At 34.6% G+C, this 72,089-nt stretch overlaps 2 protein-coding genes across 2 annotated transcripts; both read left to right on the top strand.

Annotated features, from left to right (window-relative positions):
• Positions 1-21,241: 21,241 nt before the first annotated feature.
• On the top strand, positions 21,242-41,771 carry LOC145590984 (alcohol dehydrogenase-like 7). Its single transcript, XM_081647370.1, has 10 exons — positions 21,242-21,305; positions 21,461-21,597; positions 21,712-21,758; positions 22,339-22,664; positions 22,927-23,009; positions 23,135-23,210; positions 23,318-23,385; positions 23,509-23,604; positions 23,842-24,006; positions 41,727-41,771. The coding sequence occupies exons 1-10, from the start codon at positions 21,257-21,259 to the stop codon at positions 41,754-41,756; spliced, it is 1,077 nt and encodes a 358-aa protein (XP_081503496.1). The 5' UTR covers positions 21,242-21,256; the 3' UTR covers positions 41,757-41,771.
• Positions 41,772-42,421: 650 nt separating this feature from the next.
• On the top strand, positions 42,422-44,153 carry LOC145590983 (uncharacterized). Its single transcript, XM_081647369.1, has 5 exons — positions 42,422-42,731; positions 42,804-42,956; positions 43,034-43,369; positions 43,456-43,593; positions 43,687-44,153. The coding sequence occupies exons 1-5, from the start codon at positions 42,633-42,635 to the stop codon at positions 43,882-43,884; spliced, it is 924 nt and encodes a 307-aa protein (XP_081503495.1). The 5' UTR covers positions 42,422-42,632; the 3' UTR covers positions 43,885-44,153.
• The last annotated feature ends 27,936 nt before the right edge of the window (positions 44,154-72,089 follow it).

Below are 72,089 nucleotides of genomic sequence, written 5' to 3'. Positions count from 1 at the left end.
TTGGTAATTTGTATTTTTAATTATTTCCCTTAAATCTATAATTTTCCTTAATTTTATCTCTCCATCTCCTAAATATTGTATCATCTTATTTTCCTACCTTATTTCATCTTTGATTATTCCCCAAGTAATATCTTTTGCCATATTATTTTCATGACAAACACATTTTCCAAAATTCTATTATTCTTAATCACCTTAATATCAAAAGTTTCCATATTTCTTTATTCACTTCTCTAAGTAATTTCCTTAATACTTTTATCATAATTCTTCCTACATTCTCCTACCATAATTCTTTCATTCATGTGCCTATAAATACCCTTTCATACCTCTCATATTCTTCACACCAAAACTCAATTCTCTTCTTCTTTCTTATTCTTCTTCTTTTCCCTAAACCTTTTCATACTTTTTCTCCTCTTTTTACACAAATTATCCCGTTTATCTTTAAAGCCAGTTTTCGGGCACTTCTGGTCAGTTTTTGGGGTATTGACATTTCACAGAAGATTGTTCCTCTCAAAAAATCCTTGAGGTTAGGCTCAAGAATCACCCAATTGGGAGTTATATTGAAGGAGTTATGACCTCTGCAAGTTCTGCCTATTCTTTCCAACGAAAAATCAATTCTCTTTAATCCTATTCCTTTATCTTCTTCATGGTTAGTTTTCTAAAATACAACTACCTATTTCAAAGCTATAATTTTATATTAAAGTATTATTTTAAAAGAGTTTTATAGTCCATGCACATTAGATTTGAGTTTATGTTGTGATAACCTTATGGTTATGTTATTTGCAAGGTGTATTCGTGATTAGGGATGGCAGTGGGTCAGGTAACATAGGAGGGAGGTTTGGCGGGTGGTGGGGAGGGGGTGGGTATAAAAAATGTACCCGCCATGGGTGATGGGTAGGGTATGGATTTTAGAATAGATCCGCTCCATACCCGCCCTGCCTTATACCAGCAATACCCGCCTTATAAGATAAGTAGGATGATTCTAAAATCTTGGCCTTTCTAGAAACTACTATATATAATATAGTAATACACAAGTAATAAAAATAAAGTATTTAATATTACTGTAAAACATATGAATGAAACACTAAATCCCTAAGACCATATTCTCGCTGCTTACTTCTCTACATCTCTCACCAATGATCAATTCATCCTTTTCCCCAATCACCATTTTCTGTCAGTTCTTCTTCATCCCTAGTTATGTATCATTCCATCCCCTCCCTATAATTATCCAATTTAATTGTTGCTCATGTTTTTTTTAATGAGCTGATTTTATTTTCTTCTGGAATAAACCCATTTTAATTTCTCTATCTCTCTCGTTTTATTCTTTTAATTCGAATACGGTGATGTTAAAGTTTCATATATTGTGAGATGTCAAGGCATTAAGGCCATTAACCATGATTTGGTGAGCATTTGTGCGATTATTGTGAATGTCTCATAGCAATGGCAACAGGTTTTAGGCAAATTTTGAGGCAGATTTGGGGTGGGTGTGAGGCGGATATGGATATCCAAGTGGGTGGTGGGGTGGGGATGGATAGTATCTTGTACCCGGCGGGGCGGGTATGGATGTGGGTATTATACCCGCCATGGGTGGTGGAGCGGGGATGGGTACAAGATTTTTAGGCGGGTACGGGTATGGAGGTACCATCCTCCGCATCCGACCCGCCCCGTTGCCATCCCTATTCGTGATTGAACTTTGAAAGTGCGAAGTGTTGATTGATAGTCAGAATCAAGGTTCTTGAGGTTCTTTTTGTGTGGTTTTTCTAGCAAGGATCAAGGTATGTTTAGGTGGCTAGATATCTTTGAAAGTGATTGGTTTGAATAACATGTTTTACATGATTTGATTGGTGATTGAATTAAATTGATTTGAATTATGATTTTGAAATAAATTATGTTTGAAGATATTGATTATAATAAAAGCATTTTGAATGATTGATTTTTAAATCATGTTTTGAATGGTTTGAATTACTTATCGTGTTTAAATAAAGGAATTGATTTTAAAAGGTTTGTTGAATTAAATAAAAGGTTTTTCAAGGAAGAGTTATTGATTTTGAAAAGTTATTAATATGAGATTTTATTTTCAAGTATCTATTTAAAAGGATTTGATTTTGAGAGTATGTGGAATTATTAAAAAGGAGTTTGAATTATATTGGAATTTATTGGATATTAAAAGGATTTATTGAACCATTGAATTATTATTATTAATGCTTTATAAACATGTTGGTAATCCCACTATGCAGATTTGGTTTATTGATAAGGCCTTGGACTTTGTATGACCGGGTCTTTCCTCAAGAATAGCCTTGTAATATAAGGAGACTAGCTTGGGGGGTGTGCACACTTGGGTGAGGAATTAGATTAAAAGAAATTGGTTCTTAATAAAGGAATTGGTTTTATTAACTATTATTTTGAATATTGAATCATTGGAATCAGTTTTGGAATAATGAGTTTGGAATTTATTGGATTAATTATTGGAATTGATTTTTAAAGCATGTTGCAAATAAATTGAGTTTACATTATCTTGCACTTATCGTACTTAGCATAATTTGCTAATCCATATTTCTTATTTGTTTTGGTTCGCCATGTTTACCGTAATGGTAAGCAGTGTTGAATATTTTTAGGTGGAGTCATGAATGAGCATATGGGAGTCCTGGGATTTTCTTCACCTAGTTTAGGAATGTTGGTTACGTCTTTATTTTGAGTACTCATAACAATGTTACTATTTTTATAAGTATTAATAAAAGAAAGTTGAGTTTCCGCTACAAGTTTTGTTATTGAGTTAAATATTTTGAGTAGCCTTGCGTAATCACGTGGCGGTAACACACTCAAGTCTATCTCTACGGTATAATTATACGTATTATACTGGTATTTTTGTAGAGGGAGATTTGGGGGTGTTACAAAAATTATGATTTGATTCTATCTCATGCCTAAATTAAAATATATGATGTTTTATAAACGGTCATGAATAATATATGATATTATCTAATTATGATTTAAAATATGAGATATTTTAGGAAATACATTGACTTAATTATGAACATTCGATGTTGTAGTTTAGACAAGCATGTTAAGTGATTTATTATATGGCATTTATATAATATATGATATTATGTTGCTATATATAGACTAGTATGACCCATAGATTCTAAATACGATCTGCGCATCGTGATGTATTTTTTGTAATCTAAATACGGTCTGCGAACCGTTAAGTATTTTTGTAACTTTTATTTATAGGAAATAGATTAGTTATTTAAATAGTTTAGTCCAAAGAAACCCATGAAGTGAAGGCCCAAAAGAGCAAGGTGGATGGAGATCCATGATGGTTCAAGTGGGAGCTTTTTCATTTCTAGTTTTCTTAAAACTAAGGGGCCATACTATGTCATGTTTTATTGCATTAGTAGATTATGCATGTTAGATTTTATTTATGTTGATGATGCTCTAGAGTTCACTCAATAATCACAACATAATAAATCTAGGTCCCAGTAATATTGAGATTGCTTTTCCAATCAGATACCCAACAATCCTTCAATCGTGAGTGATGGGTCGGCCTCAGCAAAGTGTCACTTGTTATCTTGTGTAATTTGGGGTAGATCACATTCTACGCATTCAATTGGTTGTGCTCAACTAGGTTACTTAAAGAGTTTAGAACCTTGAAACAAAGAGTAATAATTAAACATGTGATGATTAATTATTCAACCAAGAGTTACAAGAGTTGTAATCAATAAAGAGTTTACTCACCTTGAAAATGTAATGCTTGATGGTAGGGCCTCAGTCCGGTCAACTATTACACAAATAAAGGGTCTTGGAATCACTTAAAATTCAATTAGGATTAATTAATATTGAATAAAGTGTGTTAAAGTTACCTATATAATTCGTTTATGGTACTTTAATTATTAAATTAAACATAATTATTAAACTTTGCCTTATTTTGACATAGATGAGTAGCCGTAACCATGATGATAATAATTCTTTACCACCAGCAATGAAAACGAGGCTTAATTTTCTCAATTCAATGATTGGGAAAGCGAACTTAGAAGTGTTGAAAGGAACGAAAAGCTCGAATTTCGTTTAGACTTACCAATCGAGGGCAAATTTAGTCCGGGCATGACTCCTGAGAAGCATTTGAGAAATGTTTCAGAATCTAAGAGAGTCACGTATGTCATGTTGTCTTTTATTCCAGAGGATTGGGCTAGAAGATTCATGGACTATGAACCTTATCTCTTATTCAAATGCTTACGTGATGTTTGCAATGGATTACTGAATTCCCATGTTTATGGGGAATTGGATGGAAACGTCGAGGAAATCATTAACATGGTTCCCAAGAATGATGACTCCCGGACTGGAAATATTAGGTTTGAAACGTATAATATTACTGGTGAGATAATCAATAGAAAACTCTTGCCAGGACAGTCAGAACAAATTCATGTGGACATGATGGTGTAACTATTCAACCACATGAGTATGTTAGGGAGACCATTCAAGAATAGTGAGGTTCGTAACATAATTCTACATTCTCTACATGATGGTTTTGACCACGAGAAACTTTCTCAAGATGATGAGGATTCTGTGGTCAAGCTAGTTAATTTTCTCAAGAATCATACAGAGAATTACCTAAAAGGAGAATAAACCATTGCTTGAACAAGGATGTCCCCACTATGATGAAGTGACAGGTAAAAGTTACCTAATATTATGTTATAAACATTTTTTGTTTCAAAAAAAAAATGTTATAAACATTTTAACTTTCCCTTAGGTATGTGATACCATGTTGCAGTGCTTAACATTATTAATGTTGTGCAGAATCTGCAAAGAAGTGAAGCTAGCAAGGAAGTGAAGCTTGAAGGTGCATTAGAAGTGTTCAAGTGGCCAGAAATAGCTTCATAGTTTTATTTCTGAATAATTTTTATAATGATTTAGACATATTTCCGGTTTTTAATGAGATAATATTTCAGTTTTTGTTGAGATACTGACTTGGTTTACTTGGCATGGACAAATGTTGATCCATGACAAAGGTAATAAATTGTTTTCATTTTTTCTAGATACGAGTTAATTTTGTTTTATGATATTGATATAAGTAGATCACAAAAGCAAAATTAGATGATTTAAAATAAATTTACTTATAACAAAGTAAGGTTAGGTCACATAAACCATTTGCACATCCAAAGTTACAATTGGATGTACTCTTATTCTTATTTGATTGAGAATCACATGAGAATTAAAAAGTCATGCTTGATAAGGTAAGATGACCAAGTCACCTTTTAGTCGAAAGGGTGAAAGAGCTAATGACTTTTGGAACTCATACATATGATGTGTGTGGACCAATAATTTCAAGAATTAGCAAGAGATTAAACTATTTCAGTGCTTTTACTAACGATTTAAGTAAATATGTTGATAATTACTTAATGAAGTAAAGCTTGGAATCATTGAAAAGTTCCAGAATTCCAGAATGAAATGTAAATCAGTTTGAGATAAACAATTTAACACCATAATATGATTGTTGTAATAAATATTTAACTCAAAGTAAATGATCATCTAAAATGGAATTGTTGAATTAATTCACAATCCAGAAACACTACAATTAAAAATGTGTGTTGAAAGCAGGAATCAAACTTTGCTTGCCATGGTTCAATCCAAGATTAACTTTAATGATTTACAAATATCGTTTTGAGGATATACATTAGAACACCAATTGTGAATATACTAAACAAAACTCAACTAAACACTAGGTGAAAAAAGAAGATTGGCACCGAGCTAAGGCCACCGTTTTTTAAAAACCGGTGGGGAAAATATGGGGAAAAATGGGAGGGATTTTGATAAAAGAGTATTGCCATCGATTCAAAACAAACCGGTGGGAAAAATAATAACCCCACCGGTTTGAATCGGTGCCAAACCTTTTTTTGTAAAAAAAAAAACGCCTTTTTTTGGATTTATATAAAACCCTCAAACCTCCCTTTCATTCTTTCGCCGCTCTCTCTTTCTCTCTCTCATCCATTTCATTCTCTCGTCCTTTCTCTCTCATCCCTCTTTCTCTTTCGTTCTTTCATCTCCTCTTTCCCTTTCTCTGATATTCTCTTTCCCTTTCTCTTTCTCTTTCGTTCTTTCATCTCCTCTTTCCCTTTCTCTGATCTTCTCTTTCCTTTTCTCTTTCTCTTTCGTTCTTTAATCTCCTCTTTCACTCGTTCTCTTATCCTTTTCTCTTTCTCTTTCATTCATTTCTGGGTTCAAGGTTTTTTGGGTTAAAGGTTATTCAAGGTTCTACAAAAAAATAGCTCGTTTTAAGTTTGGATGATTCGAGGTTAGGATTTTTGGGTTTGATTATTAGAGGTTAGGGTTTATGGGTTTAATTATTTATGTTAAATGCCTTGATTTTTTGGGTTTGATTGTTGTAATATTGTTCAAAATTGATGGGTTTAATAGATTTTGGAATTTTCTGGGGTTAATTGATTTTGGAATTTTCTGCGTTTAATTGATTTTCGAAATTTTTGGGTTTTAATTGATTTTTCTGGGTTTAATTGATTTGGAAGTTTGCATGAATTGTTTGGGATTTTTTAGCTGATTTTTTGGGTTTTTTTAGCCGATTTTATGGGGTTTTTTCGGGGATTTATGGGTTTATTTATTTATTTTATTATTATTATTTTGAGTTCGTGTTTTTTTCTGGGTTTATTATTTTGTGTTCATTGATTTTTCTGGGTTTATTGATTTCGAAGTTTGCATGAGTTTTCTGTGTTTTTTTTATTATTTTTTTCGCATGCATATTTTGAGTTTAATTAATTTTGGTGTTTTAATTGATGCAGGTATTAGTTTATGACTCCACATAGAAGAATCAAGATGTTGATTTTGGAATATTGATTTAGATGTTGTAATTTTTTTTGATTTTGATGTTGTAATTATTATTATTATTATTATTATTATTATTATTATTATTATTATTATTATTATTATTATTATTATTATTATTATTATTATTATTATTATTATTATTATTATTATTATTATTATTATTATTTTGTATTGTACAATAACAATTTAATGATAAATATATTTCTGATTATATTTCATTTTCAAGTTCAGTTGATTTTGATGTTGTGTTACTTATATTTCAAGTGAAAAAAGCAAACAAAAAAAAAACACATGAAATGTCACCAGTTAACCGGTGCCAATACTTTAATACCAAAAAAAAACGTGGGAAGATTTTTGCCACCGGTTAACCGATGACAATGTGTGTTATTGCCACCGGTTTTGAACCGGTGTCTTTTTATACTAGTATTGGCACCCCTCAAATGCTCAACAATTCAAAACCGGTGGCATTAAGGGGTTTTGAACCGGTGGCAATCACCTTTTTTCTACTAGTGAAAGCAATTGAAAATACGTCATTAGAGTAAAGAATTGGAAATGTTCCAAAAGTTGCCTTTTCTAAATAGGATTAAGGGCTATGGAATCGATGTAAAATGTTTACAAAGATGACATAATCAAGTAAATAGTTCTTCGTGGGTTTTTCCCATGTAAACTAAGAGGTATTATTCCTACAATCGCATTAATAACAAAGTATTTGTTGCTTGCGATAATGTCTTTATAGAAAAAAAAAATCTTCCTACAAAGCCAAGTGGGAGTAAAGATCTCAATGAGATTCGAGACGAGCAACAAATGGATGTGGATAACACCACATCAGAGACGAGGGCGTATGAAATCAACTAATTTGATAAATCATATGTTGAAGCAAGCTAATTCAACTAGCGAGACTTCTATCGTCCCACTTGAATGAAAGGCTTCAAAGAGTTGAAGAGAATAATTCTATTGTTGCTTAAACCTATCGAAGGTTACTTGGGATAAAAACAAACAGTTTATCGGAATTTTGAGAAAAGGTGGATTCTAAAATTTTCTTATTGGAATAGTTAGAACCCACACCTTGCAAGCAAGCTTTGGGTAAGTACCAACTCAGGAAGTGGCTTAAAGCCATGAAATCCATAATGGACTCCATGTCTGTAAAGATGTGTTAGTTCATGATAGTCTCACAAATGGGGTCAAACCTATTAGTTGCGTAAGCCTATTCGGATTCTTCTAGTGATTGCTGATTTCAATTACGAAGTTTAGTATTGGATATCAAAATCACCTTCTTGAAATGTTTTTAATGGAGGATATGTATATGATACAACCTAAGAGTTTTGAAATCCAAAAATCATAGAAAGTTTTGCAAACTTCAGAAATTCATTTAATGGATTGAAGTGAGCATAAGGGAGTTGGAACATTCGTTTCAATTAAGCAATCAAACAGTTTGATTTCCTCAAAGAACGAAAAGGAATCTTGTAGAGACAAGAAGTTTAGTGGGAGCAATTGGTCTTCTTAGTCTTGTATGTAGATGACATATAGTTCATATGAAATGACATATCAATGCTTGAGTCAATCAAGCAGTGGTTAAGGAGTTGTTTCTATATGAAAGACTTAGGAGATGTTGAGTACATATTGGGAATCAAGATCCACGAAATGAATCTTGAAGCATGATTGGACTGAAGCAAGAGACTTATGTTGACAAGGTTTTTTGATAAGTTCATGAAGCAAGACTCTAAGAGAGGATGTCTTCCCATGTTTCATGGTATTACGCTCAGTAAAACTCAATTCCTTCAAAAGCCAGTAGAGAAGTTGCGTGGATAGTGCGCCTCATGCTTTTGCAAAAGGGTCCATTATATGTGCCATGATATGTACAAAGCAAGATGTTACATATAACTCGTGCATGTGTAGCAGGTTTCAAGAAAAATTCAGAACAAGCATACTGAAAGCTACTAAGAACAAATCCTTGAGTAATTAAGAAGCACTAAAGGAATGTTTCTAGTATATGGTGGCAAAAGTGAACGAGTTGTCAAAAGTTATACGGATGCAAGTTTCCAAACAGGCAAGATGACTTTAGATGGTGATCTAGATGCATTTTGTGTCTGTATGGAGAAGGACAGTAAGCTTGAAGAGTTCAAAGCAGAATGCTGTCGCATACTCAATGTCGAAATATGTGTATTTAGCTACAATAAGAGTAGTTAAGGAGGAAGTTTGGATTAAATTGTCTTGTGACTAAAAGTACACCTTTGCTAAAACAAAGGAGCCAGGATCACATCACAAATCCAAACAAATAGATATGAGATATCACCTCATTTATGAGATCAGTGACAAGCGGGATGTCGTGAGCTGCAGTGTTTTATTGTGAATAAGAATATCATTCATTAAACCCATTCCACAGACTAAAGTATGAGAGTCATATTAAAGTCTTGGATTGTAGCAAGTTATGTAATTCAACATCTGTATGTTTTAAGAAAACATATTACATAAGGAATACATATATTTGCAGAATTATGTTTATAAATAGAAATTATCATTTCTCTTATTTAATTATGATTTTGGAAATTAAATAAAATGTCCAAAATAATTATGAATTAATGGGCTCAACAGGTTGATGACCTGGTGAATGAAACCCTACAGGTGAACAAAATTCATATATTATTTAAGTTCCTAGTTCGAAATCATTAAAGTGGACATAAATGATTTCAATGAATGGACTAGCATGTAAGATTGATTGGATAACGCAGTTTCATGGGCTATAAGGGCATAGTGATGCTCGGTCAATCACTTGGATATGCATGAATGATGCATGATCGAACTAATGACCTACTTTGAAGTTCAAGTATAGATTTTCCGGATATATTAGTGGATTCCTTTGACATGAGTGAAATATTGATTCTATTCAATGATTGATTTAACTGTGGTACATTCAAACGTCTACCCGTAACGAGAGATTATAATGGATGTTTCCTGGTTACTTCAAAAGTTGAGTGGGAGCCTTGTTGCTACAAGATTGGATTGAGTCTACCTATTAAATTAGGGAATGTGTCATGGCCGCTTGAAGAGGGAGAATTCAGAAAATACGTAGTCGCGTTCAAATGTATTACTCAGTAATCATTTGGTTTTGTAATTCGAACTCAGATTTAAAAAATGATTTGTGGATTAATATGATCTCGACATGTGATGCAATCATATTATCAAATCGACACACATTGACTTAAAGAATTTGAACATTGCACACTTATCTCAGACAAGTGGGAGATTGAAGGATTTATGTCTTCATCATGTGCAATTACTAGATATATAAATGGATCAAATTATGGAGATAATTAAGTTCATACATTTGGGTCGTCGTTATATCATATCTAGAGGTACTAATAATCTTTGGGCTAGTAAAATAGGCAAATGCCCAATTGGACGGCTCCTATAAGGTCACACAAAGGTCCTAGATTGAGCACGAGAGGACGAGGCCCATGATGGGCCTCATCCCCTAGCATGGCCGGCCATATGAAGGAATATGTGTTTGGGCTTCGTGACTTGGTCTAATTATAATGGGATTACAAAATAGACTAAATGTCTAGGGTTTCAGTAGAGCAATTCAGTGATCAGTAAGATCAAACCCTAATTAGCAAACATGAAACCAGCTTCTCTCAAACTCTCTCTCTCTCTCTTTCACGGCTCTCTCCTCCCTTCGGCCCCGGTCTTGGTGGTTCGTGGTGGTCGGTCCAGTCCATTAAAGGTGGTATTCACGGTTTTCCTCTTTCACTCGACCAATCTAGTATTAGTGGACGGCTCGTTCGAATCTCATGGAATAAGTAGAGGAGCAACGCTTGAAGCTCTATTCTCTCCCTAATTTGCCTGTCGATTTGCTACGTGGAATTCACTCTTCAAAGGTATGATTATGTGTCTTGTGTGTTATGCATGCGATCTTGGGATTAGGTGCTTTATGAATATGATTCATGTTTTTCCGCTTTATAGTACCTATAAACTCCTACAAAAACATCGTTAGTAAGATCCTAAGCATGATGATAAACAGATTAATAACAACTCCTAGCATGTTATTAATAACAAGATCAAAACATTAGCCTAGACATGATACAAGAAATCAGAACGTTACCCTAAACATGATTTCTAATAATCAAAAGAGCAATAATAAGGGTAACTAGATTACTCACTTTGATGCCTCAACCTTCTTGCTATTAAAATAATACACACGTTAGTAAAATTCAAGAAAGTTAAGTCAATAAAGTAAATAAATCAAAATATGAATTGAAATGTAGATTTGGGACCAAACCCTCAAAACTATCAACCTTTCATGTTGAGTACGACTTGGAGTATTCGAATCACGTGAAAGAGGTATTGTGTTTCCTTTTGGATGTTTAGGCTAAGAGCATTGGTTTAAGAATTCTCTCGAATTCTGGGATGAGGGGATTTTTTAGGCTAATTGCAGCTAATTCCTGATGATTGTTGATGATAATTGATGGTTATTGGTGATTGGTTTTTTATGAGTGCGGATGATCTAAAATCGAGGAAAATGACCTTTATTTATATGGAAAACAAAGAGTCTGGACGATCAGAAAAGACCAAAAGTTCTAAACAAAATAGAACAACTATTGACACGACGTGACAGGATTGTCGTGCCACGTAGGCTATTGACGCGCCGCGTCAGGACTGTCGTTGTGCCATGGTTTTGACATTGTGTGTTGGTTCTAGAAGATAGCAAAGTCATACGGAGTTTGATTTCTAATGTAATTATGTTTACATAAGATATCCGAACGTCTTTGTATTTGAATGGAACAAGGATTGTCGTATTAGAAGTTTTATTCAATCTGGAACTTCTTTGATCTTTATCTTTTCGGAAAGAATAGATTTGAACCTTTTAGAGGATTCTAGAGGATCCTAACTGATTTAGGATTGGGAATATGATCATATAGGGCCTAAATAAAATATTTGGTTTCCATATAATCATTGGGTCATAGCCAAGGTGCACCTAGTTTTGGTTTGGGTTCGGTTTAGTATTTTGGTCATATCTCACTCGTTTTAAGTCAGATTTGGGCTTATAATATATCATTGAAAATCTCTTTTTGAGACCCATCCAACTAAACAATAAAGGACTAAATATGGACCAAAATAATTAGGTTTGGACGTTTTTATAAATTGGGCACAAAATGAATGATTTTGAACGACACAAAATGGATGATTTTGGGTTTGAGGACATGAAATGAATGATTTGAGTTAAAAACACTTTAAGTAAGGTTAAGAATATGGTCAAGGCTCAAGGAAACTTCATGTGACTCTTCGACTCTATATCGAACTCGTCAAGCACGTTAAAGGTACTCATCAATGGGTTTGGTTTTTGGGGAGACACAATAAAGAGGCTACAAGTATTTTGAAAAATTATTAGAAGAATATACTTATGAAACTTATATTCTAAGAGTGTGATACTGTGAAGATATTGTGCGTGCATGGTGCATCTATAGTAAAGATATTGTGATATTAAGATAATGTATGTGTAATGTGTCCCATCTAATAGTAATGATTCATCAAATAAAAAAAAACCTAATAGTATTGATATTATTAATTTATTATAAAGAATTAATTTATTATAATTTCAAATCAAATATATTCATTGTTATATAATGTTTCCTATTGTGATATTTATATGTTTAAAATTTTTTAATCAAAATATATGCAAATTATATACTTGATATATATTAAGAAAAAATTTATAATGAAATATTTTATATAAGGAATGAGTAGTTTAATTATTTTTTTTTAAAAAAAAAAGAGAAAAAGGGATTTTGTTGGAAAAATCACAGCTCCATGAAGTGACACGTGTCATTCTTGATGTATGTTTTAGTATTATGTTACTAGCATCGCTCCCGTACAATGCGCGACTTACATATCTTAATACTTATATTCATTTAACAAAATTTTAAGATAAAACGATTTATTGAATAATAATGAATTTACTTACATAGGTGTCTTAGGGCTTGTTCTCTTTAGCTTGTTTTTAGTTCAATTCAGTTCATTTCAGTTCAGTTTCTAATTTCCTTCTCTCATAAAATATTCAGTTCAGTCAATGAGAACAGGCCCTTACATAGGTATCTTAGGCTGTGCCTGTTCTTTTCAGCTTATTTTCAGTTCAGTTCAGTTCAGTCAGCTCAATTTAGGGTCTGTTCTCTTCAGTTCAGTTCAGTTCCTAATTTCCTTCTCTCATAAAATATTCAGTTCAGCTCTAATCAGTTCAGGTCAGTTTAGTTCAGTTCAGCCCAATTCAGTAAATCAGAACATGCCCTTAATCACACATTTTTCACCTCTCAAAATAATGATATACTACTTTAAAATAGGGGATTTTTCTGTGTGGATATCCACATCGTGTGGCCGGGGTTACTCAAGTTACTAAGTCCTAGCCGAGTAACCCTTGACCGATTAACCCCTGATCGAACCCCTTGAGTAACCCCTGACTGAGTAAACCCTCAAGTAACCCCTGACCGAGTAAACCCTCGAGTAACCCCTAACCGAGTAACCCTTCAAGTAACCCCGACGCTGACCGCCCGACGCTGACCGAGTAACCCCTCAAGTAACCTCTGACTGAGCTACCCTTGACCGAACCCCTCAAGTAACCCTTGACCGAACCCATCAAGTAACCCTGGCCTTGACCGAATAAACCCTCGAGTGACCTTGAGCGAGTAACCCCTCAAGTATATAACCCCTGACTAAGTAACCCTAAGCAAAACCCTGACCGAACCCCTCAAGTAACCTCTAACCGCGTAACTCGAGTAACCCCTGACCGAGTAACTCAAGCAAACCGGCCACATGGTGTGGCCAACCACATATAAAAATTGTGCTTTGAAATAACTTTTTAATTCTTAAATTGAATGTAAAGTTTTTAAATATAATTCTACTCAATGAATTGATAATCAATACCTACAATAAGGCATTTTTTTTCTCATTTCTACTTGAGTCACTGGCCACCTTATTTTAAAATGGTTAAACTATGTCCACTAACTCAATACAGCGAGGCTTTTTTTTTTTGGCTGGCTGACACACACCAAATTTAGCATAAGTAACCCCTGACAACCGAGTAATCCCTGACCGAGTACCCTATACTTACTAAGTGACCCTTGACCAAGCAACCCCTGACCAACCGAGTAACTCTTCACAAAGTAATCCCTGACCGACCGAGTAACCCCTAACCAAGTAATTTCAGCCAAATAGTGTGGCCAACCACATATGGAACTTTGTAAACTTCATATATATTTGGAAACATTTACTATTATAATAACAACATGATCATTGTATATATAATATTGTACTTTGTATATCACAAATAATATCATATCTTTTTTCTCCTCTATAACCTCTAAATACACTTGAAATTTAATATGAAACTTCTAAAAATAGGATTTCTAATATTCCCATATAGCATGAATAAAAGTCATATCTTTTAATAAACATTTGTTATTTTTATTATGTATATAAATATTATTTCTCATATTTTTCTTTCACTTGTGGAGGATAAAAAAACATTTGATAACGTGTTACAATTAACATATTTTTTTTATTGTTTATTTTAATGGAATAGGGAGGGGTGATTTCATTAAATAATACTCCGTAATAGTTATTCGGCACTTACAATCATCCCTTAAGATATTTAAATTCTCAATACAAGAATTAACACCCCTAAACTAATAGCATCGCTTCTGAATTGCTCCTATATAAGTTTAGATGTCTTTGCATCGTTGTTGACGAAGCTTCATTAATATATAGTCGCAAAAGTGATAAAACTTGATTGGTCATCAAAATATGCAAATTTGCAAGACGAATCTTCTAAATCTATACCCCTATACCAATAGACCCGCAATTCCACAAACTTACAAGACGAATCTTCAAAATTTGTATCCCTGCACACACTAAAAACAAACAAGCAAACAATACTAAACTCTACATGGAGGGACCGACTAAACCCTACGTGGAGGGACTGACTATAATCACCATATTGTTGGTGATTTTTATTGGCTAAAAGCATTAAATTAAAGAATAAATTGGGGCTTACCATCGATAAAAATCGATGGCCGCCCCTAAGTTTTATTATGGTGGCTAGGTTTGAAGAGAGAGAACAAAGAAAATTTTAGGGTTTTTTTTTTTTTTTTTTTTTAGGATTCAACTTTTTTTTTCCTGAGAATGTTTCTTTACTTACTGGATAGATAATTGGTTGAATTGAGTTTGATAATATTAGTGAGATTGACAACAATGAGAGCACAATTAGGTTCAACATCATGGTTTCAAAAAAAAAAAAAAAAAAAAAAGGTTCAACATCATAAGAAATGGTGTTGGCAACCATAGGAATAATGTGGGGAGGAAAAACAAAAGTAGGTTGAAGGAACAATCTACTCTAGCACCATGAAAGGGTGTTATTCCTCCGTAATTAGGTGTTTAGGTTTCTGTTTTCTTTTAGTTTTCTTGTTTTTGCTTGTTTGATTTTTCCTTTTCTTGGTTATTCGTAGCCTCATTTGGAAAAAAAAAAGTTTAGAGCATATACAATAGTTGTACATGTGCTAATAAGAATAGCAAAAAATATACTCTACAAAATAAGAGCATATACTCTCTTTGAATTAAATAATCTAAAGTCAACTTATATGGACTAAATATATGCTAAATATCCGTGAATAATATTGATTGAGAAATAATATTAAGAAGTCAAGGATATTATCTTGGAGTATCTTTAATAATAAGATCTTTGACAATTATACAATCTACCAAAAAAAATTCTAAAGCATATACAATAGTTGTACGTGTGCTAATAAAGATATGAAAAATATACTCTACAAAATAAGAGCATATACTCTCTTTGAATTAAGAAATCTAAAGTAACTAATATGGACTATATATATGCTGAATATCCGTGAATAATATTGATTGAGAAACAATATATTAAGAAGTCAAGGATATTATCTTGGAGTATGTTTAATAATGAGATCCTTTGACAATTATATAGTCTACCCCCCCCCCCCCAAAAAAAAAAAAAAAAAAATAAAATAAAATAAAAAAAATAAAAAAATAAAACAGGGACACGTGTCAGCTTTGGAGCTAGTGTACCTTGTTTTAGTATAGTATATAGATTGATAAATTTGAACAATATCTTACATTAAGTCATTAGTTCGAATGTTTATACTCTTATATATATTTTCCAAATCACACATGAAAAAATTCAAGTGTAATACAATATTGATTTTGTAAATTAGTTTTACAATGATAAAGGAGTACTTTATATCTTTAGTACTTCTTATTTATTAGCTCAAATGAAATAAAGCTCCACATAAACAAGCCTTGTGATAATCATGGTTGTTGACAATGGCCATCATAAACACCGCCTAAAGGCCCTACACATTTGTTTTTTCCACAGCAGGGGTTGTAATCGTTGCAGTATTCCCCCACGGGCGTGCAATGTTGCTTGGGGTCTACAAACAAAGTTTTACAAAGCATATTATATTAGGAGTAAAAATGTCAAAATCTGACTTAGCTTGACTCAAAACAATTTGATCAGAACCAAATTATCACAATTTTAATTATTATTATATGAAAATAATGACATAGTTTGTCACTTACCTTCTACACATTTGTGACCAGCACCTTTGCTGCACCTATATCCCGGACAACAATTATTAAAAAATAAGAAAGATGAACATTTTTCTCCGGTAATACCACAACTTTCAGATTTAACAACCATGATTTGCACTGCAAAAGTTTCATATATAGCATCAATTTGTAGGGTTAATAATCTTATGATCTATTTAGTATACGAATGCAATAATAAATCAAGGTAATGAACATGAATTTGTGTTGTAAATTTATAAGAGATTCAATTCAGACACTAAGGTCCATGGTACATAATGCCAATTGACCTTAATTTATGATAAAAAAAAAAGAATACACATTTATTATGATGCTACTTTATTTCTTGTCAAATTACACTCAAATTCATTCTCATTACCACCATCAATTATCAACTACTGTATCAAATAGACCATTAGTACTTAGATGATAAAGTTCATCTAATAATGATCAGAACACCCACAAAAATATAATGGACTCATTAATTGCATCATATGTGATTACAAAGAAATTACTTACCTAGAGCTAAGATGAAAAAAATGGCTACTACATTCTTCTTGGATTTGTAGAAAATTATTTTCCCCTCCATTTCGAGTGATACATTTAGAAGACTATTAGTAGATAAATTTATTAATTAATTAAATCATATTATTTTGAAATGTTTATCTTATATAAGGGATTCACTGCCTATTTATATACTATTTTAACTAGTTTAATTTGATATCGTTCTCCTATGTACCTATATAATTAGTACTACAGCCTAGCAACCAACATCGGTGGTAGATATTGTTTAAATTTGGATTTTTTTTAACACTTATCCATCCATCAAAATACAAGCATCAATGTATATGTTATTAAGAATTTTAATTAGTGACTTCTTGGAATTTGCCATGAATTCGTTGGAAGAAAATAAAAGTCCTTGTATGTCACTTGCAGAGGATTTTTCACCTAATTCACCAAATTTAAAACCAGCTACATCCGAATCAATTTCAAGTCGCACATCTAGCTCATGATGGTGGGGTGGTATGGGTTAATATAACTTGCAAGTTGAAACTATAGTTAGTATACTATTTTGCTTTTAAATTCATAGCATTTTTATTTATTTTTTATTTATTTATTTTTTTTTAATAACAACCATCCTATTCATTCTCTTATTTTCATACATCAAATTATAATTCAACTAAAATAACAAGTTTTTAGGCCCAAATTATTACTCAAGTTATCATATACTCGTATATATACTACTAATAAAATGACTATTGCATTGTGACCTTTATATGATTTTTTTTAATCAACGAAAGGAACTTATATTACATGAGGATGATTAACAGTACAAAACATCCTGCAAACCAATGTTATGGTGCAAAAAAAAACCATACTAGGCACCATGGATAACATATGCATAGTGAAAAATTTGCTCTCATGACGTCTAAAAGTGGATTAACTCACATCAAAGACTGAAAATAAAACTGAAAGGGAAAACTGAAAATAGCAAAGAAAGCAGCAACCATTGTAGTATTCATTGGGGAGTTAGTAAGCGACTCAAGAGGGGAAGTTGAAGCAAAGTAATCAATCCTCATTGCGTTGGCCAGCTCCTCAGTGTAGGTCTTGGTGATCGAGGTAGGCCATGCGCCAATTTGTTAGCCTGTCTCTTAACATGGAGTATTGTGACACTCCTCTCTTTCTTGATTAGCTTCACGACATCACCAATCAGACCGGGCAGCTTGTTGTCCTTGGAGTCATGAGGATTAGCAATCATGTAGCACAAAGCTTCGGCGACAGTTTCAAGCTTTATAAATCTAATACCTCTGTCCCATGTTGTATAGTTAGTTGGACCTTCCCTTATCGCAATAAGTTCAGCAGATGCCGCTCTAAGAGTAGTGATTCTTGCAGAGAAGTCGATTTGCTAATTTGTTTATAATCTTTGTTTTATTATTATTGTATTATTTATTTTCAATCAAATGTTTGTTATATGAGCTTTTATTTTTTTTAATAAGGAAAAATTGACGGTAATGGTCCCAACTATGGTTAGTTTCCTTAAAAGGTTCCAACTGTTGTAACTAAGGACAGTCCTAATTTTAGGATATCTTTCTCTAAACAGCCCCAAACATATATTTTTAACCAGTTTGACATATTAATAGTGTCACGTGTTTTGTTTCCTTAGACTTAGCTAAAAAAAAAACACCAACACCACTCTCATAATCAAACACCCACCTCCTCTCTTTTAAGTCTTTCTCTCTCTATCTTACAACAATTCAACAAAAGGGACAACTAAATATTCAACACGTGGCATTTAACTGTTTTACCTGATCGTAATTAGTCAGGGGCTGCTTTAAGATTTAAAGAGGATGAACACCCCAAAGTTGGGACCACTATTAAATATCATTAGATCGATTGTCGCACTGTTTATTTTCATAATTAAATTTTGTTACAATTTTTACTAGAGGTCAATTAAAGATATTAATAGTCATAGTTACGTCTCGGTAAATATTTTGGTCAAACTGATGTAATTTAAAAAAAAAAAAAAAGGGAGTACTTAATAATTTGAACCTTTTAAAGTAGAATGCCGACCATGTTTAGTAGAACTAGTAACGTCAATTTTTCCTATTTTTAATTTGTTTATGTTATAATGTTATACTTCATATGTCTTTGTTCAATACTTATGTGCTTATATGGCAAGAAATATACATGTAACCATGTGTATATTTAATTTGAAACTAACGTGATTAGAAAGTTTTACCCTAAACTAAGAGTATGTTTAATTCACCTTATTTTTAATCGGTTTGACCAGTTAATAATGTCGCGTGTTTTGATTCCTTAGGCGTAGCTTTAAAAAAAAAAAAAACCCCTCTAATAATCAAACATCCATCCCCTCCCTTTTAAGTCTTTTTCTTTTTATCTTACACAATTCAACAAAAGGGACAACTAAATATTCAAAACATGGCAATTTTAACTGTTTTGCCCAATCATAAATTAGTTAGGGACTCTTCTAAGATTTAAGGAGGACACCCCCAAAGTTGGGACCACTATTAAATATTATTAGATCGATTGTCACACGGTTTATTTTCATAATTAAATTTTTGTTACAATTTTTACTTGAGGACAATTAAAGATATTAATGGTCAAAGTTATGTCTCATCAAATGTATCGGTCAAACAGATGATATAATTTTTTTAAAAAAAAAGAGAAAACTCGATAGTTTGAACCTTTTAAAGTAGAATGCCCATGGTTAGAACTGGTAGCGTCAATTTTTCCTATTTTTAATTTGTTTCTATATTATAATGTTATATGTTTTTGTTCAATATTTATCTGCTAGTATGACAAGAAAAATACAACATGTAACCATGTGTATATTCTAATTTGAAACTAACTTGATTAGAAAGTTTTACCCTAAGTTTTATCCTCAAGTAACCCTTGACTGAGTAACCCTCAAATAACCCTTAACCGAATAATCCCTCAAGTAACCCTTGACCGAGTTACCCCTCGATTAATCCCTAACCGAACCCCTTAAGTAACCCCTCACCGAGTAACCCATATATGACCGAACCCCTCAAGTTGTAAAGGATAATGATGACTAAATCATCATTATTAGTTATTAATTATTTATTGTTATGTAAATCCCTTGATTTACTCCTTACTTAGTCATAGTTTGGTATGTTCAATGCTTTAATCTTGTAATATATATACTCTTGTATATTCATTAATATAATCAAGCTTTCCAACATTTTCTTTCTTATAACGTTATCACAAGTAACCCCTGACTAAATAACTCGAGTAACCCCTGACAGAGTAATCTCAGCCACACGGTGTGTATAGCCAGCTATAAATATTTGTGTTTATACTAATATACCTTAACTTTATACAATCTAATATCATATCACTAATATATTAAGCTGGTCTCGCAGCCAGGTCATGAGACAACGACACTTGGCATTCCATTTTTTTTTGCCAAGTGTCACGCCACGTAGGCGACAAATAAATATTGTTGTGATTAGATTAGATGTCACATCAGATTAGATTGGATAGATTTTGCAAGATAAAAAATGTTATATAGTGTTTATTATCGATAATTAATCATAACTTTTAAATAATATTCTATAACTCGATTCTATTTCCATCATAAAATTCATTTTAAAAAATTCGTTAAAATAAGATTCACTTATAATATATTTAATTTATTTTTAAAAAATAGAGAATCAGTGATATATATATATATATATATATATATATATATATATATATATATATATATATATATATATATATATATATATATATATATATATATATATATATATATATAGAAAGTTTTAATCTGTAAAAATAATTTTAGTTTGGTAAAAAACCAATTTACTAAAAAAATTAGTAAATAACAAATTAGACAAATGAGATTTTAAATTTTAATTAAAGGAATATAATATATTATCTTTTAAGATTAGGAATTTTATCTAAATATATAACGAATTAGACGAAATTTACAATTTATTTTAAAATAAAAATATTAAATAATACACGACGTACAATGAATAAATTAAATAACAAATTTATTACATAAATACCAAAAACATTTATTTTAAAAATACAATCAAATCGTGTATTGCACGGCTTCATCTAGTTTCTCATTCAAGCGTCGTGACTTGGAATTGTCTTATCCAAAAGTAGAACCAACTATCTCCATTTTAGATTTTTCAATAAACCAAAATTTCTCTGTTATCCTTTATACTCCTTATCCGTCATTCTCATTGAAATGAACTATTAGGTTTTTTTTTTTTTTTTTTTTTTTTTTTTTTTTTTTTTTTTTTTTATAAACATAGCAAGAGAGAAGCATATGGCAGATGTGAATAGCAACAGCGCAGGAAAGCCTCTTCGTTGCAAAGGTAATTTAATCTAATACTCCCTTTAATATTTTGACTTTTAAAGTTTAATGTTGTCAAGTGAGGGTGCTTGATACTCGACTAATGACGATGATTAGTACTCTAGTTAAAGTGTGTGCACCTTATGGCCAGATTCTAAAAAATTTGAAATGATGCAGCTGCTATCGCTAGAGAAGCAAGACAACCACTGGTGATAGAGGAGGTGATAGTGGCTCCACCAAAAGCTCATGAAGTTCGGATCAAGATCATTTGCTCATCACTCTGTCATACCGACATCACCATCTGGAAATTAAAAGTATGTAATATCCCAGCAATTAATTGCAAATTTCGATCTTTGATTTTAATTGCATAGTGTCTGGACTACCTTTGTATTTGGTCTAAGATAATTTTGTTGTGTTTTCTTTTACAGGATTTTCCTAGATGTTATCCAAGAATCTTTGGCCATGAGGCTGTTGGGTAAATAATTGTAGCAATAACTTTTCAGTATTTTTTTCTATTACTATTTTTTGCGTTTATGGTTATTAAACTTAATAATTTTTGGATCAATTCTGGCTTATATGTCATTGGATAATTTTTTTATATTTTTATTTTTATTTTTATTTTTTTAAAGCTATCATCTTTGGGCTTTGGCTAATAATTGTTATACACTTGAGCCTTGACACATACTCGTGTTAAATGACATAGACGGAGTAATATTTGAGATAGAATTGATCGTAGTGTGTGTGCCTGTGGCCGTGTGGGGAGCCATGGTTTAAGTCCAGCACTAAGCATCAATTAGACTAGTATAAAACGAAATGCTTTATTTTGAACTTTTCAGCATACATTTTGGTAGTTAATTATTATGTACAAATTACATAATACAAAATATGTTATAAGAAAATAAAGTAAGAGAATGAATGTAGGAATAACGAATGGAGTAAGAAATATGGAAACAGATCGATACATTGATAAATTGGAGGCGCAACATTGTCATTTGTTATGGTGTGAATTTGTTTATGTAGCAATAAGGACTAATTAACGTAATATTCGTCTATAGGATCGTAGAAAGTGTAGGAGAGGAAGTAGATGAAGTGGTGGAAGGTGATTATGTGCTACCAGTTCTCATTGCAGATTGTGGGGATTGCAAAGATTGCAAGTCTAGCGAGAGCAATTTGTGTTCGAAGCTGCCAGCTAAGATCTCTCCGTGGATGCCTAGGGAAGATAGCAGCAGATTCACTGATTTGAACGGGGAAACTCTGTTTCATTTCGCGTTTGTTTCAAGCTTTAGCCAATATACTGTTGTCGACGTTGCTCATCTCACTAAGATTGACCCATCCATTCCTCCCAATAGAGCACGTCTTCTAAGCTGTGGGGTTTCCACTGGTAATATCTCTATTCTTATGCCGTATTCTTTGCCTCATATATACTTATTACCTATGTATGCATGTATAACATTACATTTTGTGTTACATATATAAGATGTCAACTTGTCAAGTTGAAATTTTTACTATAATATAATATATGAAGAAAAGACTAATATCATGTGAATTGAAGTATGATAATATACATGTTACAACTTACAAATACATTTCAAAATTTAGATCATTCTAAACTAGTTTAACTTGATTAATGTCGTTTGTTCTAGGGATTGGTGCTGCTTGGCGAGCTGCCAATGTCAAACCAGGATCAACAGTTGCTTTATTCGGCATTGGAGCTATTGGACTAGGGGTACATCATTGCTTCATGTTATGCTAGATTTGTGTGCTTTGTGTAGCGACTTTGGTTAATTTGTTGCATTTCTGTTACTGATAATGAACAATAATGGCACATGTATGCTATTTTTGGGCGTCAAGGTGGCTGAGGGAGCAAGGCTAAGTGGAGCAGCGAGGATAATAGCAGTAGATATAAACCCAGAAAAATTCGAATTTGGTATAATTCAGTATTTCAATCTCGATCAAGTCTACTTTGTTTTCCATCCCATGACATAAATTTTGTAGCTATTATGATTTAGATTATCCTTTTTTATGTTGCTTCAGGTAAAAAGTTTGGAGTTACAGACTTTATCAACCTGAACAATTGTAAGGATAATAAGACTGTTAGCCAGGTCTTGGTTCTTTCCTTCATCTAACACAGCCAACTTTGGGAATGAAATACACAAGTAGTTATTCTTGGCATTTCGCCATTGCTTAAACCTTGATCTAATGGTTGGCTTTCATGTATTGAGCAGATTATATGCGAGATGACAGATGGAGGTGCAGATTATTGTTTCGAATGTGTAGGAAAGGCATCTTTGGTACAAGAAGCTTATGCTTCATGCCGAAAGGTTTTTCTTCATCCTTTTCCTTCTTTCTTACCCTTAGCATAACAAGTTCAACTTAGTATATACTGAATACATGTGCATATTATTGTACATGGATTAGCTATGGCACGAATCATTCAATATATATACACAAAATGTGAGTTTTGCATTGTGATTGTGAGTAATCGAAGAAGAGATGTTTGAAAATACACACACGTTGTATATATAAAAATTGTATTGCTTATTGATTATAGGTTTCAGGGTTGGGGAAAAACGATTGTGCTAGGATTGGACAAGCTAGATGCACAATTGAGCTTCCTTTCTATGGATGTGCTGCTTAGCGGTAAAACTATAAAAGGATCAGTATATGGAGATCTTAAGCCAAAATCTGATGTTCCTATCCTCGTAAAACGTTATTTGGACAAGGTAAGTCGCTAGTACTCCAATTAAATAATTGTTGGTATTTGCATGTTACCATTTGGTATTTGCTTCATACTTTCGTGAAATTATAATAAGATAATAATGATATACTTCCTTCGTTTCTTTTTAGTTGACACGTTTCTTTAGTCACGTTTGCCAATGTATAAATTAAATCGTTAATATTTTTAATTACCAATAAGCAAAAATTATAAAAATTTGATATTATGAAAATATACATTGTGACGAATCTAACAAGATCCCACTTGACTATATTTTTCCTTACATATAAATCACAAAATATGGTCAAAGAGAGGTGTGTAAATAGTGCTAAAGTCAAAACGTGTCAACTAATAAAAAACGGAGGTAGTACTACGTATGTAATCTTTGGTGCTTAGTACCACTTACAATAGTAATAGCACAATCTCAAACCCTTTCTATAAATATGAGAAGTTGGACACTGTGCTTATGAACAGTAAGTTGAGTTATTGTGCTTACAGAGTTACAGTGGGGTGATTGTTTTTCCCTTCCTTTTTGGCTTCCTTTTTGCTGCTTGCTTTCTTCTGCATTCTTTAGTTGCTTATAAATATTTACTATCTCCATTAATCACAACAGTCTGACTTTTACTCTATTTATATGCTTACTTATTTTATTTAATGAATATGCGATCTATAGAGTTATGTTGATGGATCTCTATTATTTAAATTAATGAAGTTGCCAAGAAAGATGGGTTTCGATCACTTTAATTTGTCTTACTTATATAATCTTACCACTAACATATTTTAGATACAGAGAGTGAGGGATAACATAAATGTAAAAAGTAAAAAATGAATTTTGGAAAGAAATTTGAAAAAAAATAATGAAGTGTAATTAAATAAAGTTGAAAAAATTTACCTTTGATTGTTCCCTTAAATTCAATACCACTATTGTTTCTTGAAGTTTATATAGGTCTTGACAACAATATTTTTTTTAAAAAAAATTAAGTGACATAAATTATAGATTTAGGGTGAAATAGAGGATTAATAATAGAGAGAGGGAAGATAAATAAAGAGTAAAAATTGAGATAGAGAGAGGGAAGATAAATTATTAAATTTTTTTGTAATTGGAAAATAATACGAAGTATAATGAAATTCAAAGGAATTAAGAGACACAACAAATGAAATTGATCAGTGTATTTTTGAAGTGAATGGAAGCATTTGGAATAAAAGAAGAGTTTTTTTAAAAAAAATATATAATATTTACACTTTAGTTAAAAAAAAGGTCAGAATAGGACAACTGTCCTTCAATTCCGGTTTTAAAATAGTAGTATATAGATAATCGGACCATTACCCCCCCTTCCGGAAGCCCCCCTTGGGGGAAAGGAACTGCAATAAGGCTGCCCCTTGCTCGCTTTCCCTACCTTTTTAGAGTTCGGGAAAGGAGCGGGGCAGAAACAAGCGACCGGGCTCGTCAAATCCTTTGAGAAGAGGAGTTTGTAACGTTTTTGTTATATATATGAGTGACATTTCCCACTAATATTTCCTTTAAACAAAAAAATTATAATTAATTTGCAGAGTTTACTATATATAAGCGTGAAAAGTAAGAGAATATTTGTGTTTATCACGGAGTTATATATTAAACATAAATTATTAATCAAGTGGTAATTTCTTATAAATCAACAACTTTTAACTAAACTAGGGGAGCCCATGCGTGCGATGCGCGCGACATAATGTTGCTAGTTATCGTAGGGAATTATTATAGACTTTTACTGGGCGTGTGTAATATTATGACATTAGATGACAGAAACATGATTTGCACTTTCCTTGATAATATGAAAAATGGTAGGTATCCAAAATAGCAGGACAAATTCTAACATTTACACTGTAATACACTCACTTCAATCTAGGAGGTCCTGGGATCGATTCTAACCCTGCCTTTGTGGCTCTCTAAACACCAAAAAAAAAAAAAAAAAAAAAAAAACTTCAATCTCGAAAATAGCAGCACCAAAGTAAATTGCAACATTTTAAGCACGTCAGATACAAAATTGTTGATGCACATCATTTTTCAAATAAGAGTTTACCATTCTTCTCTGCACTCCCAAATATCCACTCGAGATCATCTTCTTGTTTACCATCTCAACCTCTCAATCTAGATTGTATATATTAAAGTTACAATTATCAAACATCTTCATAAAGTATTGGAATATATAGATCAAGGTTATTTCAAACACGATTTTAAAATAATACAGATTGGTAATTCAACAAATTTGTGTGGATGATTAATATTTAGTACCCCTTCAACTCATAATAAGTGCTCTAATTGGTAGGTATTTCTTATAATTGATTGGATGACACAAAATGAATGTACGGATTATGAAAAAGAATTTCAATATTAGTTGCAAATGACAAAAATTGCTAAGTATTCAATTTCTTTATTTTTTTAATCAAGCTTCCTATGATAGATTGATAACATAGTATGTTGTATAATTAACTAAATATAACCTCCAATTTGCAGACTAAAAGCTTTTAACAGTTATTAAGCTCTTTAATTTATTGCAATAATACCTTTGATTCCTAAGTACTTGGAGTATCAAAACAGCTTTGAAGAATTAGTGTGTTAAAGTGTCTTTTCATCCTCATCCATGTCATCAGGATTATTGCTCAACAAAAGCATCATGTGATTTTTAACTAAATAGAGTTTGTCCATTAAACCAGCCATTTTTCTTGCTTCGTTATATGAGCAAGGTGCAAGATCTTACCAATTCATACCATTTGCTGCACCACTACTCTTGATGAGATTAACAATTTGTTGTTGCTGACAAGTTCCATAACAATTCATGTGACTTAGCCATATATCTTAATTACCAAATTTGATTTGACTAATTCAAGTTTATTATGGAAAGAAAGCCAAAGAGGAGAAGTATCTTACTTCGTATAATACGTACACAAGAACAAGGAACCTTATAGTTCAAATCATAAACCAAGTCCATGAGATATACCCAAAAATAGTTTCTTGTGATATTCCTTTATAACAAACAATTAAAACAATCAATCCAAAAACAATTACAATTGCAAAGTTTAATCTATATAAAAAATAAAATTAAAAAAAAACCACATAAATGTAAGCAATGTTATTAAAATCGCGATTTGGATCGTAGAATCGTACGATTCTACGATTCTAATCCACCTAAACGATTTAAATCGCTGGTAGAATCGTTATGCTGTAGAATCGCTCATAGAATTGGTAGAATCGGTTAGAATCGGTGGAATCGGTACCGATTCTACGATTCTATACCGATTCTACTCCTGCAAAAAATCTGATTTTTCGAGACCCATAACTTTTGATTTCGAAGTCGGAATTAGGCTTATAATATGTCATTGGAAAGCTCTTGAAGTCTAATTTCTAATAGAATTAGTTTCGTACCTATATCATTTATATATTTTATGTTATAAACTAAAGAGTGTAAGGGTGTCATAGTTGAACCTAACTTTAGTCAATGACTTACATATTATTCAATCTAAATCATAATAAAGCTTATGAAACATCAATTTAAATAACTTTTAAGATTCTATCCAACCATTTAAATTTTGTGGGCATAAGAATGTATTCATGAGTCTCATGCACTCAACTTTGGGCATATAAAAAACACTTTTATAACATGAGTTTGTTGTAGTTGTCATTCTTTAGCTATCTCGTTAAATGAAGTAACTTGACACTTAGTTTTCTATCATTATTGGATTTTTTTTTTATTATTATGCATGGATCTAGGGAAAACAACTTTACGAGTCAACAAAGTTATTTTTTTCATAATTTAACAACAAATGTCGTGTACTCTCATGGTTAAGAATGTGTACCAATAATCCGACTTTATAGTTTATATTGTATTGTTTGAGTTATGCACGTGCGAAATTACTTGAAAAACTATTTTATGTTTATATGTCAATATTATGTTACTAACAATATATATTATTATCATTCTCATTACTATAAAATTATGTATGTAGTCATTTGTTACATTTTGAAGCCCAATTTTACATTTTGGTAGAATCGTATAATTCTACGATTCGATTTTACCGATTCGATTCTACCCCACTCACTGATTCAAAGTAGAATCCCGATTCTGATAACTTTGAATGTAACCCAAAATCACTCCCAAAAAATTCTTTACTAAGCTTGAAGTTAGAATTAGCACAAGCAAAAAAGACATTACAGTAGATAAAAGATTCTTTTATACTTCTATAGTTAGGCATGAGATTCACAATCAGAATCATCAACCTTAACCAACTCATATCTTAAGCTTGAAACTTTCTGAGTTAATAAAGCTTTGGGCCTTCGACAGTTGAGATATGGCGATCGGATGAAGTGAATAACAAGCTTGAAACTTGGGTAAGATTCGGCAAGCCTCAACCCAAAATAACAAAAAGTAAAAATCAAAAATTAAAACCAAAATCTGAATTTAATATAAATTTCAATTATAAATTCAATTGATTATATGGAGAAATACGATTAACCTAGATTGTGAAATTGATATTCAACAAAAAAAAAAAAAAAAAAAAAAAAGATAAAAAAAATTACCTCACCGATGAAACTACTTCAATGGAGGAGAGAAAGCTCGGTAAGCGCTTCAATGGAGGAGACAAAGCTCGGTAAGCGCTTCAATGGAGGAGACAAAGCTCGGTAAGCGCTTCAATGGAGGAGACAAAGCTCGGTAAGCGCTTCAATGGGGAGAGAAAACTCGGTAGGCACTTCAATAGAGAACTAATAGTTTGCTTCAAAGGAGGAGAGAGAGTAGAGAGGTAGAGGAGGAAGGAGAGAAAGGGACGCTTATGAGTTATGAGGAAAAAAGAGGAAAAGCATTAGTCAATCACATTAGGGATCCAGGGATAACGAATAGAGAATTAGAGAGTCAGGGAGATAAGCAGTCAACATTAATGGGGATATAATGGTAAATAAATATTTTAAGGGTTATTTATGTCATAACACTGTTCATAAGAGTATTCTCCCACTTTTTATAAGTAGGGAAGTAGGGATGCGTGTTTCACATACCATAACTCGTACTATTCATTTTGGGACGAAGTAAGAAAATTAAACTCACTACAATATCAAAGGTGGGTTATTATTTTGGGAGGCCACAAGATATAATTGGTGGTTATTTTTAACAATTATTCCAAAGCTTTATTGCTAAAATTGTGGATCGTACGGGACTAACCTAGATATAATAATTATTAATCAACTATTTTCATTTGTGGGGCCCACTTAATTATTTCCTTCCATTTTCTTCTTCTCTCCCCACAAAACTCAGTCCACGCAAATTCTATGCTACTCCTGTAGTACCATGTGCATGGTAATCCAGGTTTATAAAATTTATGTTATTTTAATATGAACTTTTTGTTATTTCAATTTATATATATGTTATTTTAAAATAAGTATATGTTATTTTATATTTGCATAATTTTTTTTTCAACATTAACCGCTGTAGCTCCAAGTTTATAAAATTCATGTTATTTTGATGTGAACCTTTTATTATTTCAATTTATATATATGTTATTTTATAAATAAGTACATGTTATTTTTATAAATGCATTTTTTTTATGCATGATGTTGAGATAGATAAGTGAATAACATATTATTTTAGCAAAATAACACAGGACTTTAAGCAAAATAACATAAGATTTAGGCAAAATAACTCAATTATATTGGGTATGGACTATGGAGTACCATGATCCAGGAGTATATAATACTAACTCCTGAGTCCAATGGTAAGATACAACATCTTTTTGCTTTGTGTCCCAAAAAAAAAATAAAAATAAAAATAAAAATAAAAATAAATAAATAATACAACATCTTGCTCAATTTTTTGTTTTCTAATAATAGTAAGCATGTAGCTGGATATTTTATTTATATAGCAAGCAAGTCCTTACAATTAAACCATTGAAGATGCTCTTAGTACATATTTATCATTTGTTAGGGATACATTGTTCATTCAATTTTATTTATTTATTTATTTTTTTTTTTTTTTTGATAATCAAGAAAATATAAACAGTTACAGTCCCTTTTTTGCTGCTGTAGCAAGTAGGTGGGCTTCCTGTACTCTACATCTACTAACCTTCCTTAGAACAAAGTGTCTAAGGGTATTAGTTTTCTGCTTAATATCATGTACTACCTGTTTTACTTCCCTTCTAGCTCTTCTCTCTTCAATGAATGTGGTTACCAGCTCCTTTGAGTCCGTTAGCATGGTCACCAATTTTCCTGCTAGAACCGGCCTTTGTAAGGCCATCAGTGTTGCTTCCGCTTCTGCTTAAGTTGGTGAGGTTGAGAAGACCGGGGCCTTCCCTCTATCAATTACTGCACCTCTTTCCTTGATTACCCACCCTGCTGCTGCTCTCCAAGACTTGTGTGATTGAGTGACATTTTTCTTCCAGGCTCCGTCAATGAGAATAGTGATGTCCTCATTACATACACCTCCATCTAAGCTCCAAAAGGGGGTAGTCATAGCATCCTCCATTGTACGTAGTATTGATAATTGCATCTTTAGAGCTTTTTGCAATTAAGTTAGTGGAGTTAACCCACCTGGTAACCCACTGGTTTGCAAGAGAGAAAAAGTTATCTCTAGTGAGCCATAGGCTCCAAAGAATGCAAACGAACTGGATGGCAGTACTATAAGCCATATTGCTATTTGAGAAGAAAAAAGTCAGGTGGTTCATCATCCATATTTCAATCTTCAGCTCCTCTCCACTTTCTGCATTAATTCCTAGCGTGATGCACTTCCAAACTCTTCTTGCTATCTCACAGTCTCTAAATATGTGTTGTGGAGATTCTTCCATTGAATTACATAATCTACAAGTGTGGTTAACCATAATACCTCTTTTCCTCATGTTGTTTGCAGTTGGTAACACGTTGACAACTACTTTCCAGATGAAAATTTTGTGCTTGGGCCATAGTTGGAGGTCCATAATTTCTTCCAGAAGCTTGTTGAAACACCACCATTCTCTTTTTGTTGGTCATGCCAGTAGCCTGTTTTGATAGAGTAGTCCCCACTGAAGGTCCCCGGTCCCAGCCATCATGGTTCATGCTTTGTCGGGTGGATGGCAAGGATATCTCTAGCCACATTAGGACGGAACCATTTCCACACCATCCCACTACACCAATTTCTATTGTTATCGAGCAGGTCACTTACCATGCTTGACTTGGCCTCATTATTGTTCTGTTGTCTTTCATTGCACTTGATTAGATTGTTTGTTGTCCACCAATCTTCCTCAATAGCAGTAGATTTTCCATCTGATATCACTCTTCTTAGCCCTCTTCTCATAGAATGGATAATTTTGAAAATACTTCTTGCTCCCCATGACATTGATGTTGTAGTCTCTCCTTTCGTGCCTTTTTCAAACCAATCATTCTTGTATCTAGCTTTGAAAACTTTGCTAACCTGTAATTGTGGGTTAGAAAGCATACACCAAGCTTGCTTGAAAACTAGGGCTTTATTGAGGCTGATTATGTTCCTAAACCCAACACCTCCATCATACTTGTGTTTTTCCAGAGTGTTGGGTTTCGGTGAGTCTGACCCACCGCGGGAAGAAATCCGAGCCAAGATCACACTCACAATAATTATAACCATAAAGCATAATTAGCTTAAACAACAATATTAAGAAAGAGATTAATACCTTTGTAGCGTGCTTCGCTCACTTAATTGAGCTCTTACTTCGAAAGCTCTTAGCCCTGCTTACACGAGGACCTCCAACGGAGTCCACCCGCAACGCGAGCACCGAACTCGGTCTATTGCCTTGGAGTTAGCAAGGTCCGACCTCAAAACCCGAGTAATTAGTGTTCAAAGGTTTTCACATTGTGATGCCTTTTTCAACACTTACTCAAGTGAACAATCCCAAAGGCATGCCTTGGGTATTTATAAGGAAAGCTTCCTTATGAATTCCACTCATCTTTCAATGTGGGACTTTTTCACAAAAAGATCCCACACGGAAAATTGTTGAATTCAATCCTTAGTTAAATAAAACAAGGAATAACTAAGTAACAAGTGTCACATGCTTAGGTGAGGACCACTTCCTCACTTGCTCCCTAAGGCAACTCACATGCATTGTGAGCTAACCATGTGCCACCCAACCTTGAGCCCTAAATTGGGTTTGGTTGGGCCACTACTTTTTGGCTTGTGTTCATGACCCTTCACCCGGGTCCACGGCCCATGCCACCGTGGCACGCTGCCAACGTGGCTGCTGCCACTTGACGGCTGCCACGTGTGCTGCCACATGGCGTGCTGCCATGTGCACTGCCATGTGGCACACTCCTATTTGGCGCGCTTCCCTAACCTTTCGCTTGGCAAGGGTTTTAATTGTTACTTGAAGCATTTTCCCGTCTCGCCAAATCCTAAATTTTGGCTTAACTTTCGACGCTCGGATTCGACGCTCCAAGGTCGAATTTTCGACGTCTAAATCTTAATTACTCGGGTGACTCATTAATTCCTTCCGAATTAATTCGTTGCATCAGTTCGTTAGTTGCTTGGGTGTGACCCGAAGGGTTCAGTCAAGATTAAGCTGTAATATTAATTATACATTAATATTACTTATCGGAAGCGGCCTCCACCCAGGCATTCCGATCACTTGACCTCACTGAATAATTAGCTTTCTAATAATTCCGAACCCTCTATCGGAATAATACACTTGTTCGAAGGACACCATTCCTTTCACAAAGTAGTAGTTTTCCTCTAGTAAATCTGTCTCCTTTCCATAGATGATGCCCACCAGAATTTGAGCAGCAGAGAGGAGATTTTCTTTAAAGTTGATTTTGGCAGGAGATAAGCACTCATAAGGTGGCTGGCCATGGCTACGAGAATGCCATTTATAAGGACAAGTTTCCTAGCTTGAGAGAAGTTGAGAAATTTCCAAGAGGAAAGCTTGCTTGTGATTTTTTCCACAAGGCCATTGAACATAGCTGCTGACTGACAGGCTAAAGTCGTATCACCTAATCAAAAGTAATTCCTAAAACCACTAGCTAATAATAGATAGGGAAGTAGGGTCGAATCCACAGGGAAACTGGTCTTTCTATTCCTAATTAATTAAAGCAATCTAAATTATTAAGTAACAAATTAATATTATCGAAGGGAAGCTAAACTACGAAGATTAAGGGTAAAGAGAAATCAATGAATAAAGGACCTAGGGCATAGGTTCACCAATAAATAATATTTCAGGGTAAAACACAATAATCAATCATCAATGCATCAATTAATCAGATCATAAAGGGCATTCGCTACGTATTACAATCACAGAGCTAATCTACCGGTATTAAATCTCATTTCTCGAATCTCGACTTAACCATTTATAAATTAACCTGCCTATTAAAACTAAGCCTAAATATTAATTCTCATCTCTCGAATCTCGAATCAATATTGCTAAACTCATACATAAAAGATCTGCGCAAATCTAGTTGCATAGCATTAAATCAATCAATAAGAAAATTAATCAAGCATTGACAATCGACAACAATAAATTGCCCCTTCATATTATTTATGGATCCCCATAAACCCTAGAAAGAAAACTACTCAAACATAATTAAATCTAAACTAAACAAAACAATTAAACAAGTCATGATGAAAGAAATAAAATAAATAACTGAGATTAAAGGAGAAGAAATCATTACCAAAGTAATCGGAATTAAAGAGTTGAATTAAAAACAAAGTTGTAGAGAGAGAAAATAATCTAAAAACTAAGTAGAGAGAGAAAGTCTAAGAGAAGAGATAATAGAAGTAAAAAGAGAGAGATGTCCTCCCTAAAAAAAACTTTAAAACGTATTTATATTAAACACTTAATTAAGCCTAATTAAAACTAACAAAAATCGCCTAAGCCAGCTCCTCAGAAACACGCGCCCAATCGGGCGCCACACCGCCCGATCGGGCCCGCCTTTTTTCCATCATGGGCGTCTCTCGCGCCCGGCCGGGCGCGAGATAGGGCGGAGAGTTTCTTTATCCTTCTTTCGCCCAGCTCGGCCGGGCGCGCCTTCGGGCGGAGCCTATTTTGGCCAGACCACAACCTTTGCAACTTGGACTTCTCGATTGGGCTCCGATTCTTCGACCCAATCCGGATTTTCTCCTGGGTCTTGAATACTCGGTCCAAATGCCTCGGTATCACATGCATCAAGCCCCTAATCACCGGTTCGATGACTCTAACCGGCCCTGGGCTATGAAAATTGGTCGTGCTCCTCCAATGCTCGTAGTTGCTCCATAAAAATCCCGGGAAAATGCTCCAAATGTGCAAATCCCTACAAAAGTCAACCAAAACTACGAAAACACTAGGAAACACCAATTAGTAATAAAAGTGGCTCTAAAGAGCCAAAAACACTACCAATTATGGCCAGGGGACGGGGGTAAAATACTATATAAAATGGACATATCAAACTCCCCCAAGCCAAACCTTTGCTTGTCCCTAAGCAAAGATCTCATCAATGAATAAATAAATACATGTCTCACCCCAAATAGTCAAAATCAAGCATAAACAATTCAAGGCAAATCTAATAAACGTGCTTCAACATCAACCAATCTCATACATCCAATCACCCATCGTCCCTAATAATTGTCAAATAGAGCAAACCACAAGTGCATATAGAATTCAAGACTAGTTCTCACACACTCGACTCTCATTTTTGTGGTGAGTAAAAGATGTACTCGATCGCTCTCCATCCCAACCCCTTTAATTGTGAACAATGCCCTCCCAAACTCACAACACTCGTGTGTTTAAAGAGACAAGCACTCAACCTAAATAGTCGACTCGGAATATGTCAAGTCATTCCTTGCATTGATAGGCAACACTTTCACATTCGCACGACTCTACGCACAAGGTCGGAAGGTCTTTAAAGCTTGTAATGTAAGGCTTAGGTAAAAGGTAAGAAATATTTGGGAAAATGTGAGAGAAAAGCCATGCTTAAGGGAGCCAAATCCTAATAAAACCAAGGTCAAAAATAAATAATGACCAATCATCTCCAACATACTCAACTCCAACAAAAGTTCACCAAATATGACTCCATACATATCAGAGAATCCCAACACTTACAATATCACTCACAAAAATATAATAAATATAGAACTTGAGTGAATAAACAAACTTTACTCTTCAAATTTAATTTTCATTGAAACTCGATTTTTTTTTCTTTTGATCAACCTTCACTTAGAACACTTGAACATTAAACAATTTTCCCCTTTTTTGCTCTTTTTTTTTCTTTTGAGGTTCACTTTTTTTTTTCACTTTTTTTTCCTTGAACCTCTTTTTTTTTCATATGATCATACTTTATTTTTTCAAGAAAATTCAACTTTCAAACTCATCAAAAATAAACTACGATCAAGAACAAAATAACTTCTCAAAACCCACCCAAATTGTGCAAATAGTAAGCACACTACAAACTCCCTCACCTCACTCACTAATAGCTCCCCCAAGCCAAGCTTGGGACTAGTAACCAATGGGGCAAAATAGGCTTGTAATGTGGTTTATAAACAACAAAAAGTCAAGGCATCAACATGGGTAGCAAGAAGGGAACAATTGTACCTAAAATCATCTGAAGGCCACCTAAAAGAACAAATGCCTTCGTCCTCCTCAATGTGCATAATAGTGAGACATGAAACACTACTCATAGTTGCAAACCAATACTCAAATTCATTGACATACCAGGGACTAACACACATTCCTAACCAAATCAACTAGTCAAGCACTATATTCACAAGCAGTTGGGCAGAATTGACGCATGTTAGGACATCCAAGCAATCAAACTTCAAATCATGATCAACAAATCCACAATGCTCATCATCATGTACCAAGAATCAAAACAATTTTCAAGTATGGGGCACAGGGAAGCATGATTTACAATTCATTGGAACGTATTTTTGGATTTTTGATTTTTTTCAATTTTTTTGTATTTTTCATATAAGAAAGCTATAACACTATACTAGAAAGCAATAAATCTAATCTAAGAAAACACACCAAAAATAAAAGAAAAGGGAAAAGAAGGATACCAAATCCAAAAATCTCCCCCAAGCCAGAATCAGACAATGTCCTCATTGGGTCGGGAACTAGCCTAGCTAGCTAATCCTCATCATCCTCATCCATGGAGCCGAATCCTCCACCGCTACCACCTGCACCACCTGCAACGGAAGAGCTACCACCAAAATAGTTAGGCTGAAACCCCCCTCCCCCAGCCGGTCCCCCAAAAGGTGAATAGTCAGTATAAATACCACGGGCGGTGGGATCTCTATCGTATCCCTGGGGTGGGGGCTGAAACCAATCAGGGTAAATAGAATCGTCTGGAATATTACCCCGACGAGCATAATCATCATACAGAGGATACAGGGCTCTACCCTGGTTCCTCTCAAGATACCCTAATCGCTGGTCAAGGGAGCCTACCATCCTCCTAAGGTCACCTTGTGAATGCTCTATACGTCCTAAGGCCTGACCTATACTCTGAAAGTCCCAAACTGTCTCGGAGTCGCTATGAGGAGGGGGTGGGGCTGTATGAGACATGCGAGGTGGTGAAAGCACTACCTCGGGCACAGGGTGGGGTGGTGGTTCTTGCCCCCGAGCGTGGGAAACTAAAAGGTCATATGTGTAGGACTATTGCCCAGGGGGAAAAGCGGTCAACTCGGGACTAGGCAGGGGAAAGATAGGTAATGGCTGCTCTGTTCCTATCCTAATGCACCAGTGGGGGACTCGCTGGCTATCCAAACGTACCCAACCAAAATCCTCAAGGTACCTAGCAGTCATGAAGGTGTCCGATCCACAGTTAGTTAGACCGTGAGGTCCACTCTCAACAAACCCGGCCTTCTTTACTGCTATCCTAGTAACTAGGCCTCGTAGACGAATAGAGGTAGTAGTATGGTTAATAGCCGAGGAATGTCTACTAAGATGAAAGAGGATGTATCTAGCAATGTTTAGTTTACCGTACCCAAACACATAATGTCCAATTACAGCTAGTTCATTAGTTTGGGCGTTATGCGGCTCGTTCCCACCTAGAAAACAAACACCTGCAAATCTTTGCCAAATTTTAGGTACAGGGTGATGGATAGGTTTGGCACTACCATGTTGGGCGTTAGGCGCCGGTAAACCAGTCAAAACATGATAGATATCTTCCATTTTATATTGTTCATGCCATTGGATAGGTAATTCAAAATTCAAATCAAAAATTTTACAAAAATCAACAAAGGTTAAAATAATATTCCTATTATTTAACCTAAACATCAATTTCGGCCCATTTTTACTGTTCACAACAGACAAAGAGGAAATAAATTCACACGTTAATTCACGATAAGTAGGATAATGCATATCGACAAATTTTCTCATTCCTATATCGTTCAAGAAACGTTTAACATAATCATATAAACCATAAGATTCAAGAGTAGGGCGGTGTAACCACCGTGAAGGGATTACCTCTCGCCCGTAGAGTTGCTTAAGCCGTTCTTTTTGCTCCCGGGTTGAAATTCGGATGGAAGGCCATTGCGGAAGTTGCAATTCCGGATCATATTGTTGACTTGAACTAGAACTCCTCCCAAGAATCGTTCTTGACCTCTTTGATGACATATTTGAAAAATAGGTATTATTTTTTTTTATTAGAATTTGGGAAATTTTGGTATAGAAATGTAGAGGATGAAGAGAGGGTTAGAAATATGTAAGAATTATTGGATTTGGGTTAGAATTGGAGAGGAGATCTTAGAGAGAAGTTAGAGAGTTTAAGGTTTTAGAGAGAGAAAGAATGGTGGAAAGATAAGAAAATGAGAAAAGAAAGAAGGAGGTAGAAGAAAAGTCGGGGCGGAGAAGCTCGCGCCCGGTAGGGCGCCCACTCGCCCGATCGGGCGATCTAACCTTCCAAACTACTTAGCTCTCGCGCCCGATCGGGCGCCCTTCGCCCGATCGGGCGACAAATACGCTCGATTTTCTTCAACTCTCGCGCCCGGTCGGGCGCCACACCGCTCGATTGGGCGATCAAAAGTACCGTACTTTGTCAAATCTCGCGCCCGGTCGGGCACCCTTCGCCTGGTGTAAGGAGGGGGTTCCCATCGTAAGAGGTCCTCTCCTTAAATGCTCATGGCCCTTTAAAAGCCTAGGACTTTACACTTGTTAGGGTGCAGTAGGATTTGAATTCCTGACTATTTGGGGGACCTTGAATTAGAATTGATTCTATCATTACGCTTTTTTGTAAGAAACAAGTAAGGAGTCGCCAATGAGTTTTAGGAAAAACTCATAAACCTCGTTCATGCCTTTCTTCCATGTGGAGTTCATGGAATAATTAGCATGAATCATAAGTTTACCCATGCCCAAATTGGTCAATAAACCAGAAATGAGTTCGGGAGCGAGGGTACTAAAATAACGTTCCCTTTAGAGGGAAATCGTTATCCTAGCCCTAGTGCGGCCTCTACTAGCTCTTCCTTTTTTACAATTTCATCACCAAACAATATATGCAACGCGATACCTAAAACTATCTTAGTTGATTTTATTTACACGTACCAATTCACGTAGGAATTACATCGTAATGTCGTTATTCTTTATTTAATCAAATTCGTGAAAAGGACAAGAAAATAAATAATATTCGCCTTGGGTTAAGTGATCAACCAACAATTATTTAATTCAATTCTAATCTTTATTTAACGAAAGATAATATGTGGAATTGATTTATTAATTATTTTAAAGGTGATCAAACAACACTAATTAATTAATTAATTAAGGTTCTTTTAAACAAGAAAATAAATGTGATTTAACTAAGTGCTCGGGAATTTACCACTTCTCTTTGCTAGATCTCCGTTTAGAATACTTATGGACTCCTTCTTGTTAGGGAACCTCCACCGTAGTAACAAAATATCAAAAGGGGTGAGTGTTTAGGACAAGAGGGGCTAGGTTTCACAAGTTCACAAGTATTTCGCCAGAGTTTTTTAGGTTATTTTTTGTCTCTTTAAGCCTCGGTTTAAGCTCTTATTTATAGGGAATGATTAGGTTTAGGGTTACGAGCATTCTTCCGCAGAAGGTGGCGCGCACAACAGGATGAGTTGCGCTCGGCATCCCAGCGCAAGTGATTAGGTTGCGCTGCTATGGGCAGCGCAACTAATTGTCTTGCGCGCGGCTTTATGGTAAGATTCGATTTTATATTTTCCGTATAATTCTAAATCTTCCGCAGCGCAACTCTGGAGGTTGCGCTGGGTGTCGCGCGCAACTGAATTAGCTGCGCGGGGTAGCCCAGCGCGACTGTTTGAGATGCGCACGGCTTTTTCTGCGGCAGCACTAAAATTTAACCTAGGCACTCCTAAATCCGTCATTATTGGGTTTTAAGCATGGGCTTAAGCCTAAATATGATCGGGTTTAGTTAATTGAACCTTTTTTTTGGCTTTTATCTTTAATTTGGGCTAGTCTTTTGTGTTTTGTGGCTTAACCAGTTCTCCATAAGTATTCTTCACTTTGATCCAACACGAAGATGATTTTATTTATCGTCATTGCACTTCATGTCGGGACATGAGGCCAAAATTAGATGTCTACAGTTAGCCCCCACTTTGATTGAGTCTAGAATAGACGATGATCAAAGTAGTCAAGGAAATAAATCCGAGACTCATTCTGCGAAGTTCTCTAAGGATAGAGAATCTTTCAGTAATGTTTAAGGATGTCGAAACAATCCTTGGTTCGCCAAGTGTTTGAAACAAGTAGCTATTAAGGCTAGAAAAAGGTTTTCCCTAGTCTTAATGCGCTAAAGAATCTAGATTGATCCTTTGCAATTGTAGAACGCTTTTACAAGTAAAGGTGTTCAGGGTGATGTCAAGTCATGAGAAGAGATCGGTTTTAAAAGGATAAAAGGGGAAGATTTCCTCTCAATCGTGTCATCGTTGGTCTAAAGTCCCTCGATATGTCATTGAAACTTTAGCCTGACTTTAACAAAGTAAAAAAGATGAAAAGGGGTTTTCGGTATTCGAGCCGAAATAGTCCGGTATTCGAGCCGGATGTCCACAAGATAGAAATACATGTCTCAGGACTGGAGGCATATATCCAAATCCAGTAAGAGGGAAGAAAGTTAGCAACTCTCTCAGCAGTTTTGTCCACAAGATGAGTACACGTGTCTCAGGACTGGGGGCACGTGACTACATAGGCGCGACATCGTCTCGTCACTTCTTTATACAGGGGGTGATTCAACACCCTAACTGTCCGGTAAGTTAGTAAGCGCACTAACTACCGTATTTGCTCCCATTCAAGAAGTGCTTGTTCTTGATGGTTCGGCGCGCCTGTCGACTTGTGAGCTAACGCTTACAGTAATTCTCTACCTTTTAGTTCCGAGAGGTAGATCTCACAAAGCTTGGGCTGAAGTGAAATTTTACGCAACACCTACGCCGTACAATTTTGCGCCGTACGATACGCCATTTGCATTTTTACGCTGCATGAAAACGCCTTCCTTTTTGCTTCGGACGTGAAAAAAGAAGAAAACCCGGACATTTGTAACGTCAGTACAGTAAAATGACAAACCTGTCTATGGGTGCTTTTACGTAAAGCACCACCACAGAACGTCTTAAGGCACTCTTACGAAAAACGTTCAAAACGTATGCTTGGGGAAGGCACAAAGCACGGTGTGCATGCAAGAATGATGCAAAAAACTAACAAAGAAGAAAACAAACTACAATATGCAAAGCAATTTAAAAAGATTTTGATAATTTGCGCGCCATTACGTCTAATAACGAGCAAAAACCGTTAAAAATGATCAAACGGATCAAAATCAAGATTCCGATCATTTTAGTGACCAGTATCCGCGCGCAACTCAGTGGGTCGCGCTGGCCAGGCGCACGCATCTTTCTGAGTTCCGCTGGTATGTCACGCGCAACTGATTCAGTTGCGCGCGACACTCAGTTCAGCAAAAAGAAAATCGCAAAACGCGATTTTTCATTTCGCTTTCTCTCTCCTTCCTTCATCTATTTTCGCCTCTTTCTCTCTCTAAAGAGCTCGGTTTCTTGCGATTTTCGAAGCTAAAGGAAGCAAATTTCGTCCTTAATTCATATTTTCCATAATCCAATGTAAGCTTTCTGTTATTTTTCGTTTGATTTAGGCTTAATTGGGACGATTTTCGAACCGTTGAACCCTAAATTTCGAATTTGGGGGTTTTCGATTCGATTCATTATTCTTGAAATTGTTTGTTCCATGTTGTTATACTATGTTTGAGGAGTGTTTTGCAACAAATTTCATGAAAAATGGTTAAGTATTGAACCTTGTATGAGCATTTCTTCGTGTGAGTGCGTCTTTTTGCAATTCTACTCGAATTTGGTTTGATTTTCTGTTATTTTGTTTGCTCATTTTGGTTATACTTGTCAATTATGCAGCAATTGTAGTATTGGAACTAGTTTTGCTTCCATAATTAATATTTTGAAAATTTTGAATCCGAAAAATTGGCGCGAAGTGTATACTTAGCCTATTTTTGCCATATTCGAACTTCAAGATTGTTTGGTAGACGATAATTGTGTTTATATTACTGTTATTCTTCTAGAAGTAGTTGATTCTTTGAGATTTTGGAATACAATCCCTTGAATACTTAGTTGAAACTGGTATAGGATGGCCTTTGTGGGTGTTAGAAGCCCTCATTTACTGAGTTTAACTGTAGGTATCGTAGCCCCCAAGTATGGGTGGCATTCGATTTTCGTGTTTTGCCCTATCGGCAGCCGTTATGCTGCCGAAATGGGTCTAGAATACGTATATTAGTTTAGTTTAGGAAATAAAGTAAACTAATTAAAGAAACTTTATCCATCATAGCATGGACTCGCCTCCATTTGTCGATGCTGAGGAGATCCTATGTGGCCCGGACGAGGTGGTTCGCCCTCAGAAAAGGGTGACCCGTCCTCGAGAGGAGGTTTGAGAGCGACGCGTCGCAGTCGATCGACGTCGCCAGGAGAATGTGGTTTGGGAGGCTCCTCCCAACTGGGACCCTAGGGTCCTTAAGTGGGACCCAGACCATCATGTTTCGATTAGAGGGTGGCGAGGCATCGTGAGTTTTTCACGCCTTTGTTTCTTTCTCTTTTCCTTTGTTTCTCCTTTTTAAACCATAACCGTTTTTTTTCTTTATTCTTTTATTTAGAGTGAGCCTAGCATGCGTTTATACGGCTCTGGTGACCTGCGAGCCCGTTTTGGGAGTTTACCTGAGGTGGAAAAGGAGATTGTAGCACTTTCCGGGATTGACCCCAAGCTGGCGGCTCTTCGGGATTTATCGAGTCAGCCTGCATCGTCAGCTTTCCTCGTGGATTGCTGGAGTTTTGGTGGGATTCCACCAACACTTTTCATTTTCCATGGGGAGAGATGATGGTTACCCTTTTCGATTTCTCTATGATTACAGGTTTTCCTTTCGGAGGCGAGCCCGTAGTCATAGAGTTCGTTAAGGGGTCAGACGAGAGACTGCGCGACCTTGTGGGGGACCGTCTTGCGTCGGCCCTTCACGTGTACGCGCAGTCTTGTCCGTACTCGGTTCTTGCCGACGAGTTCTCGGCTGACGAGCTTGATCGGCAGTGTACACCTGAGCAGCTGGCTCGGATATACATTGCTCACGTTCTTTCCGTCACCATCTTGAGTGATCGAGGAGAGCGTTTCGCTATTGGGTTACTTATTTGCCTCGGCGATTTGGGGCAAGTAGGTAACCTGAGTTGGGCGGAGGTGTCGTATGCCCGTATGCTTACAGCTATGGGCAAGGCGACCCGGGTGATGGATTCCGTGGCAACTACTGAGGTGCCTCGGATCTCCCTTACGTGGCATGGTCGTATCCTTGAGGTACGTGTTTTAAGCTTCTTTCGGTTATTCATTTTGCTTTTTTCCTTTAGGCTTATCTTTTCTCGGTTTCAGGCTTGGGGATACTCGTACCTGCCTTTCTTAGCCCCCAGGGTGCTTGGGGCTGCTCGTTTTCCTATCGGCCATCGATTGGTCGCGATTAAGAAGAGACGAGCCACTTCTGCCGGCGACTTTCGCCAGAGGATCCCTTCGGCGACTCGTGCGTCGGTGAGCATTCCAACTACATGTGCATTCTTTGATTTAATTCATTTTCTGACGATTTTTCATGTGGTTGTGTTTTATAGATCGATCTCCGTCCTTGGAGTTTGATCGTCGGAGTCCCTGAGGCTATCTGGTCTGGCATGGTTCATTCCCATTTTCGGGCCCTTTATCCGGGACTCTCGGTGCTCCAAAGGACAGACGCTTGGTTTTTAGGAGAGCGTGTTCTCTGGCAGCTTTCGTCCGAGGAGCCTTTGGTTCCCGCGGATCCTCCGATCCGGATGTTACGTCCGGACTTGCTGTCTACAGAGGATCGAGCTCAGGCAATCCTTAGTTATCTAGCAGAGCAGCTGGTGCTGCCGGAGGTTTCTTATCCGGCTTTTATAGCATCCAGGCTGACTCCTTTTCCGGCTTTTGTTCCGGTTAGCACTCTAACTCTCTCTTTTCCTTGTTTCTATTTTTTTCGGAACTTTGACCCTTTTATCTTTTTTTGTCATGTATATTTTAGCGGGTCGAGCTAGGTGGTTGGGTGCCTCCTACAGCGGAGATCACGTATACCGATGCTGTCGGATCGGTAATTCGTGAGACCCTTCCAGCAGCGGAGGATGATGAGGGGATACCGTTTGTACCTGAGACGGTTGAGTCGGTATGTCTTTTGTGTATATGTACTTAAACATTTCTATTTATTTTTTGTTTCATATACATTTGTTTACTAACTGTCCTTGTATTCTTGGAACAGGTTCCGCGGGAAACCGTGAACGGCATGGTGAGGACTTTACGTGCTTTTCGAGCTGCTTATCGGAGAGCCCTCGTGACTTTATCATGCCGTGATCATCGGATGATCGCGGTAAGTTTTATTTCTTTTCTTTTTAACGAAGTTATTACATCTCAAATAATCTTCGTTTTGGATTTTGCAGGATTTGCAGCAACTATCTAGTAGTCGCCGAGCACCCTGATTCCTTTTGTACACATATTTGTTATTTATTTTAGGAAACAGATGTATATATATATATATTTTTTTTGCATTGTTGTACATATGACACATTTGTATATATGTCATCATTATTATATTTTTTGTTTCCATGTGTACATTATTATTATTTTTATTATTAAAAGCAAAAAAATTTCGAGGGAGGGAAAGGGTTCCCGACTTACCCCCCTCGAAAAAATAACCAAAACTTGAAAAAAGGAAGGCGAAAAGAAAACAAAAAAGAAGAAAAAAGAGAAAAAAAGAAAATAAGGAAGTGGGAAAATAATAAAAAAAGAAAATAAGGAAGTAGGAAAATAATAATAAAAAAAAAAGAAAATAAGAAAGTAGGAAAATAATAATAAAAAATAAATAAATAAATAAGACAGTATGAAAATAATAAAAAAAAGAAAATAAGAAAGTAGGCAAGAAAATGGACACAAAGGGTTAAAAGGCAAGCGTATGATTCGTCTTAAGATTTCGTGAAGATTCCGTCATTATGTTAGCCAAAATACGGAAATAAACCTAGCTCATATGCTGCGACAGGGGAGACGCGCGCAACTGCGTGAGTTGCGCGCGGCTGTCACGCTCATGTGAATTAGTTGCACGCGGATGTCGCGCGCAACTCATGAGTTGCGCACGCCACCTGTTGGTGAACTTTCCTTTAAGTCGAATTTGCCGAAAATTTGCCCCTCTTGGGTCTATTAAAACGTGGTTTCGTGTAGGCTTTTGCTCATCTCGCATTCATTCGCTTAGTAATATAAGAAACTAAAAAGAATTAATCTCTCTAAATTCTCATTCCCTCTTCTTTTTTTTTTTTTTTGAACAACGTTTTACCACCTAGACCCTCTATTGAATTATATGCAACTAGTGGTTAACTTTGATTTTCTTCATGCCGCAGTCAACCATTAGGACTCTAACCACCATCTTTTCTTGTTTAAAGGGGACGAAATTGTCCCTCTACCTGGTGAGTTTGAGGCCTTGTTAGGTTTCCCTACAAATACTCTCCCTGTGACTTATTCGCCTACCTTGTCGGATCCCAAACCGATATTCCAAAGATTTTTTGGCTTGTCCGACAATGATATGACCAACATTGGAACTGAAGAAGGCGTGAACTTGATTCAATTTATTGAACACTTTGTCGCCCCCCGTGACAACATGACTAAACAACGCTTTAAAATTCGTGCTTTATGTTATTGTCTTGTTGTTAATTGTTTACTTAGGACAGGCAAAGAATACGGAGATTATTCCATGGTGTCCATAGTAGAGCAAATAGAGGGATGTCATTCACCCGCTCCTTTGGCTTTGGCGAAAACCGTTCTATGTTTGAATCGCCTTAGAGGAGACCCTAACGAAAACGGTTTCACGGGGAGTCCACTCCTATTACACGTACGTTTTTTTTTCTTTTTTTTCGTCGTTTATCAGCGTAAGTTACGAAGTTGCGCTGGCCCTTCTGTGCTGCGCGCGGATGGCACGCGCAACTGGTTTTGATGCGCGCGCCACCTACTTGTGTAAAAATCGCAAACTGATTTTTTTTTTTTTTTGGTAGATTTGGCTCATGGAGCGTTTGCGAATTGTTGATCAGCCACAAAACCTTGAGGCTAATGAAGTAAGGACATTCCCTGGACGTCGAATCCTTTTTAAGCATAAGAACGAAGAGGAATGGACGTCGTTTTTCTGTCATGGGTTCCTAACATACGTTTTGTGATTCCTTGGTGGAACATAAATAGTATGGTTGGGAATAGTCTCAATTGCCCTTACATTAGGCTTTTAAGGCTATCTAGTACTACTTATATTTTTCCTTGCAGGGTAATGAGACAATACGGGATGAAACAAATTATTCCCCCGCAAGATTGTAATGCCCCTAAAGATGTATTTTTAGACCCGAGCGAATTTTTCGTTGGATGGAGTATTGGTCAAGTCTTCCTAGATGGGTAGTACAAAATCCTACTGCAAGTATTGCATTATCTTCCTTTTACAAAGCTTGGATGAATGCGGCGGATAAGGGCGAATTAAACAAGGCTCGATCTCAATATCAAGCCGTCACGGCTCGCAATCAACCTAAGACCTTGATGCATTCGGCCACCACTACTCCTCCTAGTGGCCAAAACAAAGGGGTGAGAAGAAAATTAGACTTCTCATCTCCTAAGGCGCGTTCGAAGGAAACAAAAAGGAAAGCTCCCTCCAAACCTGCACAACGAGGTGTGATAATCAAGGAACCTTCGCAACAAACTCGAAAAAGGACTCTAACGAAATCTTCTGAAAAGGGAAAAAGGTTGAAAAGACCCCAATTCCCAAATTGAAGAACGATGTATGGGTCAAGAAGAAAAGCGTAGGAGAAAGCTCTAAGGTTTCTGAAAATACTGCGATGGAAACTACTCCTCCATCGTCCGTGACAATTGAGGACATAGTAAAACCTTAGAGTGTTACAAAGTTTCGCCATTAGTTTTAAATTGAATAAAGTGTAATCACTACTATGTTTTTTTTTTTTTTGTTTACAATCTAGTTCAACAATGTCTCTCTTTTCTTTGAAATTTGAATGAAATAAAATGAGCTTTATATTTTTATTTTTGATATTACTGAATCATAAAGATTGCCTACGTATTCACATTACGAAATCAGGTCTTTGCGTAGTTCTAATGTTTTTTTTTATCATGTATTTTTTTTATTTTTCTTTAATCTCTTAGGTAAAAATTAAATGAAAAATTGATCAAACCTTGTTTAAAAGAATTAAATCAAAGTTTAATTTTATTTTCCGAGTATATGTTATATTTAAGAAACACCCTCTTTTTGCCACAAGTAGAAGTCACAACTTCATTCAAACGTAAAAAAAATCGGGTTCGTAGTTCGTCATCAGGTGGCGCACGCAACATCTGTAGTTGCGCGAGCCTGCCGCGCTCAACGAAATCTGTTGCGCATGACATCCGCGCGCAACTAATTCAGTTGCGCGCGACGCCTGTGCTACGAATGTCTCGAAAAATTTATTTATTTATTTTTTAAATTCTGTATTATTACCCCCCCCCCCCAAGTGTGAAGATTTTTTTCGTGATGTTCGAAAAAAATTTGAACACTTAGAACGGTTAGAATGGTTTATTATTTCTAAATTACCCCCCCCCAAGTGTTATGTATTTTACCGTGTTATTCGGTAAAATGCATAACACTTAGAATCTTTCCATTGAATGCTAATTAAAATTGGTTGTATGAGTGAACGAGTTTATCCGGATTTCATATGTAATATTTCTTAAGTCGATCAATGTTTATTAATTGGCGAATTTCATCTCCTCCGATATCCATTAATCTGGCGGTTCTTCCTGATAGGATTTCAATTACGCGGTAGGGACCTATCCAATTAGGTTAGAATTTCCCTCTTGGATCGGTTGGTGGACCCCTAACCTCCTTTAGTACAAAGTCACCTTCTTTTATATTTCAGGGTTTGACTCTTTTATTGAAATGACGCACAATGCGCCTTTGGTAGACTTGTACATGATGCAAAGCTCTTAATCGTCGTTCATCGAGGAATAAAAGCTCTTCATACCTCGCTCTTACCCATTCAGCTTCCGGTAGCTTACTTTCAAGTACGATGCGTAGGGACGGTATTTCTAGTTCTACTGGTTGAACTGCGTCCATTCCGAAAACTAAGGAGTATGGAGTTACTCCTATTGATGTTCGTATAGACGTTCTATAACCCCATAATGCGAAGTGTAGTTTATTCGGCCAGTCTTTATAATTTTTTGCCATTTTCTTAATGATGACTGTTATATTTTTATTTGCCGACTCGACAGCTCCATTCATTTGAGGTCTGTATGAGGATGAGTGATGATGTTTTACTTTATAACGAGTTAAGAGGGTCTCCACTTCAGCTTTGAATTGAGATCCCTGATCACTAATTAGTTCATGTGGAACTCCATATCTACAAAATATGTTTCGTTCGAGAAACTTTGCGACATGTTTAGAAGTGAAATTCACGTAAGAAGCAGCCTCAATCCACTTAGTGAAGTAATCGATGGCTACTAATACGTACTCGTTCCCTCCTGCTCCTGTTGGAGAGATTTTTCCAATTATGCCAATTCCCCAAGTTGAAAAAGGCCAAGGGGAAGTGAGATTGTATAGTTCGGATGGTGGAAGGTGTTGTAAATTAGCGAACATTTGGCACTCTGGACATTTTTTAACATATTGTATGCAATCATGTTCCATAGTGGACCAATAGTACCTTTGTCGTGAAATTATTTTTGAAAGCATTTTACCATTCATGTGAGGTCCACAAACACCTTTGTGAGTATTTTCCATAAGGCGTGTGGCTTCCGGTTGGTCTATACATAATAAACTTTGACCATTAGGTCCTTTTTTGCATAATTTACCATTTAATAGACCATATTGGGCCACAAGTGTTCGTAAGGCTCGTTGGTCTTTCGATGAAGTATTTTGGGGATATGTGCCATGGGTAATATATTGGAGGATATGATCATACCAGGGACTGTCTCCTTCGATGTCATTTATTTCCTCTATTGCGTTGCAATACGCTGGTTCTTCTCTTCTATCAACGCATAATGGCATCATATTGAAGTGATCTGGAATGTTGATCATTGAGGCTAATTTTGCTAGCGCATCGGCAAATTGATTGTCATCCCTTGGGAGATATTTAAAATCAATATGTTCAAAATGCTTGATGAGTTTCTCTAGGTGTGCTTGTTATAATATCATTGTGGAGTTCTTTATTTTCCATTTTTTAGTATATGATTTATAATCAAACTTGAATCTCCATATACCTATAATTTTTGCACACCTATGCTAGCTGCTGCTTCTAATCTAATAATGCACGCTTCACATTCTGCGGCATTATTGGTAACCTCAAAGTCTAGTTTAACAGAGATTGGAGTATGTGCTCCCTCTGGACTTATGAGTAACACTCCTACGCCACATCCTTTTTGATTGGACGCATTGTCGAAGTACATTACCCATTTGTCATCTTGTGTCATGAGAATCTCTTCATCCCGAAGATGAGTAGTTTCTGCACGACTTGTTTGAATTGGATGTTGTGCCAAAAAGTCGGAAATTACTTTTCCTTTCATTGATTTTTCAGGAATATATTTTAACTCAAATTCGGCCAACATCACCAACCACTTAGATATCCTTCCTTGTATAGGTGGTTGTTCAAACAAATACTTTATCGGGTTTTGTTGAGAAATCACATGAGTAGTGTGTGGTAGCATATAATGTCGTAATTTTTTAGTTGCCCACACTAATGCTAGGCTTGTCTTTTCCAAGGTGCTATATTTTGTTTCATATTGGATGAATTTTTTACTTATGTAATATATTGCACGCTCGACTTTTTCTACCTCTTGTGCTAACATGGCGCCTATGGCTGTGTCCGTAACTGTAATGTATAGCCTAAGAAGTAGTTTGGGTACTGGTGGTGCTAAAATTGGTGGACTTTTGAGATAATCTTTGATTTTCTCAAAGGCCTTTTGGAATTGATCGTCCCATCCATGTTTCTCCTCTTTTTTCAATTTTTTAAATATTGGCTCACAAGTCATAGTCAATTTGTTGATAAATCGACTAATGTATTGTAGTTTGCCAAGGAATCCCCTGATTTCTTTTTCTGTTTGAGGGGGAGGCATGTCAACAATTGCCTTTATTTTAGAGGGATCGATCTCGATGCCACGTGTGCTTACTACGTATCCGAGTAACTTGCCAGAAGTTACTCCGAAGGCGCATTTTTGTGGATTCAATCGCATTTTGTATTCTTTTATGCGAGTGAAAAATTTGCGTAAAGCTTTTATATGTCCCATTCTATTTTTGGACTTTACAATCATATCATCCATATACACTTCTATTTCTTTGTGCATCATATCATGCAAGAGAGTCGTAGCCGTTCTTTGGTACGTAGCTCCTGCATTTTTTAAACCAAATGGCATGACTGTGTAGCAATACGTACCCCAAGGGGTAATAAAGCATGTCTTTTCTTCGTCTTCTTTTGCCATTAAAATTTGGTTGTAACCTGCGTATCCATCCATAAAGGATAACATCGCATGTTCAGCCGTGTTATCTACCAATATATCAATATGTGGTATAGGAAAATCGTCTTTAGGGCTAGCTTTATTAAGGTCCCTAAAGTTGACACACATGCGAACTCGTCCATCCTTTTTAGGGACTGGGACGATGTTCGCTACCCATTCTGGGTAATTACATACGCGAATAAAACCTGCGTCCAACTGTTTTTGTACTTCTTCCTTTATTTTTAATGCGACATCAGGTTTCATTCGTCGAAGTTTTTGTTTTACTGGTTTAGAGGTAGGGTTCAAGGGAATGGTATGTTCCGCAATTTCCCTATCTATTCTAGGCATGTCCTTGTATGACCAAGCAAACATGTCTTCGAGTTCTTTGAGCGTCGATATGAGGGTCGATCGCTCTTCCGGACTTAAAGTCAAGCCAATTTTGACTTCTCTTTTATTTTTGTTAGTTCCTATATTAACTATTTCAGTTTCTTCAACGATAGGGTTCTTTTGTTCTCTTCTTCATTAGTTCAACCAATTTATTAATGTTATCATCTTTATTAGATTGATTGTTATAGCATTCGAAAGATTCAAGAGAAGGCATATACTCGGAAATAGAGCTCATATTATTAAAATCAAAAGAGAGTACATCAAGAGAAGAATCCTTTTTGGGATCTTCGTTCTTAGAACTAGAAAATAAAGACTCAGTAATGGCCACAAAGCCTAGATTTTCAGCTTCCCTAGAGTCTATAATAGATTCATCGTCTGATTCTTCAAACATCTTCCCTTTGCCTGTGACGATTTTCAGCTTATCGCCTTTGTGATTGGTCCATTTGAAAGATTTCCTCCATCCATGCTCAAAAGTTTCATTTGAAAGGGTGATCAACGAGGTTGGGTCAAAAGGTTCATCTTGAATGGTGTTTTGATTGGTCATTGTAGCGACATGATTTTGCCCTAGTCCAAATAGCAAGTTAAATGCTTGCCCATCATAGCACCCTAGAGTTGGGTATTTTGATTTAACGATACTAAGATCGTCATCCAAGAAGTAGCAATCATGAAATATTTCAAATCCAGGCTTCTTAATTCCTTCCAAAACTAAGGAATCTGGAAAGTCGTAGCATGGGTAATATTCTCCCTCCCTAATGAATTGCCCATTAAGGGTTTGTTGATAGGATGGGAGTAAAGTGATTATCCCTTTCTTATTATTGTCTCTACGTGCTTTGTTTTTTGCATCGTGAGACTCCAATTCTTCTTTGGTTGGTTTATATCCCAATCCAAAGGAGAAGCTTTTCTTTGGGATAGGAATTAAGAGAGATTTCTTCATTCCTATTCCCAAAGGCATCCCAGGAAAGTAACTACTCTAGAGTAAGATGTTGTTTACTATCCGAGTGGAATATGGATCACAATCCTCTTAGTTGTATTGTCTTATGTTAGCTTAGTTTCAATGTGTGTCAAATTTTTATAATTTTTTATTTATTCATAATATTGTCAAAAAAAATAAAATAAAAAAAAAATAAAATAAAATACTCGTAATGTGTTAGCTTAATATATAAAAGAAGTGTATTACTCTATGAGTACATACTCTTTTCCTCCCATCAACACAAGTGCTCATTCCTTATATATTAGGGGAATTAAGGGTAGTGAAAGAAGATGTAATATTCTTAAGAATAGAGAAATTATTAATTACTTGGAAAATGACAAAAAAATTTTGACGTTCGTAATGAATACTCTCTTCACTTTGTTGATCAATCACTAAAAATAAGAAAAGGGGGAATCCTTATAATTTAAAATTTTGATTTTAACTTTGTAATTAATGTTTTGTTTTTTCTTGTTTTATCTATGGGAATTGGCTATAATTAAATCTCATATAATAAATTTTGATTGGAAGATTTGTCATGTCAACAATCTACTAGCACATATATTAACCAATCAGAATTGTTTGACTCTTTAAATACCCAATTAGATTGATAAGAAATACCCAATTAGATTAACTATTACAGATTATGAAAATTATTCACCCTATAATAATAATAGGATATAATCAATAGGGGTATATCATTTTAAAACGCCCAAAATAATATATGGGACTAACGAAGTGAAGCGGAGAGAGTATGATTTATTTGAAATTAGGGTAATTTTTATGGAAATGGTTAAGAAAAGAAGGGACGTATGTAATGACACAAAGATTTGGGAAATAGAGGATTCCTATACAAGGAAAAAGTAAAAAGTTGATTAAATTATATTATAATATTTTTTAAAATATAGCTACTAAGGCTCTATTATCTTAACTTAATACTCTGTATATGGTGAGCTGAAATAATATTTGGTTAACTAAATTATTTTTACTAATTTTCTACATTGATTGTTACTGATTAAAAATTTATTTTAACTATATCGATTTTTTTTTTTTGATAGAATTAACTTTTGTTTACTAAGCTAAAATTAATTTTACGGAATATAAATTATTTTTACATATTATTATTTGAAGAAGATGAAAAGAAAATAATCTTGAATTTGTACAAACAATTAAAAATTCAGTCATTAAAAATAGGGTGATTTCCTTAAATAATGTTGAAAGAAATCAAAATTCCTTAAATAAGCCCCTTTTTATTAAAATTCCCATTATACCGTCTAATCAGCAATGAATCGACCACTTTTTTTTTAATGAGTCACCACAAAACCGCTAACTCAATTAGCGGTTGAAATAGGTAAACGGGTAACTGAGTTAGCGGTTTCAAAATAAATGTACAAATAATATTATTATTCCCTGAACTCTTTCGTTATTTCTCTGTCTTCTCTTTCACTACTGTTTCATAGTATTTAAAAAAAAAGGTTGTTTCTTCATGAACCTCGCTTCCAAGCAACCTGCGTCATATCCTCAAGCACACCCAAGACCCACCCTCGCATCAACCATCAGCAATTAAGGAGGAATGAATTTTTTTTTTCAAAGAAATTCACAGTAGATCCGAGAAGAAGCTAAGGTTGATTGTTTCCACCGCCCGACACTGCTCATCGCCACCACTACTAGCGGTTAATTTAGCCCTAATTTAATTGATGTGTAATAGTTATATGAATTTGATTATTGCATAATTAACTAATATAGTGGAATATTAATTTAGGTTCGTTTGCAATTGCTTGGGTTACATACTACAATATGTTTTTTATTTTTTATTTTTTTTAAATGATAGAAACTGCTAATTGGGGTTCGTTTGGCATTGCTGTGGTTTTCTGTTTTTTGGTTTTTTGTTTTTTAAAAGTATATGATATATGTCCCAAAATGAATCAAAAATTATATAAACTTATTAAAAACATGATAATTTTAAAAACTGACAACAGAAAAGTGAAAACACCTTTTTTTTGTTTCCTGTTTTTGGTTTTAAAAAAAAAAGGAAACTGAAAACCAAAAATGATGCCAAACAAGCCCGAATTAGTGGTTTCACAATTGTGAAAACCGCCAATTCAATTAGCGGTTTATTGGTGATTCGTTAAATGTCCGTTGACGTGGACGGTACTTTGAGAATTTTATTAAAAAGGGGCGTATATATGGAATTTTGGCATTTTCTAGCATTGTTCAAGGAAATCGCCCATAAAAATAGAATAAATTATTTACTTTGAAAGTTGGTTGACGCGTGCGTAGCGCGTGTCGATCCAACTAGTTTTGGTTTAAAAAAAAAAAAAAAAGTTCACTATATTACCTCACTAGATTTTTTTATTTTATTTTATTTTTTTTATTAGTGGTTGCGTGTAATTTTAATTTTAAATTGAAGATAGTAATATTACATCTAATTATCATCTTTGTATCACTGTTTAAAGTATACAAAAGTAATTTGTACAACAAATTAATTTTTGAAAATTTTTCTATAGTGATAATTATCTTTGTTGAAGCTTATGTCCATTTTATTTTAATCATTGCTTAAGTGCTCATGAACAAACTAGCTCGAACATAAATTTCATATTTGTTTAGTGAACGGGCCTAGCTCGAACCATTTAGTACTTCACTCATCTAGGCTCGTGAACAACTTGTTCATGCCCGTTGTTTGTTTATATGATCATTCCAACCATTGTTATATTTTAGGATAAGAATTATCTAATAAGAAATTTGTAGTAAAAATCATAAAAGGTAATTAAAACGTTATTAACAAAATTGATTAAATAATATTTGTAATAAAAAGTATTTGTTTAAATTTGATCTTTCTCGTTTAGTAATAATAAAAATCGTTTATATTACTATATCTCAATCGAAGTTTGAGATTGAATTAAACAAGCTACTCATAATAAGCTTGAACATTTTTAAAAAAAAATACACACCTAAATGGCCAAGCTCGAAAATGTACAATTAAAGCTTGGCTCGAGCTTGAGCTTAGGGAGCATGTCCACGAGGGCGCTTATGACCAAGCTTAGGACTTGTTCTTTTCAACTTATTTCAGATACTTATTACTTATTCCTTAATAAATTCAGATCAGATCAGAAAGATTCAGATCAGACCAGATCAGAACTTTTGATTATCATTTACTTATTGTTAAATATCGTTAATTGTGTATTTAAAAGTTTTATAAAAATTACATATTTAAAAAGTTCATGATGAGGCGAATTTAACAAGATCCATTTTGATAACGTTTTTCTTTATAGATTAGTTTTAAAATGCAGTCAAAGTTTAGTCAAATTGTTAAATCAGATCAAACCAAACTAGACCAGAAAATCAGATCAGATCAGATCTTAAAAAATTCAGACCAGATCTACTTATTTCAGATGAAGGGAATAAAAACCAAGTCTGAACAAGCTAATATTCGGCTCAACTCTGGTCGGGACTTCGGGTCATCCCAAACCGTTACAAGTAAAATTTTACTAGTACCATTTCTATATTCTCCTCCCAGCTCATATCAACAGTCGAAACTTGTTCAGAAAAAGCAAGAAGAGCATCCTCCTTTCCATCAATGGCGTCTCCTCCACCCTCTTCCTCCATTGGAGCAGAACCTCCAAAGACCAAACCAAGAGGAAGCTTATTCAGAAACGCCATGAAAAGGAAGCATCAATTCATCCAATTCTTCGCAATGTCTGGAATTCTCCTTCTTAGTATGCGATCTTTAGGTCAAAAGTACCGCATTCATGACCTTCTTCAAGATACCGCTGCACTTCAAGACGAACATAGTTCTCTTGTTAATCGTATGGACCACATCAAATCCAGTCTTCGTCATGAAGCTTCTCTCGATTCTTCTGGAATCTTCGCTTCTCGCCTTCGTCAACTCTTTGGTGATGATCAGTAATTTCTTGATTTTACTATTTTGATGTTTCAATTTGCATCTCTAGCTACTCTTACTACTAGCGTTAAGGAATTTGGATTATACTAGGGTTTAGGGTTTATATAGCTTTTATTTATATGATATGATATGATGTGGTTTACATTTTATGGAATAATTTGTGCCACTGGATGGTGATTGCGCGAAATGCTAATGAAGTTGTTTGCAAATATGCTGTTGGATTTTCATGTGTTGTGAAAATGTTTTGTTTTTAATTATTTTGTTGAGCTCTGAATTGAGCTAAGTTTTAGTGATTATGTAGCATCTATTGCAAAATGTAGATGATTTAAATTTGGAACACCTATGCTTTGTGCAAAATTGCGAAATTGTAAATGGAGCTACATGCAAATTTGAGATTGCATTTTGATTTTTTTTGAACACCAGTTGATTAAATTGATGTGTGTAGAGGTTATAATTTGTTGAGAGGTGGCTGAAATTGATGTAATTTGCCTGTGATGGATAATGGAGAACTTAGTTTTAGTGATTTTTTGGCTGTTGAAGATTGATTAAACAAACAAGGGGTGCTGGAGAACGATATAAATAGACAGTTAAATTGGACCAAGATGATGTTCAAATCTTTAGTGTTAATGGTAGTGATTTTGAGCTACATTGTGTGGGTGATTTGATAGTTGATAGTGGGTCATTTGCATTTACATGGAGAATACGCAACCCAGAACTTTTGAACGGACATACTTCATGAGTTGGTATTAACTATGAAGTACATGTAGTATAGGCATATATGAATATATCTAGAGCCAGATGTCTTAAGCTTTTATGCCTAAGAGCGGATATAGTGTATAGAAAGTTTTGTATGATACTATCATATATAAATGATGCATTGCCACTTTCACTGGCTATGCATAGAGGGAGGGGAAGAAGGGGGGGGGGGGGGGGGAGGAGGGCTGAGATAAGTGTACTAATTGCTTTTTATGCAGGGGAAGGAAATAATGAGCGTCTGTATGGTGTAAGGATTAAGTCTTTTGAGTGGCTGGCTCCGCAGTTTAGGGACAGTGAACGTGTATTCCGTTGTTTGTAAATTAAGCTAGCCCAGAGTTTATACAAGTCATGAAGAGGGGTGGTGTTTGAAGAGTAGGTATAAACTCTTTTGTTTCTTTCTATCATTAAATTCTTCTGACAAGGGGAATCAAAGAGCATTGTAGGATGAGTAGTCTTCATCTAGAGATTTTCAGGCTCAGGGCTGATGATTTAAGGACTTTGGTTTACTCTTTAGGATTCTGAATTCATTTACTAAAACTAAATAATAGTATCGGTAGATACCTTTACAATTTAAACATTTGATGAGATCCCATATGATCAATCATGTCTGAATCTCTGATATGTATATCTTTTCTCAAAAAAAATTCAGTCTGTGTAGATTTTACATGTTAAAGGGCCAGGAGACTGGTCGAGACAAGCCTTGTGGCATGGAATACTTTCTCGATTCCTAAAATGAAATGGTGAAGGGTAAGAAGGTTCGATTCCTAAAATGAAATGGTGAAGGGTAAGAAGGTTGAGATGGTTGGTGTTAGATATATAGGATGGAAAGAATTTGGTTAATCTGACATTGTAGTCCCTTTTAATGTAAAGTAGGTGTGTAGCTGTGGTTTTGTTAAAAGGCAGAATTACTTTTGGCCATTTCTGCTATAATAGGGGATGTATGGCTGTTGTGAATTTGTAATTGATGTTGAGGTTTGAGGTTAAAACGCTCTTGAGAAATGTGCCTCACGAGAATAATTAGAAGTGTTTGGGGAAGCTGCTAATCAAAGTTGTAAATGTAGGAGTGGCAAAGTTCCTTTTTTTTTTTTTTTTTTTTTTTGTCGTGGATAAATATGGGATTAAGGCTTTGATTGATTGATTGATTTGTCGTGGAGAACTGAAAGTAGGGCAGAGGAAAGTGATTATTTGATAAGGCTTTTTTATTCTCAAGGTCTTCTTTGTGATATCTGCAAAATAGGTGAAGAATTATTTCCATGTGCTCTTGGCAACTGGTATGATCCATGGGTTGGGAATGCAGGTGGTGGATTAGATGCTTCTTTATTATTGGCTGAAAAGTTTGATACACAAATTTTGTTTGTGAGAATTACGGCTGTGTCTTGTATTGATTATTATGTTCTGTATAGGCAGAAAATCATTTGAATTTCAGCAATGATTCTTTGACTCTTCTGTGACGCTTTTTTTTTTTTTTTTTTTTTTTTTTGGGTGTGGTGAACTTCTAATATCTAGTGGTGGAATAATTGTAACACTTGTAGAAGCCGTACGATTTGATGCGTAGGAGTTTAGTATTCGAGATAAGTACTCTTTATGGTATGGGTTTGTCTGCTATTCTCAGAAGAAATTGCGTGCTTATATATTTTATGCTATTTTACAACACATGGCAAGTTAGATATTAGCTTGGAGCTGAATATGTAATATGCTTGTGTCTGTTTGAGCCATAATTCCATTTAATTAGAGTAGTTGTCCATATACTCTTGAGAGAAGACAATCCTAGCTTAACCAACCGAAGCCCTTTAGAGGGTAGGGTATTGAAAGGAGTTCAGAAGTTGAAACATTGTTTTGATCTGTATGTAGCACTTTGTTGAAATTCACAAGCTTATTACTTAACACACAATCAAATTCACTAAAAATAAAGTATGCTGCTCTGTATAAGAAATCTTTAGGATGATTGTTTGTAGTATATGTTCAGATCCTGTTGGCTGGTATTCAAGTTATAAGTTGAGAACTGAGTTTGAAGGTGTATAATTGAGGAACACCATTAAGTAGATGAGTGTAAGAGATCATGTTACAAGAATCCACACATAGTCCTAATGTTACATTCAAATTATTGATATGCTTTGAGCTATTCAATTGCTGGATTGTTTGTGACACCAAATGAAATATTCGGTTTCTAGTATGCGCAGGGTGTAGAGCGGTACTTGTAGGAAATGAGACTGTGATTCTGTTATGGGATAGCTTGAGAAAGAAGAGGGTATCAGTCAGGGAATCATTTGGTCTATACACAAAGGAGATAAGAGAGTAAGAAATCAATGAAAATGATTGTTGAGTGAATTGTACTCAAATTTGTTGTTGGGAGTGTCCAGCTGCCACTCAGAGGTGTAATATTATGAACACTATTTATGATTAATTCACTTTTTGGGATACGTAAATGTGCAATTATTAATTTTATATAGCTGAAATTTTGATTGTGAGAGTTAGAGCTGTGTCTCCTACTGTTTACTATGCTAGGCAAGAACTTGTTTTGAATTTCAGCAATGTTTCTTTGACTGTTATGACTTCTGAGATGCATAGTTGTTGATTATTGATAAACTTAAATCTTGGTGGTTTGCTAATTCCTAGTAGTAGAATAAAAGTAGAAGTCATAGGATTTAGTGCAGAAATTGAATATTCGGGATAAGTAGGCAGTGGTGATGGGTTTGTCTACTTTTCTCAGAAAAAGTTGCTCTCCCCCTTGTATATATATAGAGTTGGTCTATATATAGGGGAGATCAGAATGTGAAATCAATGAGATGAACGGCAAATGCCCAGCCACCCGAAGATGTGGGATTGTGTGAACCAACTGACCTATTAGATAAAAAATGATTCACAATTCCACACATGAAAATAAAAAATCCCTTTATGGTTTTAAAAGAGTTGATGGTCAATCATTCTTATGTTTAGTGTGCTCACCTAGGACCTGGGCGACTGATATGGATCTGTCACACCAAGAATTGTGAAGTTCTGCAGGGTCATGCTCATGCCAAGTGAAATATGTGGACTTTGGTCATGAAAATTAAAGAAGGCCATGTCCATTTTTTCGTCTCTCTTGATCTTGCCACCTAATTTGTCTTAACTAAAGTTGTGATTTAGCTGATGATGAATGAATGATTCATCTAGGATAGAGACATTGCAAACTCAAAAGTAGCAGGATATAAGATGAGACATCAAGTGGAATGTTTGATTGCTACTGATGGCAATCTGGCATGTTTTGTGGGAGTTTAATCATACTGTAATACTCCATGCTAAAAGTGGACAGTAGACAATTGTGAACTCTGCTACATTTTTGTCTGGGTTTCACCGTAGTTAACTATGCCACTATATGGTATGTGAATGGCTATGAGCCTTAAAGCTTTACTAGGTGTCAACGGCTCAACGCTTTGGACCAAGTAGATTCAGACTTGGTTGTTTATCATAGCTATTTACAGACTGCTTGCAGGGAGGAGCCATAGAATTAGGAATTATCAGGTTCATACATCAGACAAATAGTTCTAGAATAAAACAAAGCAATAATTGATTGCTACACCTGCTTTTGCTTTTTGAGTGAGATTAATTAGAGAAAGCTGGATGAAAATGACTGAATTTATTTTAAGATACAAATAATTTCCTTTGTCGTTTTCTTGACCCTGAGGTGTTTATTAAGAGCTTGATAGGGAGGGCTACACAGAACACATGTTGTCTCAATACACCCTTCAGGGCTTTGGAGTGGAAGTAATTGAGCAACTCACATTTGGTGAAATATTTGATACTGATTCACCTACTAAAAGTGGGTACAGTAGCTGTTTTGAATATCGTAGATTATCTGATACTCGGACTCATCATTTCAACTCAAATATATGCGACTTGTACTCTAATCCAAATAGGGTTGGACATATGTATCATGACTCGTGAGTATATTCTTGTTCCCGTTCCAAGACTGTTAATGTTCACACCTGATTCTGACTGTGCTAAGTTAAGACTTTACACAAAAATGGTCTTCGGTTTAGTTAATTTGTGTATTTCATTTGAATCAATGTCCTTCATCCCACTTTTTGAGTATTATGGTATGTGTGACTCGCCTTAATTGTTCATTTTTTAATGGTGCATGTTAACCATGGATGTTAAACAATAATACAATATAACTGGCCTACATAATTTGGTTATTAAAAAACAAAAAAATTGAGATGGAAGATTTTGATGGATCTGTTGTCTTTTTTTTCGGTTTCTTTTACTTTTTTGGTTTTTTTCATACGATTGATTTAACAAGGCCTTTTCAATTTGAACATAATTTTTTCCTTGCATAAAATTTAATTTGCTTGTCATTTTCGTTATTAGTATAAGTGACTATCGAGTTGTTAAAAGAGAAACCATCATTCGCCTCCCTATTCAACACGGCCTCTGTATTCTCTATGTGTAAATGGTACGATTAATGTGTGCATCATATGCACGGTGGGCACTGTATAAGTAGCTCCTTGCACTTGCTTGCATAGTTGCACTGTACCAGTATATATTTTGGGTGGTTTTCCTTTCAGTTTCCCAGTTACTTGGTACTTTGGTAGACATTTGGGTTTTAAGATCATTACGTCGAAGAGCTATTTAACCCGATAAACTGAGATTTTACAGTATCTGATGATACCAAGTACAATATATTGTACGGTAAAAATAGATTCAATAATCATACAGTAATAATCGAATAGATTTGTGGCCATTTTCCGACATAATCATACAGTAATAGTGTCGGTAGACTGCTTGTTTTCCCTTTCACTATTTGACGCTCTGATTAGAAAAGCAAATAAGAGTATTTTTTTTTTTTTTTTTTTTTCTCTTGTTGAAAACTTTGACTACTTTTTTCTTGCAAATATGTTGGTTTTATAAATTTTAGAGAAATAAATAAATAAAATGGATTGGGGCTTTTTTTGGCATTAACTTTGAGCTTCTCCCTTTGGTTTTTCTTAATGTTGTTTGTTGGTATGGCCTATTGAACCCGTAATTTGCGTGTTGGTTTTGTGCCCTTGAGTTTTTCTAACATCCCATCCATTTCTATTTGATTTCTTTGAAAATTCCAAATATTTTAGTTGATTTTGTACTTCATATTTTCTTAAGAATTCATCTTTTTTTTTTAAAAAAAAAAATCACTAAATTAAAAAAGACAATTAATAATTATTACTTTGTAGAATGTAAATGAAATTGTAGTGAAGAAGATAAACTCTCTAATAAACCAAACTCATTCATACCTTAGAAGTTAGAAATCAATCATTTGTTTTTATTGTCAAAATATTAAAAATTATAAGAATTAGATATTTGAATAATAAACATCAAGAGAAATGAAAGATCTCATTTGATAAATTTTTTTTATTTATATAAATCAGCGTATAAATACAAGTTAATGCTTAGTCAAATTACACACTCTAGACGCAACTTGTTTCTCTTAAGTTTGGTAAATGATTATGTTTCTAGTTTCTATACTTAAGGTATAGTTTTGATTGTTTAAGGTATGATCTCTTTAGGTTTTTCTAACATCCCATCCATTTCTATTTGATTTCTTTGAAAATTCCAAATATTTTAGTTGATTTTGTACTTCATATTTTCTTAAGAATTCATCTTTTTTTTTTTAAAAAAAAAAAATCACTAAATTAAAAAAGACAATTAATAATTATTACTTTGTAGAATGTAAATGAAATTGTAGTGAAGAAGATAAACTCTCTAATAAACCAAACTCATTCATACCTTAGAAGTTAGAAATCAATCATTTGTTTTTATTGTCAAAATATTAAAAATTATAAGAATTAGATATTTGAATAATAAACATCAAGAGAAATGAAAGATCTCATTTGATAAATTTTTTTTATTTATATAAATCAGCGTATAAATACAAGTTAATGCTTAGTCAAATTACGAGATGGAAAAACCTAAAGAGATCATACCTTAAACAATCAAAACTATACCTTAAGTATAGAAACTAGAAACATAATCATTTACCAAACTTAAGAGAAACAAGTTGCGTCTAGAGTGTGTAAAATAAAGTACAAATGCAATAAAATTGCTTGGCTTGCGGGGTTAGTAAACAAAGCATGGGGTTTAGGTGTTTCAAACACACATACCGACACAATTTAATTTAATTGACCTTTTTGACTTTACTTAAAGTCATGGACCTCAACCCAAGGTGGCCACGTACAATTTAATTGTTATTTTTCAAATGTAGCAAAAATAGCATCTGTTTATTTATGAATCGTGCAATAAACTAATGGTTGCAATTGCAATTTGCTAATTAAGTACAAAAACCCTTGAAAAATAAAGACATAGGTTAAGCAATGGGTAACCATGTGATGCATTTATTCCCTTACATACGGTGCCACATTATTCGCATTCTGTTGGGGTGAGGAAAAAGGATTGATTGGTGCATTTTTGGGCATCTTAAGGAACATTTTGCAGTAGTTTTACAGTAGATGTAGTAATGTAGGAGATTTTTAGAATAACTTCAAAGATTGATAAGGAGTATTATTGAATGGAAAAAAAAAGGGTGATATCATGGTTGTTTGAATCACGATTTAGATTTTAGGATCTGTTCTGATTTACTGAACTTAGCTGAATTGAACTGAACTGGACTGATTGGAGTTGAATTGAACTGAATTGTTTATGAGAGAGGAAATTAGGAACTGAACTGAACTGAATTGATCTAAAATTACGCTGAAGAGAACAGACCGTTAGAATCTTAAGATTCTATGACCTTAAAATACTCGAGTGATATTTATTACTAAGGATTGACTGGTGCCTTTGTTTTTGACATCTTTTTGCAGTAGTTTTATACTTCCTCCGTTACACATTATGTGCAACAAACCTTGTTGCACGTTTTCCAAGACAAAATTTGTTAATGTTGATTAACAAAGTGAAGGGTTTGGGATTAAGGGTAGGATAGAGAAAAGGGGAAAATTGATCAACCACCACTACCACCTGCCATGGCCTCTCACCGACACCATCCACCTGCAACAACATCCACCACCACCCACATCCACCCTCTCCTTGAAACTATCACCACCACCACCCTATCCCGTAACCACCTTCTCACCACCACCATGACCCGAAAGGCCGAAACCCCACCAACCAAATCAAACCAACACCACAACCATAACCCAATTACCCAAAACTCACCCCATCCAAATCGCACCAACACTGCAACCATAACCCAATCACCACAACCAAGATCTGAAACCCCTCCATAACCACCAAAACCAACCTCGCCCATCTCACAGCCACCACAAACCCAAATCAATTTTTAAGGTTTCAATTCTGAGGAGAATTGGCGACTATAACAAGAGAAAAAGGAGTCGGCGGTGACTTTGACAAGGGGAAAGGATGGTGACTCGTGGTGGCTGGAGGATTTCTGGAAATTTCGGGCGGAGTGAGGTGGTGCTCAGCTGGATTCGGTGTTAGGGGTGGCTGACTGGGTGGGGAATTTTGGGCTAGGTCGTGGCTATAAGAGAAGAGTGAGAAATATAGTAGAGGTGGTGGTGGTGGTGGTGGCGGTGGCGGCGGTTAAGAGGGAGGTGAAAGAAAACTTGGTGATGATGGTGGTGGATGTGGTTGTGAAGGAGGAGAGAGATTGGGATTAGGGTAAAATATGAATGAATTAATGTAGGTTAGTATGTTAATAACATATAATCTTATTCATTTAAGGTGTGTTATTGATATTAAGTAAGGGTAGATTGGTCCTTTTACACAAAAAAATTACCGTAAATGAAAATATTTACTTTGTTGCACATAATGTGTAACTTCCGTTTTTGGAAATTGTTGCACATAATATGTAACGGAGGAAGTAGTATATGTAGCTATGTATACCTTCAGAGCTTTTTGGGAATAACCTTAAAGATGAGGAGTACTATTGAATGGAAAGTTGAGGGTGAAATCATGGTTGTTCGAAAATTAATTAGATCTTTGAATCTTATAATCTCTATTTACTCAATTGCTATTAATGAATTTTAAGTAGGAATTTCACATTGTATTTCATCTACTTCTTTTTGTTTGTCTCAATTGAATTATTGCATGATTTTTAATGTATATTTTTAAACACAAATACTCTCAAAATATGTATTATAGAAAATCATAAAAAGCTAGCTAGTATTCTAAATCCGCATATCAAGATAAAGTCAACAAGAAATTCGCATTAAGTATATATATATATTTTTATATTAATAAGTGAATATTACTCCATATATTCATAGTTAAGATGGAAATATTCAATATCTTTAATATAGAATTCCATTTTAAAAGGACTGGTGAAAAATTCCATTTTAAAAAGACTAGTGAATGAGATTTAAACCTATAGCTTTTAGGTCATGTTAGATTTGATAATTGATATCATATCAAATGATCAAATCAATCAAAAATTTAAACTATTAGGGCCTGTTAAGTTCTTAATTTCCTTCTCTCATAAAATATTTAGTTTAATTCAGTTCAGCTCAACTCAGTTCAGTCAATCAGAACAGGCCCTTAGTTAAGATTCAGAATAAATTTTATAAATATACATACTCTATCAAATTAGACTCCTAGACGGCTAGAGTAAAGGGTTAAGGCTAGAAATGCAATGAGACTAGGGGCTTATTTGGTAAATGGCTTTTCATTAGCTTTTTTTTATTGGATTTTGGCTTTTTCATTTGGTCAAACATCTAAAATTTGTATTTGGTAAATGACTTTTTCATCTAGCTGAAAAGTTGGCTTTTAAGCCAAAATGAAAAAGTTACTTGGAGTAGCTTTTGGCTACCTAAGTTGCTAATGACATCCAACAGCCAATTTTACCAAACATGTTTTTAGACTAATAAAAAGTCAAACAGTCAACAAAACAGCCAGTACAAATAGTCAGTCAAACTAGCCGACAGCCAACAGCTAGTAGCCAATTGTCAAACAAGGCATAGGTCTAATGGTCTATATACTTCAATTGTGTTACATTCATCCATACACACACGCATCATGCTTGCATGCATGCATGATCGATGGCGCGAATGATGCAACTTTAATTACAGTCTTCGGCAGTCAGTCACATTCTACTGGAAAAGATTGGTCGACAATTAAGTCAATCTCAAGCAATTTAAAGACTTCTAAAATTTGGATAAAATTTGGAAGATTAGAAAGACTAATTAATGTCTCTAATTAATAATTTTAGCAATCTAAAGATAATGGTGTGTGATGTGGGGCCAGTCCACTTATGATTTATCCTGAATCTTCTGATCACCGCAACTGAAAAAAATATAGTTTACTTAGCTTTGATGACATTGACTTTACTCTCAAGTTACTATTCTTTCAAGGCCCCATACTATATATAGTGAAGATAAGATTTAGGTGGACTCTAATTCATAGCCATTATAATTTGCTCGTACCCCAAATAGTGTTGTTGTTTGCTTTTCTCTTTTCTTGGTACTATGTAACCTCATTTGGATTAAAAAAAAAAAAAAAAACCAAATAGTGTTGTTAACTTGTTATTACTCCTCCGTATCCTGAATACTTGTAATACTTGAATATATACTTAAGTATGAATTAATGAATTTAATGTAAGATGTCCGTATACAAACTACCATGAATCTCAGCTCGTTGCTGTTTTTACGAAGTGACAATGGATTAATTAATTACGAATTAGATATTATATACAAAAGAAAATGCGAAAATGTGAGTATATTTTACACATCTTGTTATGTATCTTTACGTATCTTGTTTAGCATGATTTATGAGTTATAAGAGATTTATACACCCATATTATTTATCTCAATTCATGGGTCATTTATTTATTAATTAATATAAAGCATGCATTTGAATAATTAATCAAAATAGGCATTGTGGAATCACGGAATTTTTATTTTTCATTTTTATTTATTTATTTTTTTTTTTTTTTATAGATGGAGAGATTAACTTTAATTGCTCAGGTACGTGGCTGGTGCAACTTTTTGATACTTGGAAAATACTTGATTGATTCAATCTTTTTTTTTTTGAATGGTGATTGATTCAATCTAATAACTCGAGTACGCACGTCTACCATGATAGTGGAGTGGGGATCGGAAGTAATTATATAGCTGGTGTTAATATTCTTTTGCTTTTTAAAGAGTGCTTTGTAAGAGTTATTTCCTACAACAATATGTAGTACTCCGTATTATTTTTTTTATTTGTTTTAACTTATTGGTTGTTCTGACTTATTGAGTTTGGTGGAAAAAAAAATTGGTGGGATTAATAGTAAGGTGTGCATGTATATACAGTAAACTAGATTAGCTCCCGTGCGATGTACGAATATTATAAAAATAATTTATAATTGTGTACATTTTAAAGTCAAATTATCACTCAAAATATGTAAATTTTTGTATTAACATAAACAAAACTGCAAAAATTAAAATAATATAATCAAAAGAAAATTTATGTGTACAGCAAAATTTAGTGGACTTTGTAATTAGGAGTAATCAAATAAATACACGGTTAATATTTGCTCTCTTTAAGATTATCTATGTGTAACAATTTTTTTTTGGAGAGAATATAACTTAAGATAATGTATTGTATAAAAGTATGTTATAGTTAATATTAACTTTTCAAAATTAAAAATAAATAAATAAAAATTAAAAAAGTAATGAAAATTGGAAGAGAAAAATAATACAATTTGAAAAAAGAGATGATGTTAGCGGTTGTTATTTTAGTATTAATTATATAGATTATAGATTAGTTTTTTTTTTATTTTTTTTATGAGTATTTATGATAAAAAAAAAAAAATGGACATTTATAAGCAACTAGCCATCTACAAAAATGGTTCTAAGCATGCATTAACCTTTCCTATATTTCTGGTGCTGTCAAATTTCAAACCGAAACCGTTTAACTGCCCAAAACCGACCGACCCAAATGAGAACCGAACCGATTAAAAACCGATTTTTTTGAAACCGAAAACCGACTCGAACTGTATTTTAGTAAACCCGAAACCGAATCGACCCGAATAATGTTAAACCGTATAGGAACCGAACCCGTTAACAAACCGAACCAAATATAAACCGAACATAAAGAAAACCGAACCGAAAAAGAACTGAACCGTATCTAACCCGAAACCGGTTCCAACCCGAAACCGTTTAAACTAGCAAAAAAACCCGCTTACACCGAACCGTTAACAAACTGCTACCCGTTTGCACCGAACCATTTAAAAACCGAACTGGTTATAAACCGAACCGTTTATGAACCAAACCGCTTCTAAATCGAACCGTTTACAAACTTTTTTATATAATTAAACGAATTTTTTTTTTTACGGGAATATAATTAAATGGATTAAATGATTAAATAAGAAGCATATAATAACCTAATTGTAAAACAATAATACATTAATACACTAACTCTTATAATCTACTTCGTAATAAACTAGTAAGATCAGTATGACTAAACTTGAAACAGAACATAATATGTATTTATAAAATCAATGAGAATTTGTTTATAATATGATGCCTAAATATGAAATGATTCGCGACTTGCCGACTTTATATAAAACTTGTGAACGTAAAAGGTTAGCAAGTACTATCAAATTTCAAACCAAAACCATTTAACTGCCCGAATCCAAATAACTCGATAAACAATTTATTTTTTGAAACCGAAACTGACCCGAACCGTAATCTAGTAAACTTGAAATGGAACCGATATGAATAGCGTTAAAGTGGTTAAACCATCGAAGAACCGAACCAGTTATAAACTGAACCGAAAAAGAACCGAATCATTTAAAAACTGAACCAAAAAAGAACCGAACCAGTTATAAACTGAACCAAAAAAGAACCGAACTGTTTCTAACCCGAAACCGTTTCCAACCCGAAACTGTTTGAACCGGGATAAAAATCGTTTACACCGCACCGTTAACAAACCGCAACCCGTCTGCACCAAACTGTTTACTACCCGGACTGTTTACAACCCGAACCGAATTAAAACCGCTTAAGAATAAACCGAAACCGAATCGAACCGATAACTATTTAAACCGAACCAAAACCGACCCGTGAGACAATTAAACCGATTCCAAACCGACCCGATTAAATACCGAACTGATTTCAAACCGAACCGAAACCGAACTGTCAAACCGTTTTGACAGTGCTATATATTTCTATATACTGTATATTAAAATAGTTCTAAGCATGCATTAACCTTTCCGATAGCAATTAAAATATTTTAAAAGGCTTATTTGGAAAATGTCGTGGCGTGACAATAGATCAAAGTCCTAAAGTCGAATTTGCCCCACACAAATACACACGGACTCATAACAATCGACCTCTAGGGATACTCGACTCCAACTTTTCGGTGTACTACGGAGAGTTAGATTGAAAACACCTTTGAACAATGCTCAATAGAAAAGGAGGTCATAAAGAATCAAATTTTAAAAGAGGATATTTTTCACTTTTTCTGTGTCTCAAAGGGACAAAAGGAGAGATGTTTATATAGCTATGAGAGTGAACTAGATACAACGAATCTAGACACAAATTAGACCAAATATGGCTAGCCTTTAAATACTCCAATTAAGTTAAAAGCAATTTGACTTATTGAGCATAAATCAAGGAATTGGCTCAATTTGGAAGTAATGAAAAATACTTTGAAAAGGGAGAAATTAACTCTTTTGAAGCACAATTTATTTGGAGTTCTCTACCTAAACTCCAACATTCCCCCGCATGATTCAAAAGAAGATGAAGATAAAGAAATTGAGCATTGGATATTTAGTTTTACAAGTACCAATGTCTTGTGGACTTGAATTGATACCCAATACTTACAATTATATTCTATAGTCATGTCGGGTGGACTTCGCCTTGAACCTTTCATGAGGTTTGTAAAATACAGTTGCATACTAAACTTTTTTCAAATTAAAGGTGTTCTCGTGAAATTAAAAATGCCCTACATTTGCCTGGATTTTTCATGAATGCTCTAGAGGTCATAGCCATTGGAACCTCAAAGGGGGTTGGGCGTAACCCCTACATTCACATAGATAAGTTCATCAAGTTTGTACTGCCACAAACCACCTTTATATATTAAGGCTATGAACTTATTAAGAGTTATTTAACTCAACCTCATACACATAGTAGTAAGAAGTACCACATCTCTTTATTAATAGGAATAGTCGTGGTACTATACTTGAGCTCTTTTGTGACTTCGTTTGATCCATTGAACTTAGACATTTCTAAGATGGGTATCAACCACAATTCACTCCTCATAGGCTTAAACTCATTCCTTATGCTGACTCTAGCACCATTTTTTCTACAAAGGCCTTTGTTGAGGGAATCTCTAAATATTCCTCCTCTCACATCACGTGATCACACATTTTTTTTTATAATTAATATCCATGCCTCTAGCATGTATATTTTCCATTGTAAGCTACCTCAATTGTAACTTATAATTCACAACACATGTATATGTATTTAATGGAGTTGACTCCCCCCCCCCCCCCCCCCAATTAATATCTACTAATAGATTTTGCAATAAGATTGCATAACATTTTGAGCCAAACCTTCATAGTGAACTCATCACTGTTGGTTACTTCGTAAGCATTTTAAACCTGCAAATTTAATTCTTATTTCACAATACCATACAATGATCATTAGAGAGCACTTTCATAGTCTCCACCTGCATTATGATTAATATCATGACAATATCGTTACATAATGACATTAAGTTAGAAGCATATGATTCACAATCATGGTCAAACTAACAGATCACGAGAATAATCATGTGATGACTTCTCACACCATAGCTTTGGTGCTCAATTTAATCTATATAATAAATTTATTTACCTTGTATTATTTCTACAAGGACACACACATAGAGAAAGTTCCTCCACTTTCACTTTTATAACTAAGTTGTCATATTAGTTTGCAATTTAAGCCTTCATTTGAACCACTATCAAACCGCTAAAGGATAATATCACAAACAAGACAAAATACAAACTTAGTTCATGATGAGAAACAATAGAGATAGTCAATCAATAACCTTCAATGAATCTACCATATCAATTCTTTCCTTTCAAATGACTCACGAAAGTCACCATTACATCCAATGGATTTATTATGGTTAGACAAGACTAATTTTAACAAATATGATAGGTCACAAATAAGGACTTAATTTTAACTCGCTTCCCTCCAAAACTAGTACAAACACAAGGGCATGGTTTCTTCATATGATTACGGATAATTATCCATCACTTCTTGAAGACACCCCATGGCTTCTTCTAATCTTCCAACCTTTCTAATTAAGAAAGACAATTAGACTTAACGGTTTGGATCATGCTTAAATTCTTTCTAGTTGGTCTACTCACCAATTTCACAAAATAAAAGTCAAATAGAAACATGAAGCAAATTAAATTGCATGAATCAGATTACAAATTATCATACCATTGCAATGATGAGTAACGATCTTATCAATGTGACTAACATGATTCATTAATTGAAAGAATAACACTTCTCAAGTGATTCTCAAACTAATATTATGTCAAACACAACACATTAAATCACATATTATGTTCTTTAAATAGTATAGTCAGCATATTCAACAATCACAACATCACAGTGTCTCATAAGATAACTGCAAAGCATGCTAAGGAACATCTCACCTTAAATAATTTAAACACACCCACACAAAAAGCACTAGAGGTTAACAATATGTACATGTTAATCAGGGGAGATATATAAAGATTCTCGTGAGACAAACCATTAGCCAACATAATGAGTTGAAAAATTAATACCACAGATAAGTTACATTAACCAAAGTTAAAACACGGGCTATTTAAAAAACTTTTAGAGTTATTCCCTCTTATTATTCCAATATATGTAAAAGTTCTCATAATTCAACATTGTTTTGTGAAACAGCACAAATACCTCCCTAGCCAACATGACTCAACAATGGAAATAACCCAAAGTAAAGTAGTGATCAAGCTATTATCTAGTAAGGTGAAACATTATTCAATTTCGAAAGATAAATTGCACCTCTACACCTTTACCAGAGTTGGTCATGATAATTAACTTATTAGTTAGAATCAAACTCAAATTCATCGTCCTCAACAATGCACAAACTATACACCTCACATAGTATAAATCTACGTAAAAGGGCAAATTAGATATGTATGTCCATATGTTAAAATCCTATAATAATAAGCTTGAAAGAGAATAATTTGCCACCTAGCATTGTGGACGAATTATAGTATGTGATACAACTTATACCCACACCCTTGATCACATAGCTTTGATTAATTCATTTAAGAACTCGTAGTTATGGAATCAACATGCCCGAGCATTCTAAGAATATTTCAAGATTCGAGTAGATAAATATTATATTAGCAAACTTTGTCAAATAATTAGTAACCGAATAAAGCCTTTCACTTAGCAACTACACCGTAGGTATTTGCCAAAACCAAATCATATTATCGTACACCTCAAAAATATACAACAAAAATAGTAGATAAGCTTTCACACGCACTAGAAGGCTCACATAAATTGATTATGTATATAAGCTAGTTCGACAAAGATAATTGAATATTTGCAGAGGGGATTATAGATGCTAACAGCAAATTAATTAAAAGAATGCACACTTGAACTTAATAGCCCAAATAAGAAATATGTACCTTTATTTAGCTAGCAATCCCAGAATGACATCACATAATTATAAGTGAGGAACTAAGATAATATTTCTCTCAATATTTCACTGTGTCAATTCATTCACTCATATATATGCGATTTACAAATACTTTTCTTATATCATTAGGAAGCAAATAAAACCAAATCAATCACTTGCTCTCAAGAAGCAATTTACAGACTTGTAAATGATTCCATTGACTCACCATTTTCCATAACTCAATCATATTATATTTTGGTACTTTACAAAATACATCCTCCAAAAATATTGCAATTACAATAAACAATATAATATCACATTACCACAATAAAGCACTACTAGAGAAATTATCTACTCAAAAAGAAGTTACCAGTAATTTATAGCAAATAAAGATCCATCATTGTGAAAAAAATAAATGTGTGACTCGTAAATTCACTCCGTAATAGTGACTCGAGTTAGTGGAATAATATATGTTGTGGAAGAGTTAAAATTGGAGAGAGAAATTGTAATCTACGCTACCAATGTGGATGCTCTTATTATACTTCAATATGGGATGACCTATAATATTGTCTCATTA

Source organism: Chenopodium album, chromosome 18 (assembly GCF_948465745.1).
Source record: "Chenopodium album chromosome 18, dcCheAlbu1.1, whole genome shotgun sequence".
NCBI classification, from domain to species: Eukaryota; Viridiplantae; Streptophyta; class Magnoliopsida; order Caryophyllales; family Amaranthaceae; genus Chenopodium; species Chenopodium album.
This window is presented reverse-complemented; position numbering and strand designations above follow the sequence as displayed.

What these genes read in the sequence shown, in the direction of transcription:
- LOC145590984 (XM_081647370.1), top strand. Translation starts at nt 21,257, where the DNA reads ATGGCAGATGTGAATAGCAACAGCGCAGGAAAGCCTCTTCGTTGCAAA. An exon ending in AAGCTGTGGGGTTTCCACTG is followed by an intron (nt 22,665 to 22,926) that starts GTAATATCTCTA and finishes CGTTTGTTCTAG; the next exon opens with GGATTGGTGCTGCTTGGCGA. An exon ending in TTGGAGCTATTGGACTAGGG is followed by an intron (nt 23,010 to 23,134) that starts GTACATCATTGC and finishes TTGGGCGTCAAG; the next exon opens with GTGGCTGAGGGAGCAAGGCT.
- LOC145590983 (XM_081647369.1), top strand. Translation starts at nt 42,633, where the DNA reads ATGCTTACAGCTATGGGCAAGGCGACCCGGGTGATGGATTCCGTGGCA. An exon ending in CTTCGGCGACTCGTGCGTCG is followed by an intron (nt 42,957 to 43,033) that starts GTGAGCATTCCA and finishes TGTGTTTTATAG; the next exon opens with ATCGATCTCCGTCCTTGGAG. An exon ending in TACCTGAGACGGTTGAGTCG is followed by an intron (nt 43,594 to 43,686) that starts GTATGTCTTTTG and finishes TTCTTGGAACAG; the next exon opens with GTTCCGCGGGAAACCGTGAA.